The 72,089-nt window shown below is 33.2% G+C and overlaps 2 protein-coding genes and 1 pseudogene across 2 annotated transcripts; 2 read left to right on the top strand and 1 right to left on the bottom strand.

Moving 5' to 3' along the window:
* The first annotated feature begins 8,316 nt into the window (after window positions 1–8,316).
* LOC120195383 (chaperone protein dnaJ 11, chloroplastic-like) lies at window positions 8,317–8,952 on the top strand. The gene has a single exon (XM_039197426.1). The coding sequence runs from the start codon at window positions 8,345–8,347 to the stop codon at window positions 8,816–8,818; it is 474 nt and encodes a 157-aa protein (XP_039053357.1). The 5' UTR covers window positions 8,317–8,344; the 3' UTR covers window positions 8,819–8,952.
* Window positions 8,953–32,853: 23,901 nt separating this feature from the next.
* LOC120195342 lies at window positions 32,854–63,663 on the top strand (annotated as a pseudogene).
* A 4,468-nt stretch (window positions 63,664–68,131) lies between these two features.
* Window positions 68,132–68,838, bottom strand: LOC120195341. Its single transcript, XM_039197403.1, has 2 exons — window positions 68,688–68,838; window positions 68,132–68,604 (listed from the first exon to the last, which is right to left on the bottom strand). Exons 1-2 carry the CDS (start codon window positions 68,836–68,838, stop codon window positions 68,132–68,134), a joined length of 624 nt encoding a protein of 207 aa, XP_039053334.1.
* Window positions 68,839–72,089: the final 3,251 nt, after the last annotated feature.

The following is a 72,089-nucleotide window of genomic DNA, read 5'->3' as shown; positions in this document are numbered from 1 at the left end:
ATTTTATCACTTGCCAATAGATCTATAACTCTTGCAAATTTAAAAGAATATTTAATCTACTTGATACTCAATAATCTCAAGATTAAAACTTGATTCTTTGCTCATAACCATAAAAGCAACACAATTTTTTTTTTTTTGCACAAAAGGCGGAGAAAGAAACAAAAAAAAAACAAGTTCAAACAAGATGCTGAAAATAGAAAAGTACTATAGTGGTAGATAACACTTCCACTTATTTATTTATCATGACTCATCACTCTTCTATTGTTGGGTATGTACTTGGCCCAGGATTTTTATCCTTATTTGCTCCCCATTTCTTGATCGTTTCTTGTGTCAAGACTTCCTTGTCAACGAGCGTCTCTATTTCCTTTAACATTGGCCTACAATTGCCTGTAGAATGCCCCTTTACCCTCAAGTGGAAATTACAAACACTATTTTGATCATAGCTATGAGCAGAAGGGTTTGATGTCACTTTAGTTGGTCTTGGTGTGATGTATTGGCCTTTAACCAAATGAGGATACAAGTCTGAAATGGAAGTTTGGAACACTTCCAAAGTTTTTATTGATCGCTTGACTTTTTTTGGTCGATCCGAACAATTACTTGCTCTTTTTCTTTTGCAGTTGCGGGGATTCTGGATGCGACATACATTCACATCATCAGCTTTCGCTTTTTGATCCGTTGGGCTCTTGGATGTGACTTTTGAGTTTTCTTCATTGATTACATTCTCAATTAAATCTCCACTTGTCACTAGATTCTCGAATTCAGTTGTCGGATTTGCCTGCATCAATTCGAAGAAACGCAATGGAAGGGAATCACGAAACATACGTGATATTTCTTCTTCTAACATGGGAGGTTGAACTTGTGCTGCCATTCCTCTCCATCTTAGGGCATATTCTTGAAATCTTTCATTGGTTTTCTTCTTCACTCTTCGAAGATCCATACGTGTTGGAGCTAAGCCTTTAACATACCGATATTGTCCTAAAAATGCATCAGCTAAATCTACCCATTTCTTGATCTGTTCTTGGGTCAACTGATTGTACCAGACTACTGCTGGGTTAACAAGGCTATCATGGAAAGAATGAATTAACAGGTCATCAGAATTTAAATATCCTCCCATTTTTCTGCAAAACATTCTCAAATGGATTAAGGGACAACTGGTGCCATCATATTTCTCAAAATCAGGCATTTTGAATTCATGGGGAATAATCAAATCTGGAACCAAGCTAAGCTCTCTTGCTTCTAATTCTTTGTGATAGGCACTAACATCTTTCATGTTTCTGATTGCTTTCTCTGTCCTCTTGACTTTCTCCTCATATTGTGAATAATTAATGAGGCTATTCTTTGGGTTTGAGTGGGATGCCCCAGAGGGTTTTACCCTTTTTGACTCTTCAATCTGACAGCATGGTTGCTCTTTATCAATTATCTCTTCTTTATCAGATGTCACATACTGAATAATTTGATTTGATCCATCTGGTACTGAATCTGATGTTTCTTTCCTTATATCCTGAGGTAACCCTGTCAATTGTTCTGGCCACTGGTCTTGTAGTCCCTTATAAGATTGCTCCATTGTTTTCATGATGACAGTAAAGTAATATGAATGAATGACCTTGGTTTTACTGTTACAAAACCTTTCATTAATTATTAACATGTTTTTATAATTAAAGTACATGACAGTACTTAAATAAAAATGTGAAAAAATGCATAAATGGAAAAATAAGAATGCAAAACGTGCAATTCAAAGATATAAAAAGTAAAAATACAAAATGAAAATGCACAGATACAAAATGTAAATGCATGTATGAAAAGGTGTTACTTAAGAGTGATCATCTTAGAACAGATTTCATTGAACACAAAAGTTTCGGTACATCAAACAAAACTTTTACATGTAGGGGACAACTTTCAGTCCTAACAAAACTTTACATATAGGGAATAACTTTCTCATTTTCTTCTCTAAAACCAAGTTAGTTTATCATCTTATGGGCCATATTGCTTGTCTGGACTATAGCTTCTTCCATGACATTCTGGTGTTCTTTCATCTCCTATGTCAATTCTTGGAGTTGATCATTTTCCTTTGTGAGAGAACATTTGTGTTCAAAAAGTTTTTGGACAAGATCTTCATGTATGTTGCAACTCTTTTTCAGTTTGGTGACCCCTGCTATCCACTCTTCTGGGGTGTTTCCTATACCAGTATTTTGAAAGGCTTGATGGAAATCTTCATGTATGGTTTTCATTTTGGTGCTCAATTTATCGTTTTCAATCTTCAAATGACGTATTTGAGCTTTAAACCTCAGCAAATCTTCTTCTTTTTGGGCGCCCCTACTGATACTCTTACCTTTGAATACTTTTGGTATTAATCTAGCAGGACCTTTGGTTATCAAACTAGATCGATCATTTACCATAAATTGTAAGGTTCCATGATCCAAAAGACTTTGGACTCGGCGTTTGAAGGCAAGACAATTTTCGATGGTATGTCCTTGAGCTCCGGCATGATATTCACAATGAACATTGATGTCATACCAATTTGGATAAGGAGGTTGGAACGGTTTTATATAATATGGATCCACTTCTCGTGCTTCAAGTAGCTTCTCATACAATTCTTTATATGATATGGGGATAGTATCAAGATGAGAACCACCTTTTGTCTTGGATTGAACCTGAGTTTTAGATATCGGGAGCATACTAAACTTTGATGATTTCAGGTTACATGATTTCTTCTCTTCTCTGGGAGCTTGTACAGTTGTCACCATTTCTTTGATATCTCCAGACGATTTGTGAATACTAATGATGACTGTCTGTAATTTCTCAAATTGGTTAAGAATCGAAGTCCCTTGCGTATCTAAAACTGCAGAGTTAGGTTTATTGAGCTCTCTCTCTTTCTGTGCTGGAATCTCTTTTCCTTTGGCCAAAATAGATATTCTATCCATCATCTTGATCATCTGCTCTCTTATTTCTCGTATCTCCTTTTTCTCTTCAATGATCATACGATCTTTGGGTGCATAACTCTTCTCTATCTTCAGAGTTCCCTCAGGATGTCTTTTCTTGGCCGCATCATATTTTGTTTGATCATAGAATTTTTTGTCCATTTATGATTTCTTTCTAATTTGATGAACAGTCTTTTCAGTTAACACCTTTTGGTCATGATCATGCAATGCAAACAAAAGAAAATAATTTAAACAAATTAGAGCAAAAATAACATACATGGGAAAATAAGAAAAAATAAAATGGTTAATACCAACTATTTGAAAGAAAAAATTTATTTATCATGGTATATAATAAATCCTAACCTCATGCTTTCTAGTTCCATGCTTTGTTTGGAAAAATTAACCTAACTGCATGATTTCTAGTTCGCATGCATTTATTCAGGGAGAAAAAATAATAATAAATTAAAAACTAGAGCTTATTTCTCCTTTGTGTACACCTATGAACAAAGGTTCAGTACTGTCTTAGATTAGGTGAATTTCTAGGGTTTATTATATGCAAAGTTTCAGTTCTAGGAGTAAAGGTACTTGAATTGTCCTTGTTGATGCCCCCTTGGGCTGTCAACCCTCAATCCTAGTCCATTACAGACTTAAACGGATCGAGTTCAATTCGAGGGGATACATTTCTCTATACCTGACACGGAGAATAAATTCTCACGAAGACATAGAGCATATGAACCCCGAAAGTTACTTGCTAGGTCTGACACGGAGAATAAATTCTCACGAAGACGTTACTTTCACTCCCACTTAAAAGGGACAAACTCAATTATAGAGCTTTATGTTATGCAATGCAAGTGTTGTGTGTGAGGAGAAATGTTCATACCTTTGACAGAAAAATAAATAATAAAATACTTGCAATATAAATAATATATATAAATACTATAAAAATAATATGTATATATATATATAAAAGAATTATAAATTAAATATATGAATTTTTATTTAATAGAGACAATTTATAATTGATTTTTAAAAGTTTGACCGATCCCCAGCGGAGTCGCCAAGCTGTCGTAACCGGTTTTCGTCCATGCACGAAATTATTTATTTGGCGAGAAAATTGATGTGAATAAATGGTTTTGAAAATAATTTGGGAGTCACCATCGGCCTTTTGGGTCAGGTAGGTCGAATACCTAAAAATTATTTTTTAAAAGAGTTTTAAGAAAACATCAATTAAAAAAAATGATCTGATCTGCGTTTATAACCAAAAATTCGTTCTTTTTTTTTTTATAAAAAGGGATCCGTGGTCGGTTACGTTTAGGGAAGGATTAGCACCCCTACAACGCCCAAAATTGGTACTTTTTAATTATAAATTGTCTCTATTATTAAAAATTAAAAAAATTCAAAATATATTTAATTTATATTTATATTATTTCAAAATTAAAAAATATTTAAAAATATCGGAAAAGAACTTCTAGGTGCCTTAAGACAGCTCTTTTCTTCAATATTAAAAAATAAATAAATGACAAACATTTTTATGACAAAAATTATTTTAATATAGTAAGATATTTATTTATTCAAAAATATCAGAAATGGCTTCTAGGTATCTTAAGACAGCTCTCTTCTTTGATATTAATAAATAAAAATATATTAAATTTTAATATTTTAAATAAAACTAAATTATAATTTTTATAATATTAATTATTTAAAATACCAGAATAGGACATCCAGTTATATTAAGACTGCCCTTTTCTTTGATATCGAAAATAAATAAACATTATTATTTAAAATATATATATATATATATATATATTTATATGACTAAAATAATAATAAAATAATAATTAAAGAAATAATTAAAATATAAAAGTAATAACGAAATAATATTGTAATTAAATAATGATCAAAATAAAAGAAATTCAAAAATTATAAAACTAAATATAAAGTATTAAAAATAAAGATAATAATTCGAAATATTATGAAAGATAATGATTAATAATGTAATTTAACCTAATTAATTAATACGTGATTAATATAATAATTAATAAACTATGAGGGACTAAATTTGATATTTTCCTAAATATATATATATACAGTTAATGGTTAAAATATAATAAAATAAAATTTAAACACTAAATTAAAATGATTAAAAGTCAATTTCAGTGACTAAATTGCAAAGTTACAGAACTATAAGGGTTGCGGAAAGGGTTTACCCTTTCTTAAATTACACATATACCCTCCCCAAAACGACGTCGTTCGGGGGAGGGTTTATAAAACCTAAACGCCTGGCCCGAAGGGCCAAGCTTTCCCATTTCTTTCTTTTCTTTCTTTCTCTGAATGAGAGAACCAGAGTTCTCTCTCTGGTTTCTCTCTAGTTTCCCTCGCCGGAGGGAAACCGGCAGCCATAGGCTACCGTAATCCGCCGCCGGCCACCGTCGCCGGCCACCGTAAACGGTAGCCGGAATTTACCAAAAACACCCCCAAAGCGTAGATCTAAACGTCTTAAGGTCCGATCTAAGGTTATTTTAACCTAAAACCCTATAATATATCGTAAATCTACGATTTTCACCTTCGGTATTTCGGTTCTCCGGTGATGTTTGGGGTTCTCCGATGACAGAGTAAGTTCCTCTGTTCTCTTCTTCTTCTTTTTTTACTGGTTTGTCGTTGATTGGGATCATTGGTAGCTTTCTGTCTTCCTTTTTTTTTCTTTGCTGGATGTCCTCGTTTCTCTCGTGTTCTCCGTTGCTCTCTGTTTTTCCTTTTTTTTTCTTTTTTCTTTTTTTTTCAGGTTCAGTGATGGCTTTTATAGCCACCACAGTGTACTCCTCAGACCGGTCCCATAGGTAGCATCTTTGGTAAGTCACCAAGCTATGGCGGTGACTCACCATAGAGCTCTGATTTGGTGAGGCAGCTGGCTTCTGGAAAGCTCGACGAGGCCGGCGTCGTGGAAGCAGCAGCGTCGGCAGCAACTGGTTGGACCATCTGGAACTGAAACGTCGGCAAGGCAGCTGGAGGCAGTGGTGGCGCCGCGTGGATGTTCTTGAAGCTTGGAGGTGGCGGCCGGGATATAAACCTAGGGTTGTGAAACCCTAGGGCTTCTGGGAGTGGGGCCAGAGTTGTAATCAGGCCCCGATCTTGGGCCTTTGTATATATATATATATATATTTATTTAATAATAATAATATATAATAATAATAATAATAATAATAAAAAAATTAGTGTTTACACATTATACTATGCAAATGCTATAGTTGAAAATTGGTTACCTTGTTTAGTAAATGAACATATAATTATCATATATGACAGAGATTATTTCATTAACTAATTTAAGAAACCTAATATAATAAAATGATATATATATTAAAACAATACCAAAAGAAGCACAGGTGGCACAATGGGAAGCATGTTCTTTAATTTTGTAATTACTGAAGGTAGCAGAAATTGATCGATTGGGGTGAAATGAGCGACGGCGAGTTGTGAGAAATGGACAAAATTGAGGAATACTTTAAATTCATGCAATACAGATATTAATAGTGTTTCGATTTCTAATGATTTATTATTTATAAGTTTAAAACAATAGTTAAAATTTATTTTATGAATATTTTTAAATTTTATTGGCAAAAAATTTATGAGAATTATTGGCTGCTTTTTTTGTGTATTTAAAAATATTTTCAAGGTATTATATACAAATATTTTAAAACTTTATAAATGATAAAGCAGGGTAATTTTTAAAGTAAACCCCGAAAAACCGAACGCTAAAATTAATTTAAAAACCAACAATTAAATTGAAATCAATTTATAATGAATGATTAAAAAAACAGAAAATCCATTTATTGAAACAATATTAATCTTTTAAGGCTGTGGTCAATTGCATACGCATCCAAATTTTAATAGATATGAACTTCTAGATTTAATGGATAAAGAAAACTCCTAGATTTATGGCCATACAAAACAAAATTATAAGCCATCATAAAAGGGAAAAAATATTGTATCCCATTGGAAAATGACAGAATTAAGAGATTCAATAAAATTTCAGTATATCATTAATTGATGTGCATATATTGTATTAAGAAAAAATATAAATTAAAAAATAACTTTAATTTGTTAATTTTTTAAATATGATGTAAATCTTTATAAGTTAACAAAGTTTAAGATAGAATCTGTTTATTTGAAAATTTTAAATTTTAAATTAAAATTTCATTATAAGTCAGAATTGGTATGATTACAAGATAATAATTATCTATATGTTTTCTTAGTTATTGATAACATATACACGTCATTTAGACACAACTACTTGAACTCAGGTCATTTAAGGATAATAATACTCTTTTTTATCTTTGAAATAATTAAATGAACTTTTTTTATTTTTAATATCAATATTAAATAATAAAATTATTTCAATACAAATAAACTAATTTAATAAAAATTAAATTATTTTTATATGATGAAATTTAAATCTTAAAATTATTGTCCTTAAAAATATAATTATAAGTTTTTTTTATTAAATATAATTATAAATTCTAAATATAAATAATAAGAAAATGGATATAAAATAAATAAAATCTACATAAAATCAATGAGATTTGTTTCAATAGTAAATAGTTTAATATCACTTAAACAAGATATCATATTTGAATCCTTATATATATATAAAAATCTCTAGAAAAATATTCATCTACTAAAATTAGATATACGACACGACACGATTCAATTCAAATTAATTAAGGGAGCTTTGGAACTAAAAGAAAGAAGAGGAAGAAAACTAGATAAGCCCAAAAATGAAACCGCAGACTTCACTAGCTGACTCAACCGAAACTTGATCTGTCGACCACCAGAAATCGGAGAAGAATGCATCAATTTGCTCAATCTAGTTAAAATACTAAAAGTCAAAATAAAATTAAAAAATAGGGTAAATACACAAATGGTCTCTAATTATAAGATATTGTTTTGTTGAATATTCTAATTATTAAAAGTTATAAAATAGTCTCTTAATTATTAAAAGTTATAAAATGATCCATTGACTATAGAGAGTTACTTTGTTGAGTACATCAACTATTAAAAGTTACAAAACGATCATCAACTATTCATTTTGTTTTAGACTAGTATTTTTTTCGTTAAAAATTAACGATCGTCTGAGTTGTACGTTAACATATTAAGTGAGATATATGATAGTCATTTAAGATTATGAGATTATATTTGATCATATTTTAGTTAAGGAGTTAATATCTAATTCATACTATCGTTAATTTTTTTCAAGAAAAAAAATGAGTTTAAAGTGATCATTTTGTAATTTTTAATAGTCGAGAGACTAAACAAAATAACTCTATATAATCGAAGAATAATTTTAAAACTCTCTATCGTTAATTTATATATAGTCCGCTCCCCCTCCAATTGTTTCTCGAAACAAAGAAGCCCGGTAACGGAATCATACGATGGTCCCTTCTCTCTCTATCTCAACCTCTCTCTCAGTTTCTCCAATTTCTCTGCGGTCAACTTGCCGTGCCACGGTCCGGCCACCTCACGCCTCTGCTACCTGCGCTAATACTTATTCTTCTCAACAAGAGAAAGGATCGATGAGTGGTTATCTGAGCCGTCCAGGAATGGCAGCTTGCACGTCGCTGTACCAGGTTCTAGGGATTCCCATCGGTGCTTCGAATCAGGAAATCAAGTCGGCGTACCGCCGATTGGCTAGGGTCTGTCATCCGGACGTGGCGGCAATTGATCGGAAAGATTCATCGGCAGATGAGTTCATAAAGATCCACGCGGCGTACAGTACCTTATCGGACCCCGAAAAACGAGCCGTATATGATAGTAAAGTTTTCCGGAGAGGCCAACGGCCGTTGACTTCGGATTCTAGGTTTTCAGGATATGGGGGGAGGAGTTGGGAGACCGATCAGTGCTGGTGAACGAGTCAATTCTCTCATTAACGCTACCGAGTTGGAATTCGGAACCCAATCAACGGTTTTGAACCTGCAAAAAATCTGTACAGTTAATCAGTTAAGTACATATCTCAGGGAAAAAAAAGCTGATCTGCTAACGAGAAAAAAAAACAGTCCGGGGAGTTTAGCGGGAGAAATCAGAGTCAATGAGTCATTGATTGTGTCACGCAAGAGCTTCGCTCTTTTTTCTTTCGCCTTTGTGATTTGCCTGATGCGTCGAAGAAGACTCTGCCAAACCGTTGTACTTTTACATTAGTTAAAAGATATATGCTTTCTTTGCTTAATCAATACAATTACACTCATTTTATGTTAAATATTATGACGCAATTCTGTACTGTGGTGAGTTTTTGTTTTCAGTTCAAAAATATCCCCAAGGCAAAAGATTAAAATAATACTATACTATACTTCAGAACATAATCACAAATTTGATAACTAATTTGAAATTTAAATCATAAAATTTAAAATATTTTATGCGATTAAATCATTAAATAAGGAGCGAAAAAATCGAATTACCAGAATTTAGTATTATTTTAAAATATGAAATATTAAGAGAAACCAATTAAACATATTCTATGTTTGTTTCGTCAAGAAAAATCTGTTTGTAAACTATCAAGTGTATACGTATTTCTGAATTTCATTTAAACTTCTTCCTTGCCCATTTTCTTTTTCTTAGAAATTGGATTCTCATACAAATTCAATCTAATGAATTTAACGTTTAAGTAATCTGAATTCTGATGGTAAAAAACATTCTTTGTCCTGCCAATTAAATTAACATGTATGCCTATAAATATATATTAAAATTATATTTGAATATATATATTGATATTGTGAATAGTCTCAAGTGATTATAAGGTATCATTATATTAGTTTATTGACAATGCACATATATTTATATGAGTTTATTGATAACACACGTCTTGTAAACACGACTATTCGAATCGAAACATCTAAGAAAAATAATATTTTCTTTTTCTAGTGAAACTACTTGATGAATTCGAATTGATGAATTTTAATCCCGTTCTTTATTTTGATAAAATTACATTATAACATGAGATTGCATTACTTATCAGTAATAATGTTATTATGTATATTTAAAAAAACTTCAAAATTTATAAAATTGTTAAAAGTATTAAAATAATATATAAAATTAACAATATTAAGCACGAATCAAGTGACTATAGTAGTAAAAGAATTGTTCTTATTTATTGAGGTCTCGAGTTTGAGTATCAGGAATGTCATGATGTGAATGTTCAATGTCAAATTGTTAAGAGTTATATTTTAATAGATATAATATTATATTTATCCCAAATTTATAAAAAAAATAATAGTATTATCTCAACTTTGAAAAACATATAATCTAAATATCAATTTAAAAATCAGTGAATATTAAGGCTATATTTATAACCCAAAGTCTAACTTGGAAGTGTATAATGGAGGGACCGACTGGCATGTTGAAAAGCCGAATGGAAAAGAGTGATATGGACCTATGAAAGAGTTGTTTCTAGATGACATTTAGGCGCATGCAAGGACGAAATGAAAAAGCTTTAATTAATTTGGGACCACCATCAACTTGGAAAGCATATGGCCACTGATTTCTTCCACAATTTGCGTATTTGGAGTATGCTATATGTTCTAGAACCTTTTTTATTCCAGCTGTTCATTTGGATTTGTTTTGTGGAAAAATCCACCAAATTCTTAGGCCTCGCCTTTCAACAGAAGTGGTTGTCCAAATTCATTTATGTTTTGGTGAAGTTTCCCACATTTTTTTTAAATGGATACTTTGTATTATAAGTCAAAGTACACCACCCTTAGAACCTCGTTAAAAAAATTTCCTAAACCTAAGTTAAAAAAAAGGTGATCCTAGAGGTGAAAAGATGATAAAGAAGAATCAACAAATTATATTTCTTCTTTTTTATTTCCTTCCATTTAAATACTATGAAAGCAAAGTTATCCCATCAATATTATTGGGATTAATTATCATTTATTTCAAAAAAATTAATTAGATCTTTAAAGTAATAATTATTATTTCATTCAGATCATATTTTCAACGATTTCTGAATTTATATGTTAACCGATAGTTGAAATATATATAAAAATATGAGATGGAACATCAAACATGTAAATCAAACGCATAATGTTAAAAAATATTTCTCATTTTTGATTAAATTATTGTTTAATTTTAATTTTTGGAATATTTTGGTCTTATTGAATTTACCGATTAAAGAAATTGAGTATTTATTCTTAATAATTTTTTATCCAAGAATTTGGGTGCACTACAGCAAAACAGGTTTTTTGCGGCGTTTTTTTATCTTTAGCGGCGTTTATAAGCGTCGCAATAGGTGTTGATATTTAGCGGCGTTTTTCATAAAAACGCCGCAATAGGTGTTGATATTTAGTATTGTTTTTCAGAAAAACGCCGCAATAGGTGTTGATATTTAGCGGCGTTTGTTATAAAAACACCGCAGTAGGTGTTGATATTTAGCGGCGTTTGTCATAAAAACGTCGCAATAGGTGTTAATATTTAGCAACGTTTTTCAGACAAATGCCGCAATAGGTTATGATGTTTAGCGGCATTTTTCGCTAAAACGCCGTAGTAGGTATTGATGTTTTGCGCGTTTTTTCACAAACGTCGCAGTAGGTATTGATGTTTTGCGGCGTTTCTGCTAAAAACGCCGGTACAAGTCTGTATATAGCGACGTTTCTAAGATAAAAACGCCACTAAATATATGGTATATTGCGGCATTTTTTTTACAAACGCCGCTAAATAACACAGAATTTAACAATTATAAAAATTATGCTTGATTACCCCAAAACTATTTTTTCAACCTGTTCCATTATCCAACAAACAAAACAATAATAATATCAAACTCTATATCCATAACAAATAACATCAAATCCAATATAATAAATAAAAGTTTTCATTAACGTAATATAAGTTCAGTTATAGAAGGTTCAGTAGAATGCTCATAACATAAATGAGACTACGATGATGGATTCTGAGGTTGCGTTTTCTGAATCATCAGCATCATATCATTGAGTCGTTTTTCAAATTTTTCACATCTCTGCTGATATGTTGCTTCTCTCTGTGTTACCGCTGCTTCTTTCTCTGCTTTCGCTGCTGCTCTGGTTGTTTCTGCTGCTGCTCTCTCTGCTTCCCTTGCTTCATTTTCCGCTTTCAAGTTAGCCATTTGTTGATCCATCTCAGCCAACTTTTCTTTTAAACGACAAACTTCTTGGTGGGAAGATCGAGACTGTGATGACATGTACTGTGATGAACTGGATCCAAAATATTTGGTGGGAATAACGAATGATCCTTGACAGCGCACCCGATCATATCTTTCAGGACCCAAAACATCATTAATAGCTTGGTTTTCAATGTCATCATCATTAATAATGCCTTGACTCGAAGCAGTAACATGATACTCCACCTTTTTCTCCCTCAATTTTTCTTAATAAAGTGAATAATTAATTAAAATAAAAAATGTCATGGTACAAATATAAATAAAGTCAGGTAAATTTAAAATATCTACCCAAAAAACGTATCATAATTTCTGCAGCATCAACAGTCATAGGAGTGCCATCCTTCTTCGTATGTGTCATGTCGAAGAGTTGGATTCGACCAACTTTAGAACCGGTTGTATTTTCCTATAATGTACCATAATATAATTACTATGAGTTAGTATGTACATGGAATACAAAAAATCTATTTTAATAATCTATAATACCTCCTCATGAGCTATACAAGCAAAACTCTTCGATCCAGCCGTATGCGTAAACTTTTGTTGTTTCCTGCTAGCAACACCAATATGCTTTCGGGTCTACAATGTCAAACAACCACTTTTAATAATGATTTACAATTTTTTACAAATATTTCTGAAAAAATACATCATACCTGTCCTTTTTGTGAACTCCAAAATCTGACTGCATCTTCCCATTGGTACCTGAGCATTCCTGGTGGGACTGTTTGCAACTTCTCTTCAAGGCTGAGATCATTCTTGAAGTATTTCTTCTTTAAGGAGCTATTGTGATCCCTCCATCTCTTCCCTAACGTTTGTTTCACATAATTGTCAGAGACCTCTAAAGAAAATTTATCCTATACAACATATAAGTGTGCACCGTAAGTATCAATTAGTATTGAATTTCTATAGAGTATGTATTATAATGACATTATTACCTTAACAAAATCCAACGCTTGATTTTTGTTACTATGAATTTCGTGCCATGACTCGTAATTGATCGGTAACAGATCCATATTACGTCCAACTATGCCTAAGTAACCTGCTAGAAGACGTGATTCTGGGCCAATAGGTTGACCGGCATCGTTTCTTGAAACTTTGACACGATACCCAGGAGGAAGTTTGTATAATTCCTTCAAAGTTGTACGTCCTCGAGTCTTGCGCGTTCCAGCATTTTCAACTATATAAGAAATTATTAAATGCTAGTTTTGAAAATGAACAAAGTAGTAAATAATGTTTCGAAGAATACTTTGAATTTCTACGTCTTCTTCAATAGATTCCGGAACTTCGGAAGACTCAGGTGCATTCGATTCCTCGTTATTTCTTTCTTCATGGTCTTCAAAAGCTCGAACAACCCGCAAATAATTTATTTTTCTCCTCGACATGATATCTATAATAAACAAACATGAAAAATAAAAAATGAATTAATTAATGAATATATTGAAAGATAACATGTTAAAGGTTATAACATTATAAATAAATAAATGAAGATATAAAATCGTACAAAAGTCTTATATAATGTCAGTTGCCATAAATATCTTCATCAACATCCTCCCGAACCCATTGAAATTGTGTTGTATTACTTATAGTTTCATCTAAGTTTTGTGGTAGTAGAGGTAAACTTTCTGATCTTGTTTCAATGTCATCTCTACTTCCATCCCCGATGTCTATCAAGTCTCTGGGAGTATTTCGGAGCACAACATACCAACCGTCATCCATTGGATCGTGACAATAAAATACTTGTTTCACTTGAGAAGAAAATACATATGGTTCATCCATCAAACGTTGACCCGTGTGAATTAATCGAGAGAAATTCACCATTGTAAACCCGAATTTATCTCTTTTTATACATCTGTTTACATCAACCCAGTGACACCGAAACAACACAACCTTTCGTTTTCCATAATAATCTAACTCAATAATGTCCGTAAGATTTCCATAATAATCGACCTCTCCCTCCTGGGGATTATTGTCCCTTACAGTAGCATAACTTATAGTTGACGAAGTAACTACGACTCCACAATTTTGTGTCATTCTTAATCTTTCACGAGATTTCGTGTGGAACCTGAACCCATTAATGAGGAAGGCATTATATCTTTTAACTATTATATTCGGACCTTGAGAAAGCCATTTAACTTCTTCACTAACTTCTCTCCCACTCCAAACCTATTACACATGAATGGTGAATTAATTTGCATTGACGTCGATATAAAAAGCAAGACGTATATAATTTATAAGTGTTCCATAAGATTTAGTTGCTTACCATCTGGCCTAACCATTCATGAAAAGTTTATGTGAATAACTTATATAGCTCTCGCTGATTTAATCTTCGGGAGCGTGCTCGAGATCTCAATACTTCTTTAAACTCACTATAAAGAATATTATGTCGTTAAAAAATGATAAATATAAAAGATAAAGAGATTTCATTAGGATTGGGTTCGAAAGACTTACGTGCGAAAGGGATCTATTGAATCGTGATGGAAAAGAACATATCGGTGTGCTTGTACCCAAGACGTGTCATCTAAGTGTGCAATTTCAACTTTCCCTAATGGTTGACCATAACTTCTAAAGAAATAATGTTGAGGTAAGTCATCATTACTTAACACATTTCGATTTGGTATATTCCATCTTGTTTCAACATCTTCCAAATATCTAGAGCAAAATGTCATACATTCCTCTGCCAAATACCCTTCAGCAATTGATCCTTCCGGATAACGCTTATTACGACAATAAGACTTCAACTTGCCCAAGAACCTATACACAAAACAACATACTACGTAAATACATTTGAGTGAGAGGTATAATTAGTAGTAATTTGAAACGTGATATTCAAATAACACCTCTCTATAGGGTACATCCATCGATAGAAAACTGGACCACCAACTCTTGCTTCATGTGGAAGATGAATTAGCAGATGCACCATAATTGTGAAGAATGAAGGTAGAAATATCTTCTCCAAGTTGCATAAAGTCAAGGCAACTCGATCTTGTAGTTTATCAAGTTCTTCAACACCATGTAAAACACTTCTTTTTCTTTCTTCGAAAGAGAAAAAATAGAAAGCGACAATAAATTTCTTCCATTTGGACGTAATTGCGGATGAAGATCATGTCGAATTCCCATGTCCACTAAGTCAAATCGACTCTTAAGATTATCTTTAGATTTTATGCCATCATTCAGAATGATCCCGATAATATTCTCACAAACATTCTTCTCAATATGCATTAAATCAAGATTATGTCTCAAAATCTGCTTTTTCCAATAAGGCAACTCGAAAAATATACTCCTCTTTTTTCACAAGTCTACATCGTTTGGATCATCCTCTTCATCAGACTCATCATCAGTTTGTTTGTCAATTTCAACCTCTTCATTGATTTGCTTGGCCTTTTTCTTTGATCGTGCACTACTTGGTTGATTCATCTTTTCATAAGTAAAATTGATATTTTTCAACATTCTAAATATTTGAGAGCCGGTTGTTTGGTCAGGAGCATTTCAAAACTCTTCATCACCATCAAACATATTCTTTTGACTTCTAAATCTATGATTATAAGATAACCACCGACGATGTCCCATATAAGAGAACTTCTTTCCATTAACCAACCACTTCGAACATGTTTCTACAGTACAACAAGGACAAGCGTAACGACCTTTGGTACTCCAACCCGATAAATTTGCATACGCGGGAAAATCATTAATTGTCCATAATAAAGTCGCGCGTAAATTAAAGTTCTCCTTCGTCAACACATCGTACGTTTTGACCCCTTTCCATAACTGTTTTAACTCTGCAATTAGTGGCTGCATGTAAATATCAATATCATTTCCGGGGCCTTTCTCACCGGGGATTATCATGGATAAGATGAAAGATGATTGTTTCATGCAAATCCAGGGAGAAAAATTGTATGGAACAAGTACAACAGGCCAAGTACTATACGAAGTACTCATGATTTTGAATGGATTAAACCCATCAGTTGCAAGACCGAGCCTGACATTTCGAGGATCTCTCGCAAAACTTGGATACTTGTTGTCAAATGACTTTCAAGCTAAAGAATCCGCTGGATGCCGTAATAATCCATCATCGGTTCTGCCATCATGATGCCACCTCATAGAATCAGCAGTCTTGGAGGACATAAACAATCTTTGTAGCCTAGGTATGAGAGGAAAATATCATAGAATCTTAATCGGTTTCTTTCTTGATGGTGCTTGAGCTTCATCCTCATTAACATTTTCTGCCTCCCTAATCATCCATCGAGATTTTCCACATACATGGCAAGAGTCCTGATTTTTTCGATCACCCCAATACAACATACAATCATTCGGACAACTATGAATTTTGTCATATCCAAAACCCAAATCTTTTATCATTTTCTTCATATCTTTGCATGATTGAAGGATTTTTGCAAAAGGAAACACTTCTCCTAGTAACTCCAACAATTGCGTAAATGAGTTACCAGTCCACCCTCCCAGGCATTTTAAGTGGAAAAGACGAATGCAAAAAGAAAGCTTTGAAAACTTTGATCCCTCATAAAGTTGTTCATTCATTTCATTCAACAACTTGTAAAATTTTGCCTCTTCTCCATTTGGCTCTTCAACACTTCTAATTCTTCCCATCTCAATGAAATCATTAACATCATTCTGACAATAATTTTCTGTAACATACGACTGATGAGTGTGCATATTAAATGCATCTCGTAACATCCCTTCCATGTTATCTTCTCTAAAAGTTGGATGGTGAGAAGGAGCAGGATAAGTAGAGCAACTCGTGGAAGCATATCTATCTGATACAAACTCTCCATGAAAGATCCATTTTCTATACCCCGAAACAAATCCAAAAATAACTAGATGCTCATACACAACTTCACGAATGTGCCAGTTAATGTTAACACAGTTCTTACAAGGGCAAAGAATCATATTCTCTTGGCTTGCATTCAGAAAAGCTAAATTTAGAAAATTTTTGACTCCATTTCGATATTCGACGCTTACCCATGAGAAATCCATCCAAATCTTATCCATTTCGTATTTATGGAGTTTCAAATTCAAATGTTAATTGCTAATATTATAAATAACTTAAGAACCTAAACAGAAGCATTAAATTATCAGATATAGTCCATAATACTTAAACATAGTATATAACTAATGAATCCTAAATTATAGAACTTTTAAATTGATAAACATTTTTTTAAGCTGATAACAATACTCTTTTGCTCCTAACATTTCATGCTCCTACATAATCTACTGCTTCACATGCCAATATTATACACTATACTCTAATTCCCCAGTAACTTTTATATATATTGAACTTATGCAGAAAGGGTACACAAAATTCTCAGAGATTGAAAATTAAAGAACTAATTTTAACCTTGATAACATGATGAAAAATGAATAAATAACTAAAGAACTAATTTTAACCTTTAAATGAAAACCAAAATTTCTTAAATTTAGGTTCATAACATTTAAAAAGGAACTGGTTAAATGAAAAATGAATAATCTCTGGCGAGAAATAAACTAAATTGTTTCGTAACAATAGGAAAGTTCAGTTCATAATTATATGTGGGCTTTCGAGTTCATGCCATTTATTTTATGTTAGGTTTCACATGTTATGCTTTCTCTTCAGTTATTTAATATTTCCAGGTTCGTAATCCTATTAATATAATGTCACTCAACCCAATAGTCCAAAGGTGTATATGCTTCATATTCATTACATAGCAATTATTGGAATAGATCAATTCTTTCATAACCTATTTGAATTTAGCTAGCCAAAAAGTCATAGTTTGCAGAGTTATCCGGTCAAATGGAATTTACCTAAAACATAAGTCATTGTATGACCTAAAACAGTCTTGTCGTACATGGTTTGAAAGGTCTAACAAAAGCTGTAATTAACTACGGATACGGTCAGTGCTATTAGATCATACATTGTTCTAGAAGGTTTCATCAAAAGGTAACAATGTTATCCTTACCGTTTATGTTGGTGACATTATCATAACAAGAGATTACTTTGATGAAATCAGTAAGCTAAAAAGTGAACTTCATGCTAACTTTGGATGCATAACAATACTTGAACTTCAAACTTTGGGTGCAGTGCACTTTTATATGTGCCTTTATCGACTTTGAACCACTTAACAACTATGAGCTTGAGAAGGGGAAGTCCACCCGTTATCTGCAAAAAAGCTTGTAGGTTACTCAACTGATTCGATGCAGAATATTGGGAAAAACAAGAAATACGGAGAACAAAATACATATATAAAAAAATACAGAATTCCTTGCATACTAGAATCCTTCAACACACTTAGCAACAATTTTGTTTGGTAAACAAAATGCTAAACCTTATTATTTTTCCTCATCGGAAGGTGAGTAAAAGCAATGGAAGCTTCTTATGGTACCGTTTATATGTATATTGGTTTTTAGCACAAATACAAGCTCAATTTTTAAATTTATAGTTCTTTTTTGCTCGTGTACAGACCGGGGAAAGGGAACAAACAACATTAAGGTAATTCTTGTATGCATTTGAGGTTTTCAATTCATGCACTAGATTTGAGTTTTATATCTTCTTTCAGTTGGCTCATTATAACAAAGTTCACATTATCCTTTAGTTTAGAATTGAAGCTGACATGACATAGTCTATTCAACTTTATTTAGTCTATGGCGTCAACACCAACTAGCATCAATAACACACACACTTGGAATACTAAAATGAGGAACTAGGCATGTCTATATGCATATGTGCATGTCAATAGGCCATACAAATAAATTGAAACACCATAAAATTGAAACACCGCAAAAGTAGGTAGCATACCTTGATCGTTGCAACAAGGCCCAACCTGAAACATAAACTTATCCAAATAAGTTACAATTCATACTAAATTATTACCTCACAAGCATAGAACTTCACTTCATAGAGTAAAGGAAGCGTACCAAAAAATATGCAAATCTTTACACTTAAAGGAAATAAAATAGTTCCTTATAAGAACAAGAATGTAATCAGATAGATTAGAACACAATTCCTTCTAAGAAATGCAATCTTAATATTCAGTTTGATTAAATTGATCTAGTCTAATTGATATGATTAGATATGAATTGTTCTACTTAAGAAAAATAAAATTCTAAAAGCAACACAGTCCAATCAATTCTAATTTCCTAGCATCGACCCTCAAAATGGACATATTTCTTTCCCGACTACCAAACGACATCATGAAACAAATTAAAATCCCTCAAACAATCGGCTGTCCATTCATTTATCTCCAAAAAAAATGGACATCTTACAATCATCCAATTCATTCAACTCAATCAAACAAAACTCTGATCCATTTCCCCATTAGTTTACCACAATTTCTGTCCATCCAAACACACTCCAAAATGCCAATCAAAACTGGATTCCAATAAATCAATCAAATTACCAACAACCAAAATGAAACAAAATACATATCAGACATGTTAACAATGAAATTCGAATAAACAAAAAGTAGAGCTCATCACTAAGCTTAATACACTTACGGTTTTAGAATTGGGATCAAGGATCTTTTGTATCAATGATTTTGCCCCAGGAGAAAACAAAAATGGACAAGAAAACTAGGCAGCACTAATCTGCACATTGAGAAAAGGATAGTTAGAAGTTTCACAGTTATATCAGCACTCAAGTGCTCATTACAATTTACAACTCAAAAAGAATGGAGTCAAACCGGCTAGAGCATTGCAACAAAACTGTAGACCCGTAATTTTCAGCTTCACAGTCTACATTTCCAAAAACAAAAAAACGAAACCAATTCACCTTTAGTTTTACAATGCAGTAACCAACACCAAAATGGCACTTATTTAAAACTCAGCATAATGAATGGACACAACTTTCATAAAAATGAAGGACATGGCAGGGAAACAAGTATAACATACCTGTTTGTCATGCTCTCACCTGCAAAAGGCTTAATTTTTAATGCTGACAGAACATTGTTAACCCTAAAATTAAATCAAAAATTAAATCAAAAATAGGAGTAGCAGAGATAATGTTGGAGAAAGAAAATAATGTGGTTGATGATCCGCGGTGAGACGGCGGTTTATGTTAAACCCTAAACCCAAATACACAAAGCTAGGTCGAGGAAGATTTGGAGGAAAAACAAATAAGGGATCAGGATTTCGAATAGGGGATATCTGATAAAAGAAAAAAAAATGGCAGCGTTTATATTAAAAACGCCACAATGGGATAAACTATTACGGCGTTTATTACGAAAATGCCATTAACGGAGAAAACAATTGCGTTTATTACAAAAAGCCACTAAAGGAGAATACAATTGCGGCGTTTATTTAAAAACGCCACTAAATTACAACTCTTTAGCGGCGTTTGGTAACAAACACCACTAAATAAAGAGTTTTTTACGGTGTTTGATTAAAAAGCGCCGCTATAAATGACAATATACAACTTTATTGCGGTGTTTATGTAAAAAACGCCATTAAAGTACAACTCTTTAGTGGCATTTGGGGTTTAGAAACACCACTAAATTAAGAGTATTTTTCGGCAATTGATTTAAAAACGCCGCTAGAAATGAAAATATACAACCATTTTGCGGCGTTGTTTTTAAAAACACCACTAAAGTATTATTTAACATATTACAACGTTTTAAAATAAACGCCATTATATCACATGTTTTTTGCGGCGTTTATACAAAAAAATGCCACTATTGATTAACACTATTGTGGTGTTTGTCTAAAAACGCCACTATTGATTAACACTATTACGGCATTTGTCTAAAAACTCCACTATTGATTAATACTATTGCGGCGTTTGAGGAATAAACGCCGCTATATGTATACTCTATTGCGACGTTTGTGGTATAAACGCCGTAAAATTACCACTCTATTGCGGCATTTGGGTTAAAACGCCGCAAAATTTATACTCTATTACGACATTTTTATAATAAACGCCGCCATTTGTTAACCCTTCTGTGGCGTTTGTCTATAAACGACAATAAACTATTCTTCATTGCGGCATTTGTTGGGAAAACGCCACTATAAACCACCCTATTACGGCGTTTGTGGTAAAAACGCTGCTATATGTCTACTCTATTGCAACGTTTGTACAATGAACGCCACTAAAGTAGCAATTTATGGCGTTTCGATTGTAAACGCTGCTATATATTTAACTTTTGTGGCGTTTTCTCTCCAAACGCCGCTAAAAATGCCGCTACAGAACAGTTTGTTGTAGTGGTGGTTCATTTTAGATGAACTCGAAGAAATTCACCTTATTTATTATGAGGTTGATCTATTGTAAAAACTCTTAAGTATTTTATAGCCCGATTCGGGTGATATATGTTAAGATAAACTTGATGAAATAACCTACGCAAGTAAAAAGAACTAATCATCTATATATATATATATATATCTTTGTAAACATATCGAGGACTTTAGTGGATGAAGAAGTTAGTTGTGCGTTATGAGTTCACCATAATCATAGAAAATTCAATATTCATTCACTTATTTAAGAAAAGAATTACTCATCATCTTTATGTACTAGTTCAAGATACGTTCACTAGTGCTTAAGCAATTAATCTCACTATTTTGTTCTTCTCATGTTTTAACTTCAAATTTCACATTTTTACAAAATAATTCTTTTGTATTAGTGGGGTAATATTGGTAATACAAAGAATTACACATTGGGTAGGAACCGTTTGGTGTGATCCGATTCAGTTCATGTGCGTTTCTTTTTAGACATGATCCTCCAAACAGAATATTTATCAGGATTTATATTTTACCATTTATAGATGTTAAAAAATATTTAATATAGTTAATGGTCATTAGAATAATGTTTATGGTGATATATTATTTTGTAATTCTTATTATATTTTTTTTATCATTTTACTCCTATGTTGAGCCTATAAATGGATGTTTATTTTTTTCATTTTATAAGGTACTACAAGAGAAATTTCTCTATTATCTCTAAGCAAATGTTTGCTTTAGAAACACTGTCCTGATTTTCTTAAACCTGTTCAAAGTGTAGATTTGAGTTTTGAGAGAAGAGAAGTATAACAAAGTCCACTCCATCTTTTGGGTGTACGAAATTTGGAGAACCGTGTTAACCTTGAGAGACCATTCGTCCATTGTAGCGATTACACACATCGGGTGAATTTACTTCTAAGTCGATGGTTAATACCATGGCACGATTGTCATTACATTTTTTTTATTTAATATTTTCCACTCAATGCTAATGTCTCATTTTGCAGTAACTTATTTTCCAATAGTGGTATCCTCAGTTCACTCCTAAATACCTGTAAACAAAAATACATTTTGAACATTGAACTAATAAGTTTAGTGTCACAAAAATAACTCTACTATACTACATGCATTTATCACACATCCATAACACAAATATAGACAACAAGAATGAGATCCAATATCACATAGCTTAATAACACATATTCATAAACTCACAAATAGTCATCATAATGTAGTCCAACGTCACCGTAGTCTCAGAACTCTCATCTTTCTAGTTTACTAACATGATATTTTGGATGAGACCTGAGTTACACGCATTAGGAACGTACATCCACTAGCCTAAAATGGCCAAGTATATCAAGTGAAACATGGATCGCATGCACATTCACCGTAGTCTCAGAACTCCCATATTTCTAGTTTACTAACATGATACTTTGGATGAGACCTGAGTTACATGCATTTGGAACGTACATCCGCTAGCCTAAAATGGCCAAGTATATCAAGTGAGACATGGATCGCATGCGCATTAGGAATGTATTTCTAATTAACCAACTCTTTTAGAGTATCTAGATGAGTTTATGTCACATGAGCATTAGAACAACATCCAACTAACATACTTAAGTGCCACAACATGACTCTTAAAAAATTTAGATAACCTTCCAATCATAATAAATGATCATCGCACGCAAGTAACTCAAGGTTTCCTCATATTTTTTTTTATAGAAGCAACTAATTTATTTAAAATAGGAAAATCTCAAATAACAATAAAGATTTAAGATTACAATCGTAAATTAAGCACATAGTTAGAATTTTTTTCTTATAATCATTAAAACAAAACTAGCAACTTAACATCACATAAGGATCATACAAGGAAAGATGAAAAATATAACAAAGAAATTCGAACAAATATAGATACAAAGAGATTTGATCGCATTGGTAAACGCATCACAAAAGGGGATTGATCTGTTGAAAGACCATTGACAAACCATAAATCAGACTCGAGCGACATGAAAAACTATCCATGAACACAAATTGGGTATCCAAATCCAATTCGAGGGTTCGAAAAGATATTATATAAGCCTCATCTTGATTAGTTATGGCGATGTCAAATTAATCATTAAAAAAGATAAATGAAAAAAATGTCAAACTACCGTAAAACATGCCAAAAGGCATAAGAAAACATGCCAAAAGGCATAAGAAAACATGTCATAAAGACAAATGAAAATGTGTCAAATAGGCAGACTTATTAAAAATCAAAAAAAAATAACGATACGATATAAAAAAAGAAAAAGACAATAAAGAATTCCGATGGTCGACAACCAACATTAAAATTGGTGCCGCCGCTAATCAACATTAAAATATCCTCATAATTTTTTAAGTGTCAAACAAATGTATAAGTTTTATGGAATCTCACATCATAATCTTTTTTATGCTTATCACTCACATATTATTAGGTTTCCACATAGCTTATTATTTAATCTCAATATTATCAGACTCTTCACTCTCGGGTCCTATTTGAATATCAAAGTTCAATATCCATCATTCATCAATGGTATCAATACGTATATAGAGATATTGATATCAAGTCATAAGTATCAATACTTTCCATAAGTATCAATACTTTCCTTAAGTATCAATACCAAAAGTAAATTCGAAGACCTAATAATTACCCCTAAAATAGATACCCATACACATGTATCAGTACTCATTCGAGGGATATCGATACTCTCATTGACTATCAATACTATTTCCAATCTTGCAGTTTGAATAAATCACCCCAGTATCAATATCATATTATCGGTATCGATATCGAAGATAAAGGAATTAATACCTTATAAATATAGCATTGATACTCCTGTCACAAAAACCCAAACTTTTGTCTTATGAAAAACAATATTAATACTAGATAAACTTATATTGATGCTCAAACATAGCAATGTCATATTTTATCTGAAAATCATATCCAAACTCATCATAAACACTTGATTGAAGCTTAAATTGATTATTAAAACTTATGAAATTCTTTAGGGACCATTTTAACATTCAAATCTTTCATAGTGATTAGCAAGCAAACATAAGTATTATATTTGTCAAAAATGACGTATTCAAGTACTAAAATATTGAACTTTTTTTAAAATAATTAACCAATATTATGCCAATTAAAAAATACTATAATATTTAAAAAAGGAATTTAATGGTTAGCTTAAATAATGTTGAAAGTGTAAAAGCAAAATACAAGCTTACCCACCCATGACTCAATCAATGTAATTTACTTCTTAAATTGATGATTTTCTAAAAGAATTTATATGCACTATGTATTTATGGTATATTATTTTTTTTAAGGAGATAATTATTACATATTTAAAGTAAATGGCAATATTTTATTAATATGAGTAGTATAAGACAATATATGTTAATAAATATCTCTCCACCATTTGATATTAAACGCTCACACCCTTGATATTTCTGATGCTCGATCTGGGACATCAAGGAATAACAACAATTCCTTTACTACCGAAGTCGTTTGATTCGTGCAAATGTCATGATTCAAATTCATATTAGGTAGAATAATAATATATATATATATATATATATTCTTAACCAATCAATTAATTAATATGTCTCATAGTATATTAATTTTATATATTATAATTTGAATTAGGTATTACAAGATCCATTCTAGAAATAACATTCTCAATTCAATTTACTTCATTCATAACGTCAAAATTCAAATTCTAAAACTTACTGAAGGGATCTAATGCATTTTCTCCTCAGACTAACTAATTATTAATAATTATTTTTATTTTTAAATATTTAAAAACTATTTATTAATGATTTATCTTAATATAACTTATTAAAATTATATGAACCTAACATTATATACCAATTTATAAAATAAGTAATCGACATTTATGTCAAAGTAAAAAAAATAGTACTCAATAAAGGATTGGATAAATATAAAAATATTTAATGTGCATCAACGTAAAAAGTGTTGAATTCAAAGTCTACAAAATGACTATTTATTTTGTTAATCATAATTACGAATTCAGATAATCTTATCTCTTTATGAGTCACCTTAAATTCAAATGAGGCGGCATTGGATTTAATAAAAGAAAAAGGACTCCAATTAACATCTACATCATTGTTTCTAGAACATGGTGACATAGGAATAGATAACGGACCATACAGTTCTTGATTGGCTCTACTTTGACTTTTGCTTACAAACTCCAATCATTTTTAAGATAATGTTTCATATTTTTATCGATACCGTTTGATTTAATTGATTAAATAACCGTTAATACGATATTAATATTCTCAAGTTTTATAATAATATTTTTTAAACATGGATCAAATAATTTAAGCGATTAAAAAATTTGTTCTATACAATTTCATATTCGACCATTGGTAAAAATATAAATATTCATTGTTAAATAGTCAAAAGTATTTAAACAATTATTATCTTTTATTCACTTTACAATTATTAAATAAAATAATAATAATAATAATAATTCTTAATTTACGTTTGTACGAGAATTATTTTTATTGATATAATTAAGACTCTCAAAATCATTTTCCCTTGAGAGAGATAAAATGCCAAGAGGAAAATAGTTTTAATGGTTGGAAATGAGAGCTGGGTGAACAACTGGACTTTGATACATTTCACTCACCCCGAATACAAGAGTTCCCACGTCCTTTTGAGATGTTGCTTGGTAGAGTGTTTAATTGGTTGGTTTGATTAATTGATTTAATTAAATTATTTAAAATTTATCAATTATTTTTTAATTATTAATCAATTTTTTAAAAAAAAAGTAACCAGATTTTTTTTAAAAAAAAATTACAATCGAATGAGACAAAGTTTAGTTAATTCGACTTGTTAGTCGAATTAACTGAGATTTTGTAAATTTTTTTAGTTAGATTAATTTGAATTTATTAGATGTATTTTTTAAGTTAAAATTTGATGAGATATTAAAATTTTAATAGGTTTAGTATGATTAAAAAATAGTTGGATCTTTATTATTAAAGAATTTGAGCCAAAAATAAATATATAATATATATAAAATGTTAAATATTTAATAATTTTGATTAATTCGATTAATAAACTGATTTCAAACTGAATTAATAATAATTAAAATTTTGAAAGATTTTTGAACTATTAATTAAATTAATATCAAATTAACTCTTACATTAACTGAATTAAATTTTGGTTCAATAGTTAATTCGTTTAAAACTTCACAACAAACACCCCTACTACTGAGGTTACGCACGTGCAGAGCCTAAGCATGGTTCAGTTGGTGGTCTTGAATATGAAATTAGGGATGGGAATGGGTCCGGTTTAGGCCAAACCGACCCGACCCAAAAAATTTGCATCCTTCATCCGACCTGACTCGACGCGAAAAATATATACCCTCTACCCGACCCAACTTTTTGAGATAAAATTCAAACTCGATCCGACCCGAAATAATAAAAAAATATTATTTTTATTCAATAAAAACAACAATTTAACTAAAATAATAATATATAAAGGGGTATTATTGTAATTATTCATAAATATATAATATAAAATTATATATTTTTCGGGTCAAGTATTTTCACCCTAAATCCGAATCCGATCAACCCGAATCTAATTTTTTTTAAAAAAAAACTGACCCGATTGGGTCGAGTTAAAACCCGTCGGATTCCAATCCATGCCCATCCCTATATGAAATGCTGGATGATGGCAAAAGAGTAGGGGTGTTGCCTGAAGCAACCCTAGAGGTGCAGACAGCAAGGTTTACCCGTAATTATTCGATGATGAAACTATATGCAGGTGTACACGGATATCGTGGATGGAAATGTTGATGTCCGTCCATTAACAAATATAGCATGTCATACGTTATAAGACTTCAAAATTTAAAGCCCATATTTTAATAAATAATTTGTTAACTTAAAAATAATCATTTTCCTTTGACAAAATTTAGCAAATAAAATCTTTTAATTTTCACTTTTATTTTCTCAAGAATTCAATTTTATTCAATTCTTCCTAAAAATATCATAAAATTTATGGTATTTAAAAGATATTATTTATGCTCATTCTAATTTATTTTCCTTAAATTTTCATATTGTTTACCCCTATTTTCGTCAGGAGTTACCTTGGTTCACCTTTTATATTATAACTTGCACATACTACATATGTTATGATAACTTATTATATAGTTTTGAAAATATATATTATATATATTTTTAAAATATATTATACAATCATGAAAAATAGTATATTATATTTTTGAAAATATGTTATATAATTTTAAAAATAATATATTATATATTTTTAAAAATATATTATATAATTTTAAAAATAGTATAATATATATATAAATAATAGTTTTGAAGATAACATACAGTATATATGGCTTTGAAATAAATATTAGTATATAATTATAAAGTATAAAATCTTATATATCATTATTGTTGTTGTAGTTATTAATTCATTTTTATTTTTATTTTTATTTATTTCCATGTCCACTTTAGTCCCAAGTCAAGGTTTAAGCCTAGATGAGGTTTCAAATAAAGGTCCAGTAAATAAGATCCATGGAAAGGCTCACATGCCGACCCAAGTGGTAAATTATTTAAGCAAAGCAACAATATTAGATCCATGTAGTGTTTGTTTCGATTTTATTTTAACTGTAATTGCTTGATTTCGTAATTCCACATATTTCTATTGTAGCTTATTTAAGTTTAAAAATGAAAAAATATGCTTAGAAACCTCTAAGTTTAGCGCTTTTTTTTTTTGGATAATTCAGAATTTTTTTACTCAAAATAGAAAACGTTTTGCTACAACCAATCAACAAAATAAACAAAACAACCTAAATACAAAACCAATGATTGGTTAGACTATACTCCAAGCATTACAAAGGAAAAAGTTAGTACTATCTAGTCTGCTAATAGATTTGCCCCTTAGGCGGATTCTAACAACATCGATGATTTCCTTAAGAAGAACGTCTACAGTTCGAAAACGACCCTGAAACATTCTCTGGTTCTGTTCCTGCCACAAGGAATAGATGAAAGCATTCCACGAAATCTTCAAAATGGTGGTGATAAGAGACTTTCCTTTCCAAGAGGAACAAGCTCGAGAGACCATTTCATCCCATGTAAAAGACCATTTCATCCCATGTAAAAGCAGTAAAATTCATCCCATTCAGATTAAGGACTTATTTCCAAAGACCAATAGCCAAGGAGCAATTAGAAAAAAGATGGTCTCTAGTTTCTTGATGTATGCTACAGTTAACACATAGTTCATCTGTGCAAATTCCCATTTTTTGTAAACGATCTCTGGTAGGTAACCTATTCAAAATGGTCATCCAAGCAATCAAGCTATGCTTTGGAATATGCATAGGATACCATATAAGACGATGCCAAGAAACTTTCTACACTTGTAACCGAATGTTCTCCTATATTTCCTTAGTCCGCATGGAACCAGAAGCAATAAGTGGAAAAGCAGTAGATCTCAATTTTAAAATTCTCTTGAAGCCCCAACTAACGTTTGTTCCAGCTTCAAAATGCTAGAAATCATGCCCTTTAAGAACATAATTATGAAGCCATGCAACCCACAATGAACCATCACCCGCAAGAATCTTCCTTATGAGGCTTATAGTGCAAGCTCTATTCCAAATGGAAGTATTAATCAGTCCTAAGCCTCCTTCAGACTTGGTAAGGCAAATACTATCCCAGCTTACCCGAGCTCTGATTGCAGGCTTGTCTTCACATTTCCAGAAGAACCTTGAGCAAAGCTGGTCAACTGTTTTTAAAATCGAGGCTGGGAGCACAAGCTGTCTGCACCAGAAATTACTGACGTTGAACAATACTGATCAAATTAGTTCCAGTCTGGCAGCATAACTAAGGTGCCGAGCAGACCAGTGGTGCAATCGGAGCTTAATTTTCTCAATAAGAGGTTCATAGTCCTTCATGGTGAGTTTGCGAGTTACAAGAGGGATTCTGAGGTACCTAACAGGCAGAGAACCAGATTTAAAACCAGAGATAAGCTTAATATCCTCAAAGTCCCTTGAAGAAATTCCCACAACAAAGCACTCACATTTGGAAGAATTTAGTTTTAGCCTTGAAAATTGATATAATTAATCAAGGACACTTAAAACACCAGCCACAGAATCAAATTTACCTTTGCAGAAAATCAGGAGATCGTCTGCAAAAGAGAGATGAGTAAGCCCGATCTTCTTGCATTTAGGGTGAAAATCAAAGATTCCTTTTGAAGCAACCAAGTTAAGCATTTTTGAAAGGACATTCATTGCGAGGATAAACAAATAAGGGGAAAGAGGGTCCCCCTGCCTTAGTCCTCTAGCCCCTTTGAAGTAACCAATCAAGGTGCCATTGAAGGAGATAGAGGGTCCAAGTAATAAATCTTGGAAGGAGATGGAGGGCTGTCAGAATAGATGAAATGAAATTCCAATGCAAGGAATCAAAAGCCTTATGTAAGTCAATCTTCATAGTGCATCTAGGAGAAATGGATTTCCTAAATTCTGAAATTGCATGCTTAATTTTAATTGATTTTGGTCATTGTTATGAAAATCGTACAAGTAGTTTAAAATTTGGTACTTGAATTATGTTGATGTTTTTAATTTAATCCTTAGATTAATTATCCCTAAGATTTATTTAATTTAATAGATTCAATTGGTAATTTGTAAATTATTAATTATTTTTTATATATTGTTGATTTTAATAAATTTAGATTTTTATGCATGCTTGTTTCACCCTTAAGTTTTAGTTTACTAGATTTGAGGGAAAACCTTTAATTTAGGTTCCTTTTGATGTAATCCATAATTAGAGCCTTAGACTTTAAATTTATCCTTTAGATTTAGATTTATATTTAGATTTATATTTAGATTTATCACACTTTAGTCCCTGAACTTCTCAATTTACGGAATAATTTGATTTGGGCTTTTGCATTAAAATGCATGAAGGTCCATTATTCAATTTAATAATTGGTAAACTTTTTAGGGTTAATAATTAGAGCCTTAACCTTATATTCTTCTCAATTTAGTCCTTGAACTTTTTAGTTAGATATTCATTTGACATAACAAATTAGGTTATTAATTAGAGCCTCCACTTTAGGTTTAATTTTACCTTAGTCTTGTAATTTAGAGAATAATTCGATTTGTTTCGCATTAAGATGTCTGAGGGTTCATTTTTGATTATTCGATTCAATAATTGGTCAAAATAAATTAGGATTGATATTAGAGACTTTATTCTCATGTGTAGTCCTCTAAGTTCTTTAATTTTTATAATTTGAAACTTTAAGGTAGGAAAGCCTTAATTAACTCACCTAGCATAATTAGGTCTTTAAAAGGTTATCCAATTGCATCTTAATTTTAAAATAATAAGGCAATGCTCATTTATGAAGGAATTAATAGTGTATCTTCCACATTATGCTTAGGGGTGACTACTAGTAATTCTCGAAGCAAATCGATATCCTTTTCAAAACCCCATGTCATGATTTCTTAAACTCCGAAGCAATGTTCGTTTATTGGAATCAATGATTAAGCTTTCACATTAATGCTTGAGGGTGGATGTACCAATTAGATAAAACTTCGAACTAAAAATTTTCAATTTTAAATATAGGGTAATCGACTATGTACCAATTTTTTGGCGTTGTGGGGTGCTAACCTTTCCCCACACTTAACTGACTCTTAAACCTGTTTTCTAGTTTTGACAGACCCAACTTTGGTATTTTTTTTAAAAATAAAACATTTTATTAAAATTACCCGATTTTAGTGTTCCAAACATACCTTAAAATGATTGGTGACGACTCCTAACATTTCATAAAAAACATTTCAAAAGAAAAACTCTAGTTAAAACGACTTGACTTTCCCCCGAAGAACCGATTGCGACAAATATTTTACAATTTCACCTTATTACAAAAGATTTTAGAATTCTTATTTTGGAAAATAGCATAGAGCCATGTATCTTTTAGGACGGGCTGGAAATATTAATTGGGCTCAAATTAAAAAGGAACTTGTCAAGTTATGACGCCGCCAGGTTTGGATTTAGAGACAGCCACTGCATATATTCAGCCTAGTGGCAGATCCATGTTTAGTCGGGTGGGTATGTACTGATGATCCAAAAGCATTGCTCCCTAACAGCCACTGCATATATTCAGCCTAGTGGCAGATCCATGTTTAGTCGGGTGGGTATGTACTACGGACGCATGACTTCATATTAGAGAGAGAAATTGAATTTTTTAAATTTTAGGGATAACGAATTTAAATTTATAAAATTTTAAGAGACGAACGAATATTTTTTTTAAAAATATAAAAAGATTTAAAATATATGATTATTTTAAATTTTTGAGAGAAAGGGTAGCTGCCCCATCCTCACCCTCAATGATGTGTCTAAAATTTGAATTTTTTTACTAGTTATTCAATTTATTGATTGTGTTTAGTTTAAGACGAAATTTGCTCGCTCATGGCCTCAATGACGTATTGTTTACTACTAGTACAATAAATTTGACAGTCAGCAGATAAGTACGTGTGTCTTTAAGTTCGGGCCTTCAAAATTATGTCATTGCATGCCTGGCTAGTTGTACGATACTATATTACTATATATGTGGATTTTTTTTAGTCTTACCATTTATGTGGATTAAAATAAAACAGAAAGGCCTTTTTTCAGTTTATCTAATCTCAGCATATATATATATATATATATATATATATATATATATATATATATATATATATATATATATATTCTGAGAGGGAATTTAATTCTTCCCAAGGAAATGAACAGCATTAAGAAAGTTTGCTAACAATGGAGTTCTTCTCCTTCACCGCCATAATTTTAACTTTAGCCCCTCTCGTTTTCTTGATAGAAAGTATGGTAAGAAAAACTGTTTTGAATTTCACACTATGAAAGCATTTTAAGCTGTTGAACAATTTGGAGCCACATCGATGCACACCGGCACCGGCATTCTCATCGCCATCCTCAAATGTTGGGAATGTTACTATAAGTTATAGCTCTGCAACAACAGCACCAGGCTAATTATAATCACTGCAACAGATAGTGTCAAGTACGTGCAAAATCAGCATCATTATCGAACTATTTGCCGGCTGTAGACACTAAATTTTTGTTGTATTTTCTCTATCCCAGTCAACCTCGCTTTTCACGCCACCAACCCCGAACCTTCCGGCGCAAGGAGAGCTCACGAGACTAACAAACCAACAACAACAAACAAGTCATTCAATCCCATTAGAGTTCTAAAATCGCACGGAAATATGTTTTCTTCGCTATAAATGGACAAGAATGGAGGTGGAAAAAATGGAGGAGGGGAGCAAGGAATGGTGGTGATGCCACGACAAAACCCACTTAGACAGTTGCAGACAGTTTCCTTACCCGTCGAGGCTGCCGTGGTTACCACCACTAGCGCCGCTCAGGGCGCTACCATCAGTGATTTCACAGGTACCCTCACCAACGATGTCTCCTTCTCTCTTCCAACTCCTCGGACTTCCCTCGACCTTTTATCTCCCAAACCTCATCGACCCCAAAGCGACCACTCCATTCTCTTCTCCCAACGATGAGACCTCAACAACCATGGTAAGGGTTCGAAGAGATCCCCATCGTGATGGCCAGAGGTTTCAGAGGATCCGAATTTGCTACATGCGTGGAGGTAAGGAACCATTGTTTCGAGGGGCTCGTACGCAGAGTGCTCGGGAGAACCGATTACCTACGCTGATGATGGGGATGGCTTGCTTGCCGGATCTGGGACCACCTGTTGTTCATGTATTGTGCAACTCACACAAGCTGAGGAAAGGAGAAGGCAGAAGCACTCACGCGTAAAATGAATGGGGATGCACATATTTGGGTTTTGTGGATTTTCCTGGGTAAACTACACCCAAAGCCACTAATGTTTATAGATTTCAACTTTTATAGATTTTAACTTTCAGTCTATAAACTTTACTCTGAATTCAATCTAACCTCTAATTTATTTTTATGATTTGATCTAATATTTTTATTTAATTATTATTCTATTTTCACTAACATTTTTTTCTTTTCACATGTTTTTTCCGTTCATTTTATTACTTTTAAAATATTAAATTTTTTTCTTTGATTTATTTAGTATTTATTTATTATTTCTTATCTAATATTTTTTGACTTTTTAGGGGAATTTTTTAATCGATCAAAGGTAATTAATTCGAATTGAATTTCAAATTTTAATTTAAATTTCAATTTTTCGCAACTAAGACAGTCGTTAAATTAATTGGTACCGAAAGGGCGGTGCAAGGGTGTTAATCCTTCATTGACCGTAACCGACTCCCGAGCCCGACACATTTCTGGTAAAACGCAAATCAGGTAAGATGGTGTCCGATCTACCTAAATATCATTTTAAAATGATCGGTGGCGACTCTAACCCATTTTTCAAGTCGAAGCCCAATTCCGGGGCCCATTCGAAAGACGGTTCCGACAGCTTGGCGACTTCGCTGGGGACAGGTAAGTGAGTCAGGCCAAAATTAATTTTCGGTTGTCTTTTTATACGAAAATTTTAATTTTAAATTTATTTATTCGATTCCAATTATTTATCTTTGATTATTTTGTTTCAAATAAATAGTTGTACTGATATTTTTTAATGATTTCAGATTTTTTTAAAAATTGTCATCTCTGAGCTCTAAACTCGAGCTCCGAACCCGTTTTAAGTGGGGGTGAAAGCGACGCATTCGTGTGAATTTATTCACCGCATATGCCTAGCAAGTAGCCTTCGGGATTCATATACCTTATGTCTTCGTGTGAATTTATTCACCGTGCGGGCATAAGGGAATGTGTCCTCTCGAGTTTAACTTAGTCCACACAAGCTTGTAATAGGCTTAGGACTAAGGGTCTGGCAAGCCCAAGGGGGCACCGGGAAGGAGAACTCGAGTACCTTTTTAGAACCTAAACCGGGAGAGTGCAGGGAATTAGAGCTCACCCCAAGACCTCATTCCAAACCCTAGGATGCTTTGTTTCCTACTTTATTTTCTGTTCAAAGCATGCGAACTAGACAAATATGCGGCTAGGATTTATTTGAAATTAGCATGCGGGATATAGATCACGTCCGGGTAGGAATATTAAGCATGTTCGGGTAGATTATCATGTGGGGTAGGATTTTTTATTTTTTATTTATTTTGATTTACCTCACTAACCCCTTTTATTTTTTGTTCTATTTCATTTTGTTTTCATCATTCGCATCATTTAAAACGAGGTGTTGATCCACCAAAAATGTGTTTGTTAAACATGAATAATCTGCATTAATGGACAAAGGGATTATAATACAAAAAGATAAAAAGCTCAGAAGCCCAGCCGTGGTCAAAGAACACTCGGAGGCAAAGGGTGCAGGGGCAAGACGAGGAAAATGTTACTGACCCGGAGAGTCCTTTCGAAAACTACGAGATCAAGATGATGAAACCCTAGCTAAGCTGGAGATCATTATTGATAAATTCTAGAAACAAGTCGACAAACTTCGGATGGAGGGCTCCAATGACACTTTCGTTTGGAACGAGCTCGGCATAGAGTGAAGGCTGGAGATGCAGTCATTCGAGACCTTTTTTGGGGCAAGTAACTCGTCACCCGCACAAGTTTAGCCAAAGAAGCTGGAATGGTTCGACAGGATATTCAACCGGTGAAGAAGCGGAAGACGAATCAACTTGCCAGAGGCTGTGCGGGATCTATACCATCAAAAAGTTTTTTGTCTCTTCAGACGTAACATTTTTGTCCCCAATAAGGATTATTCAGAATAATAGGCACATTTTTCGGACCAATTCCTCGGACATTTCATGCTTCATGCATTTAAACATTTTGCATTTTGTTCATTTCTTTACATTCACATTAACTATCTTCACATGATTCATCAAAAAATAAGAACACTTCGACCCTATGACATATAAGGAGCTTTACCAACAGTTGTTCGACGCACATGTGGTGTCACCATATCCAGAGAAATCCATGAAGCCCCGTACCCCAGGTAGTATGATGAGAACGCTCATTGCAGTGGAGTCCCAGGGCGCACTATCGAGAATTACTCCACAATCAAGAGAATCATACAGAAAATACGTACCAAGAATCAGATCAACTTCAACAACTTGGGGGCATCCAAGTGAGGAAGACCATTTCATCATTTGAGACATTTTGTTTGAATTTGTTTTTTCATTTTTTTCTGAAGTTTTTATAAGGACTTTTAAATAAATTTATGTTACTTTAAAGATGTTAAGCAATGGATCACATTTGCAAACTTGCAATTCTTTGAATATCATTTGAATTAAGAAACTCTGTGAATGGTTCAAAGTTACGGATCTTTGACAAAGTAACATGTTTTAAAACAAGGACCTTGACCTTACCCAAAATATACCCTCAAACACCGTACCATGCTCTTACAATTAACTAATACAACCTTGTCCTTTCATAAGGTACGGACAACATGGGGCATCATTTGCATATGACAATTACTATGTTTTTTATTTAAGATGTTCAATGACGATGATGATATTTACAAATAAAAGAGTCGAGTATGTGAATCTACTTTAGGTCAGTTGCTTGAAAATTGAACTCTAAAGATGAAATTTTTGACTTTCAACAAACACCTAGGCTATAACAGGTTCTTCTTGACAATCTTAAGAAATTAAATCCGTAAATCTGAGCTATTCCACTAAGGCAATTGGTTATAGAGGAAACTTGAAAGCCCTGGTCTTATGAGTAGATTACGTTCAAACCATGACATTGCTCGGACACTTGGCAATTCGGTGTTTGCTCCACTGCTCTTGTCAGGCTGAAAACTCTGTGATGAGATGAACCCTTCAGTGAACTTGATAAAACTGATTATAATGTTAAGTGGTCCCTCTAAAGCAATTGGTTAAACGCCCCGGCTTTATGGATCCAGCTTGCCAGATAACGACAAATTAAATCAAATTTATCTGAGTAAGAAATTTTCGGTAATGTTAAACTAAGGGAGTTAAGGAACACCTGTTATAGTCGACTACACACGAGCACTCAAGAATTTCATTTTTAGACCGATATTTTTCGCACTGCCTTTGTTGGAGGAGCCTATAAAGCCTTGAACAAATGGAAGATTTCAGAGGACAGAAATAAAATCTCTAGTAATTGGTCATTCTAGTTGCGTCATTTTGTCCGCACCAAAATGAAATGCCAAAGCATATTTCGATATTTAAAAAATGACATTTTGGGTTACCAAAACCTTATAAAGGAGGCCAACCTAAAGCCAACTCATATATTTGAACATTTGTCAAAGATTTGTAACTCTGAAAGCATTAAAAGAGCTCTTGATTCCTTTGATATTTTTGAACTCACATTTACAATTTGATTCAATTGCGAACACTATTTTACAACATTTTTATCATTTCTCTCTCCTAAAACAAGAAAAAGAAGAAAAACATTTTCAACCAGAACAATCTCAGATATGAAAGGTCTGTAAAGCCAAAGCTCGGGAAGCAAATGGGGCACGATCCATTCCAAGGACCTGATTGACAGACAAAGCACGAGACTCCATCCAGAAGATAACACATAATTCATTCATATTGCATGCATCTTAAACATACTTAGGTGCATCACATTCATCATTTTAGCATACACATTTTTGCAGCTTTTAGAGTCAAGTTTTGACTTCAGGATGAAGGATACTCGATTCTCAAGCGCCTTCAAAGAAGGATGGTGGTTGATTAACTCGGCAGTAAGAAGCTACACCTTAACCGACTTGACATCTTAGAACTAATTTCAGATAGGTTCGAGAACCAGTTCAAAACAAATCCAGTTCGACACAAACTCAACCATGAGCACGAAGAAAATTGGACTCGAAACGACACAATTAGCTCGAGAGTAGATTTCAACTTCACGACGAATGATATCTAGCTCAAGGCCAAACTTTACAACGAATGGGTCATCCATGGTTTCAACTTCATGACGAAGGGAATCGTGTTCACCCGCAACATGCAATACTTGGAAGGATATTAAAGTCGGGGCTCAACTTCACAACGAATGGGCCATCCACGATTTCAACTCCATGACGGAGGATATCGTACCCACGATTTCAACTCTATAATAGAGGATATCGTGCCATTTGAGGCTCAACTTCATGACGAAGGGGCTTCCCAATTCTAGAGCCAATTTCAACTTCACAGCGAAGGATATTGGACTCCAGACAACACAAGTTCAACTTCACGACGAGGGGACCGCTGTTTGTCAATAAACAATTTCCCAATTTCAACTTCACAACGAAGGATATTGGACTCCAGACAACGCAAGTTCAACTTCACGACGAAGGGACCGCTAGTTGTCAATAAACAATTTTCCAATTCTAGAGTCAATTTCAACTTCACAGCGAAGGATAGTGGACTCCAGACAACACAAGTTCAACTTCACGACGAAGGGACCGCTGGTTGTCAATAAACAACTTCTCAATTTCAGAGCCAATTTCAACTTCACAACGAAGGATATTGGACTCCAGACAACGCAAGTTCAACTTCACGACGAAAGGACCGCTGGTTGTCAATAAACAACTTCCCAATTTCAGAGCCAATTTCAACTTCACAGCGAAGGATATTGGACTCCAAACAACGTATGTTTAACTTCACGACGAAGGGACCGCTGGTTGTCAATAAACAACTTCTCAATTTCAGAGCCAATTTCAACTTCACAACGAAAGATATTGAACTCCAGACAGCGCAAGTTCAACTTCACGACGAAGGGACCGCTGGTTGTCAATAAAAAATTTCCCAATTTCAGAGCCAATTTCAACTTCACAACGAAGGATATTGGACTCCATACAACGCAAATTCAACTTCACGACGAAGGGACCGCTGGTTGTCAACAAAAAATTTCCCAATTTCAGAGCCAATTTCAACTTCACAGCGAAGCATATTGGACTCGAGATAACACAAGTTCAACTTCACAACGAAGGGACGACTGGTTGTCAACAAACAATTTCCCGGTTCCAGAGCTAATTTCAACTTCACGACGGAGGATATTGGACTCAGAACAATGCTACTTACTTGGATTTCAACTTCACGATGAAGGATATCCAATTACCATCTCAACTTCACAACGAAGGGGCCACCCGCGGTTTTAACTTCACGACGAATGATATACAATTCAAAGAAGAAGTATCTGTCAACGTAGACCTTTCGAGTTCGATTTCATTTAGCTCGAGGACCTATCAACTATATGGTGGAGCCAAAGAATTATTTTCCAGTCGAAGTTTCGATCAAGGTCTTTAAATCAAGAAGAAGACCGAAGTTGACTACAATTTGGCAACGAGAATCCACATTTCAATTCAAATTTTGAACTACGACTTCAATTTCATGTCATTTCAAGATGAACTCGACTTCGCGACAAAGAAGCCATCTGCAACACAATTTGACAGGGAGTTATTCTTAATTTATCAGAGTTAATTTTTCAACTCCACCGAACGAAAATTTGTGTTCTTTTGGCTTTGCCCTATTTTTCGTTCCACGAAAAAGGACAAAAAGGGGCAGTTGTAGACACCTAATTTTCGTCTTTTATTAGTAATATTATATTATATAATTGTATATATAATATTATTCTATCATTTGAATTGTACAGCCCACACCCACGTGTGCAACCCAGCAGCAACAAACCAGCAGAAACCTTAGCAGTTCTCCACCAGCGCCGCACTTTGCACGACCGTTATCACGCAACAAACCCCACCATTCTCGTCACCAATAAACGAGGAAGCATGGAACAACAAACCGTTAGCAAGCAGTAATTCAATAGGAAAAACGCTAAAATAAAGGTAGTTGAGTCCAAATCGGACTCTAAAAAATAGCCGAATCTAAGGCTATAAAACCATGTAATTCCCATTGTATTGGGGGGATTGTACACAAAATACGGTGAAAATATATGAAATACAAACATTTTCTTACGAATATTCAGAGCATTCGAAACTTTCTTATTTCTGCAAAAATTCGAAAAGAAAATACAGACAGAGGAACATCGAAAAAGAAAAATTTACCTTCGTGCTTCCATCAACAGCTGCCCCGGTGACCAGAAGGAAGATCGAAGGCAGAAAGCCGAATCGTTTCAGCCTTTCGTCAACATCGGCGACGTGGGGCACACTGTGACCAGTTTTGTTAGAGAGGGCTAAGAGCCTCTCTAATCTTTTTGAGAAGAAACGAATAGCATCCTTGGTTAGGTTCGTAAGAAAAGGAAGAGATATGTTTTGACAAGAAATTAGGTATACAGTACGAAAAGAAGTTGCACAGGTATGCTTTTTGTCCTCAATTTGTATAGATTTCCAGTTTAATATTTTGAATTTTTGAAGTTGTTCTGTGATGTGGAGGTTAAAAGAGGAAATGACTACTATCTAGAAACTTTGGTGGTAGTGGATGTAGATATTTATTATAGGTTACCACCATGAGAAGTGTTCAAAACAGGGAGCAGTTGGTTACTTGACCCCCATGTCTTCTTGTAGTAGGGGACTAAAAATGAATTAAAAATCATTGTTTTTTTTTTTTATCCACGTGAGCCTTGCCTTTCAATGAGGAATTCATGCTTCAGTACCCAGGTTTTGATAGTTGATTTTGGTCCTTTTTGCTTGAAATCGAGTGTTAAATCTTGGTAATTGATCCACATACAATTTAATCCATGTTCATGCTTTTATATTTATGCAATTAAGTCCTACTAATTTTATTTTTTCCTTGCAACTAACTTTAGCATCAATTTTGATTTATTTCAACTTGGTCCTTACATTATTTCTCTTATTTGTATTTCTTTAAAGTCTAACATTTTTTGTTATTTGTTTTATTTTCCCACTTCATTATTTATTTTTATTATTTTTTTTTCATTTCATTTCATTTAATTTCTATTTTCTATTTTATTATTATTTATTATTATTATTATTATTTAACTAATTTTTACTCGATATTTTTATTTACCATCTAACATTTTTTTTATTTTCCAGTAGTAATTTCAATCAATCAAATGTAAGTAACTAGAATCGGATTTTTAAATTTCAATTTAAATTTTTAATATTCGCAATTAAAGACAACCGATAAATTAATTGGTACCGAAAGGGCGGTTCAAGGGTGCTAATCCTTCCTTGACCGTAACCGACTCCCGAACCCGACACGTTTCTGGTACAACACAGATCAAGTAAGATGGTGTCCGACCCACCTAAATTCGTTTTAAAATGGTCGGTGGCGACTCTAACCCAATTATTTAAGTCGAAGCCCAATTTCGGGGCCCAACCGAAAGACGGTCGCGACACCGGCATTTCGATTACATCTGTCAATAATTAATGAGTTGAAGATGAACATCAGAGCAGCAAGGAGAGAATCCAACACACACAAAAAAAGGAACCGCCATTGCATATAATATTCCTCCAGTGCCCTTGGCGGGACAGATCATACCATTAATATGCCTTTCGGCAAGTACTTTGATTGGAGCCTCAATACTATCTGTTTTGAATTTGCAGACGCTCCAAACCATTAGCCCAAGCGAGCTTCAATCCCTCATAAGCATCCCATAACCCAGGTTGCAAAACCCAGCTGACGCCAACGCTCTTCTTGGTTCTTCTACTTAAATTGTTTTGACCTTATTCTTTAAAAAAAATAATTAAGGGTATATTTTGATTTAATTAAATTCAAGTTATTGATTTTGTTTTGATTTTTAATTGCATTAATATTGTTTTCCAAGTAATTAATTTTATAGATTCTATCGTTTAACAAACGTTGATCGTTATAATGCTGACAAGATAATTAATGGTGTTGTTTTTGTGGTTTATTATATTGATATGACGATCTACCATGTTAACGTGATAGTCCACGTACTTAGAAAAATGAAATAGTTGGAACTTCAGATTTGATTTTGATACGTGATTTATGTTATTCGATAGTTTTATCCTGTCGCTCGATTCTAATTTACGGTTTGTCGGTGGTCTTTTAATAGTTTGATGCCTTTTATGATTTATTTATCAATGTTGTCAGATCTATTTGTATCTACATTTTATTCAAGTTTATTTGATTAAGTTTTTAACATTTTCAGTATACAATCTCTATGTCATCTTAAATAACTAGTTTATTGTGTTAATAATTATAGAAAAATATTTTTATTATACATTTAATTTATGATTCTAATTATAAACTTTTATTATAATTTAAATATTCTTTTGTATTTTTAATAAAATTAAATGCTTTTATTTTATAAAATAAACATCAAAAGTATTATTACCATCGCAATTCTTTTTTTAATTTGAAAAATGGTTTTCAAGAAACATGTTTGATCTCGTACGTAATTTAAAACAAATATACAATTAAACGATAGCAACCAATGGTATATTTTTATATCTAAACTTTTAAATATTTTTTTAAAAAATTTAATGTTAAATTTTAAATGAAGTATTAAAATAAATTTAAAACTAAACATAAGTATAGTTTTAAAAAATTTAAAAATTTAGATATTAAAACAAATCAAAACTGATAATTTAGATACTAAACGTGTAAGTTACTGTAATTTGTTTTAGTTAATGAAATTATATATTATAGACAATTGAAAATTCTACGGCGCACACCACACGCCGCATCATACCACTAATTAAATTGTTCTTATTAATTAAATATTAAAAGGGTAAATTATATATTTGGTACATAAATTAACATTTTTATTTTGTTTTAGTACCTAAACTTAATTTTTTTTACAAAATCATTAGCGACAATGTTGATGTGACATGACATATCAATTTTTTATTTTTTTAAAATTTTCACATCATCTTTCTATTTCTCCGTCAGTATTTTTTAATTAATTTAATTCAACAAATTAAATGGTGACACATGTCACCAACTATGAGAATAAAATAAAAGCATTATTACTCTTAGCATGAATTAAACCTAAGCCTCTTATATGAAATACATATAACTCAAACTTTGTGTTAAACTAATAATTTATGTTAATTTAACCACATTTTGTATTTAACTTATATAATAGTATCATCACAGGATCAATATTTTATGATGATTATAAAATTCGAATATGTGACACTTTAATTTAGTAATCGAAAGCTTAGTCATTCAACTATAATGCAAATATATTTTATTATATCAAACTTGATACTTACTTATATCATTATTAATAAAAATAAATTTTCACTTTATTTGGAAATAAAAAATAATTGAATAACTATTTTATTTATATAATCATATTATTTATTTATTTGAAACTGTATTAACTGATTATTAAATAATATTTTTAATTTATCTATTTAATTTAAATAATATGTCGGAACTAAAGTAATAATTTGATACTAAATTATAATTACCCTAATTTAAAATTATTTAAAATTAAATAGATAATTTAAAAATAATATTATTTCAAAGAAATTAATTTGATTTTAAAACTTAAATAATTTTTATAATATTATAATATACTTTTATATAATTTTATAAAAATAAATAATTTTTTAAATAAATTGAAAAATTAGTCTTTTAATTTAATAATGAATAATTAAGTATTAAATTCAGTATAATAAAAAAATTTCACACTATAGTTGAGTGACTAAGCTTTCGGTGATTAATTTAAAGTGTACCATATTGGATCTTATAATTATTAAAAAATATTGATTTTGTGGTGATCGATATATAAGTTAAATACAAAATGTGAAATTTAACAAATTGAGTAGCTTAGCTAATATTTGAGTGATTGTTTCTTTTGGAAGAGATACAAATCAATTAAAAATATTGACGTATAAAGAAAAATGTAATATGATAATTAAAAAATAAAAATTGACATATCATGTCACATAATTTTATCATTAATAATTTTTAAAAATCAAATTTTAAATATTAAATAAAAAGTAATAATTTAAATACAAACTTATAATTTACTTTTTATAATATTTACTTAATAAAAAAATCTAATTAATGATATGTTTTGATAAATCACTTTAATAATTTATTACATATTTAACGTGTACCGTAAACTCATCCATAGACCGTCAAAATATAATAAGTCTACAATTTAAATTAGCGGTTAAGGATTCTGTTCCCTGTCTATACACTTTGGGTTCAGGCTTAATTGAGACCACATCTTTTTTTCTTTAATTAATAAAAATAACCAATTTTTTTATCGGTACAGTATCATAACATAACATCAATTAATTACCTGTACAATGTCACATCAATCCTTTATTATAATTTTTAAGGTAAAGTACAGTAATGGTTACTCAATTTTTTTAAAGCTTGTATTTAGGTCTCTAATTTTTAAAATTTATAATACAGTCTTCCAATATTTAATCCGTTTGTAATATGGTCCCCGACGTAACCGACTGTTTGACGCCATTTGCAATATAGTCACTAAACTTTTCAGGCACTTACATTTAGGTCTCCCAACTTTTAAAACTTATAATACAATCCTCAATTTCATTCTAAACCCTAAATTCTAGAATAATTTAATTACATTTTAAACCCTAAATTCTAAAATATTTTAATTTAGGGTTTAGAATGTAATCGAAGTATTTTAGAATTTTGAATATGAATTTGCTATTTGACAGTATTTACTTCAATATAAATTTGAGGTTTATTGCATGCACATCCAACAGCTGCCGCACTTTGAACATGAAAAGTGCACTTATCACGATTTGCATAAATCATTGAAGTAAAAGTAACAAGGCCAATTGTCTTATTCGTAGCTGTCGCACTTTGGTATGATAATCCAATAGGTTTGGATGGAACTTGAGCATGCACATCTAACGGCTGTGAAAATAGTAAATAGTTTTAGTTCATTGGAATACAACATACAACCAAGCAATAACTAAAATAAACCAAGAATATCAATTAATAACTTATTCAAAAAGAGGACTTAATAAATAAAGGAAAAAATGTTCGGTCATAGTCACTCCAAAAGCTAAGAAGTCAAATAGGTTGTTTAAGATCGACATTAGATGTCAAACACATTACCAGTTGCAAATGCATTAATGGCCTACCTTTTAACATATAATTGCTTCTAATGCTCCATGTTTAATGTTCTCAATAGCCAACATGATGAGAATCTAAAGCAGATAGCGAACTAAAATCAAGACCCCATAATTCTTGTAAATTCATGGCATGTCAGCAATAAAGACATTGTAAATATAGAACACTGCAACAACATATATATGCCATAAATAAGGTGAAAATGTGCAATGATCGAACAACATCAAGTAGCGCTCCAAATACTGCCCTGTCATGATGCTTTTCGAGTTGCGTGCATGCAGAATTATCTTCTAAAGCTATAATTCAATACAGATTCAATTGTAAATTTCCAAAACTGTAAAAAATTCAATTCGTCACGATATATCAGTCCCATAATCAACTTTTAAAACTTATTAAAAAATACGAGCTCACAGGACCCGAAACCAGGTCGGATCAATACAATTCTAAAAACTAGTACAACATCTCTCGGATTGAGCCTGGTGATTTCACTATGTCGATACTCACACCAATTCCCTGATTTAAAGAAAACCGAACAAGAAGATCAAAAAAATTTAGCCTAGGACCCTCTTTCACTTCTATTATGACAGAACATATCTTTCATAAGGAGTACTAAAAGTTGATTAAGAAGAAAGAAATAAAATTAGATGGTTTTGGTTCAAACTAACACTGAATATCCAGATCATGCGAGCTGAAAATGGGAAAGTGCGAAAGAGGAAAAGCTTACTTCTAGATAACCCAAAAGAGAAATAAATACCTTCTTGCAAGTGAGGGGAGAGGCTAAGAAATAAACACAATCGGTGTTGCGTTACAGCAATTCTTCCTCCATTTTTTCTTTGTAAATAAAGCTGAAAGACAGAGCACTGCTTGGGTTTATAATTTTTACATGGCAGAAAACTGAAGAACAAAAACCAAACGAGAGTGCATGTGAGCGAAAGAGACTGAGAGGTGAAGGCGCTATTTGGGATTTCATTATATTTTATCATCTGTTGGAAATCTTAACCACAATGATTAAACAAAGAAATTATTATATGTCATTTATACAAAATAATTTCAGTTTTTGTTGGTAACTTTCAACATGATACTTAGTTTATCTTAGTAGTATTTGTCAACTCTGCATTTCTAACCCCATTTTTTTCTCACAAGCATTTCATCGAACATCTATGCTTCACCTGAGATGACCTGTATATAACATTACCCTTGAATCGTTGATGGTCCCGATAGTCCTTGGTCGGGTCTTCTCTCAAGGACCCTTATTCAAGTCAACACTTCCACAGAATTCAAAGTTAGATTAGAATTTCCTATGCATCCCCGACTGAAAAGTTATGATAGAAATGAGAAGAGAGAAAAGAAAAGGAAATTCGATATCGAAAAGAATTTGGGGTTTAAAATGAATTGATGATTGTTTGCAAGTTTTAAAAGTTGGGGGACCTAAATGCAAGTGCTTGAAAAGTTCAATGACCATATTGCAAACGGCGTCAAACGTGGTTTATGTCGGGGACCATTGCAAATGGACTAAATGTTGGAGGACTGTATTGCAAGTTTTAAAAGTTGGGGGATCTAAATGCAAGCTTTAAAAAGTTCAGTTACCATTACATATTCATATTTTTTATATATTTGAGCTATTATTTTATTTTATTTTTTTATTTTTTTATTTTTTTTTTTTCCTTTTATTTATTTTATTCTTTTCTGTACAGGGCGTAAATTCTGGAATTGCACAAAATGACACAATTCTGCATATTTTTTTTTTTTCAAATCAAGCTGCATGGAATTCGGATTTAGATTAAACTCAAGTTTAGAATAATATTTAAACATTATATTTTATCTTTGTATTTTAGTTTAAATAGGTTTTAGTATTTTAATTAAGTTTTAGGATATTATTTTTATATTTTATATTTGTTTTAGGTATTTTAGTTTAAATAGGTTTTAATATTTTAATCAGGATTTAGAATATTATATTATTTTTAAGGTATTTTAGTTTAAATAATTTTAAGTGTTTTAATTAGGATTTAAGATGTTTTAGCTTGTTTTTAGGAATTTGAAGGCTATAAATACTCTCTAAGGTTAAGCCTAGAAACATATCTCTCTCATTTGAGAATAAAATCTTCTTTTTCTCTCTATCTTTCTCTCTATTTTTCGCATACTTTTCTATTATGCTAAGTATGACTTTGGTCGTGCTTAGCTAATTTTCTTTCAAGCTGAAGGCTAAAGGGAAGGCTCAATTCCAAACATGAGAATTGTAAGGTACTTAAATCGCTTCAGATTTTCTCTATGTTTTCCGAGCTTACTTTTCAAATTAAAACGATTTCAACATTGGTCCGGATATTGTTATGGCTAACGTTTGAAGAAGGATTTGCTTATTGAAGCATATTCAACTTTCCAAGAACACACTTAGCAAAATTGTTTGCTAAGAGAAAACTGAGATCGAAATAAGTTATTACTGAATTGACATAATCCGATGGCAGCGAGAATTGTTCTTGTAAGCTGACATGAATCTTGAAGTAAAATCTGTTTCGATGATCCAAGGAATTTGAGACAAAGATGAAGTCTGAGGCTACTTTCACAATAAGTTTCCCTTTATGAAAACTGAAGAACAAAAACCAAACGAGAGTGCATTTGAGCGAAAGAGATGAGAGGTGAAGGCGCTATTTGGGATTTCATTATATTTTATCATATGTGGAAAATCTTTAACCACAAGGATTAAAACAAAGAATTATTATATGTCATTTATACAAAATAATTTCAGTTTTGTTGGTAACTTTCAACAATGATACTTAGTTTATCTTAGTAGTATTTGTCAACTCTGCATTTCTAACCCCATTTTTTTCTCACAAGCATTTCATCGAACATCTATGCTTCACCTGAGATGACCTGTATATAACATTACACCTTGAATCGTTGATGGTCCCGATAGTCCCTTGGTCGGGTCTTCTCTCAAGGACCCTTATTCAAGTCAACACTTCCACAGAATTCAAAGTTAGATTAGAATTTCCTATGCATCCCGACTGAAAAGTTTATGATAGAAATGAGAAGAGAGAAAGAAAGGAAATTCGATATCGAAAAAGAATTTGGGGTTTAAATGAATGATGATTGTGTTGCAAGTTTTAAAAGTTGGGGGACCTAAATGCAAGTGCTTGAAAGTTCAATGACCATATTGCAAACGGCGTCAAACGGTGGTTATGTCGGGGACCATATTGCAAATGGACTAAATATTGGAGGACTGTATTGCAAGTTTTAAAAGTTGGGGGATCTAAATACAAGCTTTAAAAAAGTTCAGTTACCATTACTATATTTTACCCTAATTTTTATTAGCATAATTCATATTTTTATATATATTTGATAAGTGCTTATTTTATTTAATATTTTACTTTTAAATTACTCTTTAATCATTGATTTTTGTGGTTTAATTATTTATTTTAATTCATTTCTGTACAGGGCGTAAGATTCTGGAAATTGCACAAAAAGGACAATTCTGCATATTTTTATTTTCAGAATCAAAGCTGCATGGAATTCGGATTTAGATTAAACTCAAGTTTAGAATAATATTTTAAACATTATTTTTATCTTTGTATTTTAGTTTAAATAGGTTTTAGTATTTTAATTAAGTTTTAGGATATTATTTTTATATTTTATATTTGTTTTAGGTATTTTAGTTTAAATAGGTTTTAATATTTTAATCAGGATTTAGAATATTATATTATTTTTTAGGTATTTTAGTTTAAATAATTTTAAGTGTTTTAATTAGGATTTAAGATGTTTTAGCTTGTTTTTAGGAATTTGAAGGCTATAAATACTCTCTAAGGGTAAGCCTAGAAACATATCTCTCTCATTTGAGAATAAAATCTTCTTTTTTCTCTCTATCTTTCTCTCTATTTTTCGCATACTTTCTATTATGCTAAGTATGACTTTGGTCGTGCTTAGCTAATTTTCTTTCAAGCTGAAGGCTAAAGGGAAGGCTCAATTCCAAACGTGAGAATTGTAAGGTACTTAAATCGCTTCAGATTTTCTCTATGTTTTATGAGCTTACTTTTCAAATTAAAACGATTTCAACATTGGTCGGATATTGTTATGGCTAACGTTTGAAGAAGGATTTGCTTATTGAAGCATATTCAACTTCCCAATAACACACTTAGCAAAATTGTTTGCTAAGAGAAAACTGAGATCGAAATAAGTTATTACTGAATTGACATAATCCGAGTTGGCAGCGAAGAATTGTTCTTGTAAGCTGACATGAATCTTGAAGTAAAAATCTGTTTCGATGATCCTAGGAATTTGGACAAAGATGAAGTCTGAGGCTACTTTCACATAAGTTTCCATTTATCTCAATCTCTTTAATTTGTTTATTTAATTCTTATTTTTTTATTTTAAAAACAACTTTTAAAAACCCCTTCTATATTTATTACTATTAATATTTATTATTATATTATTTTTTATTTTATTTTATTTATTAATATATCTTTTCAACTTTATCTGGAATTATATCTTCTTCTAAAATCAAGAAATAGTTTTATTAAATCAGAAACACCACAGTCCCTGTGGATCGACTTTCCTTCTCTATACTACATTTTCCTTCTATTTAAGAAGCTAGAATTATTTTGATAACAGAAACGACGGTTATCAAATTGGCGCGGTTGCCGGGGACTAATGACAAGTACTGATTTATTTTTCTAGTTTTTGATTTATGACCAGAAGAAACCCAGGTGAATTAGTAGATCTAGATCCGAAGATCGAAGTAGACGCATACAACATTCCGATGACAGAAAAAAAACAATTTGAGAACTAATCACAACACCTGTCACTCATATTCCATTATGCATTAATTTTCTAGTGGCAGGACTCTGTTTCAATTAAAGATAGGACTCGTTCATCTTCTTCCCACCTTCCACGGCTTTCCCACTGAAGATCCGTACAAGCACTCATTGGAATTTAACATGGTTTGCACTAGCATGAAACCACAGGGAGTTACCGATGATCAAATTAAATTGAGAGCTTTCCCTTTCCTTTAGCCGACTTGGCTAAAGATTGGTTATTTTATTTACCTCCAAATTCGTTAATTCATGGGCTGACATAAATCAAATTTTTCTTGACAGGTCTTTCTAGTGGCTAAAGCAAGCGAGTGTGAAGGAGCATTCTTTCCATTCAGTAAAGAATGAAGAAAGTCTTTATAACTATTGGGAGCGATTTAAAAAGCTTGCGCACGTTGTTCGCAACACAAATTAAGTGAGAAAACGTTACTTCAATCCTTTTATGAAGACCTTTTACCAATGGAGATGAAAATGGTGGATGTCGCAAGTGGAGGAGCATTAGTCAACATGACCCCAACAATAGCAAGAGAATTGATTTCAACCATGACAACCAACTCTCAACAGTTTTCAAGTGAACCCAACCGACGAGTTCACGAGATAAGTATATTTTCCCTTGAAAATAAGTTAGAAATTAACTAAAGTAGTTAATTCACTTGTTGCAGGAAAATATGGAGAAACAAGAGCATGTGGGATATGCACAAAGCTAGACCATCTGACGGATTGTTGCCCGCTGATACAAGGAGGATGGAGAGACCACCCAAACTTCAGCTATGCGGCAAATCAAATATCAACTTATCCTCCTCAATAGCAAACGCAAAAACCATATTGGAGGAACTCATAAGGAAGTTAGCAATTTCACAAAAAAAGTTAGATAACCAATAGCCAAGTAAGTCGACTAGCTTAAACTATGGGAAAATTGGAATCATAAGGAAGACTACCTTCTTAAACGGAGTTAAATTCGAGAAAAAATGTTAGTGTCATCACACTCCGAAGTGGAAAAGTTATCTCACCCGAAGTTCCAACAGAAAAAGTCACACATTAGGAGTCATCACACTCCGAAGTGGAAAAGTTATCTCACCCGAAGTTCCAACAGAAAAAGTCACACATTAGGAAGAACAAGAGGACACCACCTTCAGAAATACAAGGTACATCTGCTCACATCCTTCTCTTTCTTCTCATGAAATCATGCCACTACCATTCCCATCAAGGTTGAGAAGCTGATAAAAGAGTTGAAGAAATGAAATATTAGAGGTGTTCCAAAAAGTTCAGTCAACATACCTCTTCTTGAAGTAATTCGACAAGTACCAAGGTATGCTCGATTCTTAAAAGAACTTTGCACTACAAGAGGAAATTAATGGGGCACGGAAAGGTAAATTGGGAGAACATGTCTCTGCAATTTTTCAATGAAAGCTCCCACCAACGATGAAGGATCAAGTACGTTCGTTTACCTTGCGAAATAGGTGATTTTAAAATTAAACATGCAATGTGACTTAAGAGCTTCAAGTGACTTAGCTTCAAGTGACTTAGGAGCTTCAAGTGACTTAAGCTTCAATTAATGTTATACCATTTCTCTATATAAATGATTACTAACGAGCCTTTGAAGGAAACATGAATAACCATATAGTTGGCTGATCGATCTGTGATCTATCCAGTGGGAGTAATGGAAAACGTCTCGGTAAAGTTCGATATATTATTCTTTCATACAGATTTCTATGTCATTGACATGGAACATGATAGGTCGAATTCTTATTCCGAGGTACTCTTAGGCCGACCCTTCCTAAGCACAGCAGATACAAAGATCGATGTTAGAAGTGGTATACTAACAATGGAATTTGATGGTGAGATTGTTGAATTTGATGTTTACAAAGCAATGAAATGCCCTGATCATGTGAAATTAATTATGTTGATGTTATAGATCCTTAATTGATGATATGAATCTAATTTTTCTTATGATCTTTTTAAGGATCCTTAACTTTGCTATGAAGAGGAAGAAAGGATTTAAAAATATTAATTCAATCAATTCTGATTTATCTTTATCTTCCTCTAAAACTAAAATTTACCTTCTGTTTTGTAGGCACCTGAGGTAGAATTAAAGCAATTACCGAGTATTTGAAATATGTCTTTTGGGCAAAAATAAAACTTTGCCAATGATCATCTTAAGTAAATTATCAGAAGGAGAAGAGGAAGCTTTGGTAGTGGTATTGCGCTCTCAAAGAAGACATAGGATGGACCATTGCTGACATTAAAGGATTAAGTCCCTCGACTTGCATGCACAAGATCAAAGTCGAAGAAGGAGCAAAGCCATCAAGTGAAGGACAACACGATTAAATCCATCGACGATGGAAGTAGTAAAGAAGAAATTCAGAAACTCCTTGATGCTGATGTAATTTATCCAATTTCGGATAGTAATTGGGTAAGTCCGATTCATGTGGTTCCCAAGAAACGAAAGATCATTTCCTCTTCCTTTTATAGATCAAATGATTGAAAGATTAACTGGAAAACTCATTATTGTTGCCTTGACGGTTTTTCAGGTTTTTTCTAAATCTCAGTGGTGCTAGAAGATCAAGAAAAAATGACTTTTACTTGTCCCTTCGGTATATTTGCATATAGACGAATGCCCTTTGGTCTTGTAACGTATTAACCACCTTCCAAAGATGCATGTTAAGTATATTTTCTGACTATGTGGAGAAGGGCATCGAAGTCTTTATGGATGACTTCACGGCTTATGATAACTCTTTTAATAATATTGATAATTTAACTAATGTGCTTAAAATTAGAATATAACCTTGTTTTGAACTATGAAAATGTTTTATGTTTGATAAATGGTTAATTTTAGGTCATATTGTTTCCTCAAAAAGGGATTGCGGTTGATAAAGCTAAAACATATGTTTATACACTCACTTTCTTACCCCACAACTGTGAGGGAAATTCGTTCTTTTCTTGGCCATGTAGGATTTTACCGCAGGTTTATTAAGGACTTTTCGAAGATAACACAACCTTTATGCAATCTACTTCAAAAGGATCAAGACTTTGACTTTAATTCAAAATGCAAGGAGTCTTTCGTTCATTAAAGGAAAAGCTTATTTCAGCTCCAATTGTTCAGCCGCCAGATTGGATCCTTTTGAACTTATGTTTGATGCATCGAAAACTAGCGTTGGAGCCGTTCTTGGCCAAAAATAGGGAAGGAGCCACATGTCATAGCCTAGCGTCCCGAACTTTGGACTCGGCTCAGAAAATTATTCGACTACGGAAAAAGAACTTTTTGATATAATTTTGCTTTAGAAAAATTAGATCCTATTTGCTTGGTACTAAAATTACTATTTTTTCTGATCATGCAGCTATAAGGTATTTGATGAGCAAAAAGGAAGCAAAACTGAGGCTTATCCGGTGAATCTTGCTTTTACAGGAATTTAACTTGGAAATCAAAGACAAAAAGGGACGTGAAAATCTGGTAGCAGATCACTTGAGTCGAATTCCCCTTTCCACATTCGAACCACCACTTAGAGAAGAATTTCTGAAGAAAAACTGATGGTGGCGCAAAGCATAACTCCATGGTTTGCAGACATGGTTAATTATTTGGCCACAGGTAAGTTACCATTAGATTTGCCGAGAGTTGAAATCAATCGAATTAAGCGAGAATCTCGATACTATATTGGGATGATCCTTATTTACGGAAGCACTGCTTGGATCAAGTAATTCGACGATGTATTGCCAAAAGTGAGGTAAACTCAATTTTACAATTTTTTCATTCTTACTCTTGCTGTGGTCATTTTGGACCAAATCGTACAACTCATAAAATTCTTGAATTCGGTTTCTATTGGCTTAACATTTCGAGATTCTTATCTATTTTGTAAAACTTGTGAAAGATGTCAACGTACAGGTAATTTAAGCCGTAGGAATGAAATGCCGCTTAATTCTATACAAGTTTGTGAAATTTTTGATGTTTGGGGAATCGACTATATGAGTCCTTTTACTTCGTCATTTGGAAAATTATATTTTAGTTGGATTATGTTTCTAAATGGGTGGAAGATAAGCCACTCGAAATAATGATGCTAAAACCAAAGATAACTTTTTGAAAAATATTTTTTCCAGGTTTGGCACGCCACTGGCTATAATAAGCGACAGAGGAACACATTTCATCAACCGAGTAATCGAGTCGCTAATGAAAAAATTTGGAGTAACTCAGAATTACTACCGCTTACCATCTGCAAACAAATGGACATGCAGAAATATCAAATCGAGAAATTAAAACAATTCTTGAGAAAATTGTTAAACCGGACCGAAAGGATTGGAGTTTAAAATTAACCGATGCACTTTGGGCATATCGAACTGCTTATAAAGGTCCCATTGGGATGTTACCATACCGACTTGTTTTCGGTAAACCATGCCATTTACCAGTTGAGTTAGAACATCGGGCTTATTGGGTCGTTAAACAATGTAACATGGATATGGATGCAATTGGTGAAGCTAGAAAATTACACATTCAAGAATTTGAGGAAATTCGAAGAAATGCCTATGATAATGCTCATATATTAAAGAAAAAAACTAAAGAATTTCACGATAGTAGAATATCACGATAGTAGAATTTCTTTTAAAACTTTTTCTGTCGGTCAAAAGGTTTTATTATTTAACTCCAAATTTAAACTTTTTACAGGAAAACTCAAATCAAAATGGCTCGAACCGTTTACAGTTACTCAAGTATTTCCTCACGGTGCTGTTGAAATTGAAGATAACTCAGGAATACTATTTAAAGTTAATGGTCAAAGATTGAAGCCATATTATAAAAATGCTCCAGTTGGTCTAATCGAAGAAATCAATTTAGAGGAACCCACACTTTGAAAAATGAGGTCATCAAGCTAACGACGTTAAACACAAGCGCTTGATGGGAGGCAACCCATTTCGTTTTATTTTCATTTTATTTATTTCATTCCATTTATTTTATTTTTAATTTCATTTTATTTTTCTCTAAACAGATTCGAATTTCGATCGAATATTTCTTACCTTCGCCCGGGCTCGTCTCGACATGACCATGGCCGCGGTCGCCACTAGATTAGGGAGTATTTCTTTTCCCTCTCTTTGATTTTAAATTTGATATACGTTTTGGGACAAAACGGAATAAGTGAGGGGGGAAGGATAAGCATGTGTCAAATTTTTCCTTGACTTGTTTAATTGATGGAAATTGAGTTTTGATGTTGATATGTTGGGATCGTTGGTTGCTAGTCTTGAATTTTGCTTTACACTCTTGCTTCTTTTGGATTATGACCATGTTTTTGATCGAATTTAATTTGCATGATTAGTAATTGATATAGCTGGTGAATTTTTTGTTGAGTATTGATATTTCATGCTTTTGTCGATAGAGATGAACTTGACCCAATGCATATAACTTTTCTTGTGACATTTGAGCGTAACTAGCATACATTTTCTTTCTTGCTCATTGTTTGACTTGTGTATGCCGAACTAATTAGGATATTCTAGAACTTGTAATCACAATGCATATCGAGACTACATGTTGAACATAATGTTTTAATGTGATATGGGCACATAGGATAGACCCACTTTTCCCAAAAAGCCTACCCGTTTATATCCAGTAATTAACCACGTTTGACCCTATTTCCCTTTCTTTATTTTACACCTCATATTAAACCTAAAACCTTATTTTATTTTTCCTCTTTTCACACCCTTACTGAGACTTGAGATCTTGTATCATTGTTGTTCCACGAAAAAAACCCGAAAAAAGTTGTTCATGTTTCGAACAACAACAAAAAGAAGAAGATGAAGATGAAGAAGAAAAAAACCCATTGTTAGAAAAAAGGGGAAGGAAAAATCGTCGCTTCAATTGTCTTTCATCTATTCTTTTTCCTTATTTTGTTCTTCATTGCGCTTCATGTTAATTCGTGGAATGTTCTTGATTATTTTGATCTTTGTTTCGATATTTTAAACCTTTCTTTTCGGCCTTTCCCTACCCTAACCTAAGCCATGTTACACCTTGTTTAAAGACCCCTTTATTATTGCATTATGTTCATTTTTCGTAGTGGAGACTTGATTGAATTCCAAGCCTATGGTAATATTTTGGTTAGTTTCGGTTTGAGCGATTTCATTTACCCCAAATACTTTGAGCAGATATGTGTGAATCTTTGTGAGGTATTGAGTCATGTTTTATGAAGTTGGCAATTAATTGTGATATCTTGGTTACTTTAAATTTTCTTGGTTGTATCTTTGCTTGATTGTAACTTGAATTCGACAAATGTCATGGACTTAATTCGATTGAAAGTTTGAAGAATAAATTGAAATTGAAGATGACAACTTATGATTTTGATATGTTAATAAGGAATGCTTGAGGACAAGCATTGAATAAGTGAGGAGAATTGATAAGTGTTTATTTTAGTTAATATTTTACTTTTAAATTACTCTTTAATCATTGATTTTTGTGGCTTATTTGTTCATTTAATTCATTTTCTGTACATGACGTAAGATTCTGGTAATTGCACAAAATGGACACAATTCTGTAGATTTTTTATTTTCGGAATCAAAGCTAGCTGGAATTCAGATTTGGATTAAACTCAAGTTTAGAATAATTTTTAAACATTATATTTTATCTTTATTTTAGTTTAAATATGTTTTAGTATTTTAATTAAATTTTAGGATATTATTTTCTTTGTTTTAGGTATTTTAGTTTTAAATAGGTTTTAGTATTTTATTAGGTTTAATGTTTTAGCTTGTTTTTAGGAATTTGAAGGCTATACTACTCTTAAGGGTGAGCCTAGAAACATATTCTCTCATTTGAGAATAAAAATATTCTTTTTTCTCTCTATTTTTCGCATACTTTTTATTATGCTAAGATGACTTTGTCATGCTTAGCTAATTTTCTTTCAAGCCGAAGACTAAAGCGAATGCTCAATTCCAAACGTGAGAATTGTAAATTACTTAAATCACTTCAAATTTTCTCTCTGTTTTCTGAACATACTTTTCAAATCAAAACGATTTCGACATTGGTCCGAATATTGTTATCGTTAACGTTTGAAGAAGGATTTGCTTATTGAAGCATATTCAACTTTCCAAGAACACACTTAGCAAAATTGTTTCCTAAGAGGAAACTGAGATCGGAATCATTTATTATTGAAGCGACACAATCCGAGTTGGCAGCGAAGAATTATTCTTGTAACCTGACATGGATCTTGAAGTAAAATCTGTGATGATCCGAGGAATTTGAGAAAAAGTTGAAGTCTGAGGTTGTTTTCACAAGAAGTTTCTTTTTATCTCAATCTCTTTAATTTGTTTATTTAATTATTTTTCTTTTATTTAATTCTTATTTTTATTTTAAAAACAACTTTTAAAAACCCATTTTATATTTATTACTATTAATATTTATTATTATATTATTTTTCTTTTTTTTAATATATCTTTTCAACTTCATCTGAAATTCTATCTTCTTCTAAAATCAAGAAAGAGTTTTATTAAATCAGAAACACCACAATCCCCGTGGATCGACATTGCTTCTCTATACTACCTTTATTTTCTATTTAAGAAGCCAAAATTATTTGATAGCAAAAACGACGGTTATCAATATATTTTATTATTAAAATCAATAAATTCATTAAATACCAAGTTAATTGAACATATTAGAGTTGATAATGATATTTTACGAGCTTCATCCAACAAAAAATCATACCCAAGAATAATAAGTTGCATAGTTAACATCCCAGCGAACTCTATAACTTGCTTGGTTACTACTTATAACAACTTGCATATCAGATAAAATTATGTTACCTGCCATTAGTTTAAATATAAGACTCCTCCAATCAAATATAGACTCAAATTGCAAGCTTCATGGACTTGATTTCTCCGTTTTTTTTTGTATGATGAATATGAAACTTTCCTTTCTGTAACCTCATAATACATTAAAAAGACTATTTAATCATTGATGTTTTCTACTTTTTTATTTTAATATTTGTGTATTTTAAGTGTTTAACGTCAGCTTATGGCGACAATTTGTTTTGGTTTTCCTAAGTAGGAAATATATTGGACTGTAATGGCCAGCTTAATAATTTGCAGGTTCCGCATGTGCCTCAGCATCAGCATGCATGCTCATTTTCCTGCCCACATCTCTTCTATAACACATCACATGGTACCCACATCTATTCTATTTGTTAGGCTCAATTTACCTTCTATATATATACATACATAAACACACTTAGTGTTTATGCTCATACTTTTTCAGTCTTCTTTTAGTGTTCCTCTTTCTTCTGTCCCACTTATTCAATGGCTACTCTTAGTGTTTACGGTTGCAAACAAATGCAGCTATACAGTTTGGCCAGGGGTGTTGTCAAGTGCTGGAATCCCACCACTTTCACCCACAGGTTTCGTTCTTCAACCAGGAGAATCAACATCTATCGATGTTCCAGCATCTTGGTCTGGTCGGCTATGGGGTCGAACTCTTTGCACCGAAGACTCTTCCGGTAAATTCTCTTGCCTCACCGGGACTGCGGCTCGTCTACACTAGAATGCTCTGGAGCCGGTGCCATCCCCCCGCTACTCTTGCAGAGTTCACATTGAGCGGTGCTGGGGGATTGGATTTCTATGATGTTAGCCTTGTCGATGGATACAATCTGCCGATGATGGTCGTTCCACACGGTGCAACAGGCGGTAATTGTAGCTCAGCCGGATGTGCTGCGGATTTGAATGGTGATTGTCCTCTGGAGCTTAAGGTGGTCGATGGGAGCCAAGGGGTGGCGTGTAATAGTGCATGCAATGCTTTCGGTGACGCCCGATATTGCTGCAGTGGAGCATATTCGACTCCGAATGCGTGCAAGCCTAGTTCTTACTCGGAATATTTCAAGGTTGCCTGTCCTACAGCTTATAGCTATGCCTATGACGATGGAACCAGTACCTTCACTTGTGCTGGTGCCGATTATGTCATTACTTTCTGCCCTGCCCCTTCTACCAGGTACTAACCGCATTGCAAGTTCCTTGGAACAATCTGGCATTAACCAATCATCATCAGATTGAACTTATTTGAAATTTGTTACTGATGTCGATTTTTCGTTTGCAGTATCAAGTCATCCAACTCCAATCCCGTGGCGGTCGATGTCTCGGCTGGTTCCGGTCCTGCATCATCGCCTCTCATTGCTGGTGCATTCACCACTTTGGCCGCAGTATGGCATCTCTTGAAACTTTTGTAAAATTTAAGTACAGAAAGTAGAAACAGATATATATCAGACATCAGTAGAGCTGGCAAAGGTGGAAGGCTTATTTGAATCGATTATTTAGACATAAGTTGCAGGAAAAGACAGTGATTAGTTCCGGTCCTGCATCATCGCCTCTCATTGCTGGTGCATTCACCACTTTGGCCGCAGTATGGCATCTCTTGAAACTTTTGTAAAATTTAAGTACAGAAAGTAGAACAGATATATATCAGACATCAGTAGAGCTGCAAAGGTGGAAGGCTTATTTGAATCGATTATTTAGACATAAGTTGCAGGAAAAGACAGTGATAGTTGGCTAACGTTAAGTTTTGTTAGTTAGTGTTGTCATTTGTCTCCATTTTGCTCATACGGAAGTGCCACTACTTTTTTACGTTTTATTGCTGTTGCCATGTCTGATGACAACTATTTAATGATTTGTTTAGTTAAGATACATGGTGTCGATTTGGCCGCAAAAATTATTTTACCAAATGCTCTTATTATTATATATTTATTGCATCTGATATGATGTTTGAGTATAGTTTTCAATTTCTTATAGGTTGATCCGAGTTTATTAATAAATTTGTATTGTAAATTAAAAAAGTAGCTACTAGCTAGTCATAAGTACCAATGAAAGTTGAGTGCACCAATAAAATATAGGTATAATGTCAAAATTTACCTTATCGTTTATTTGATTGGCATTTTTTTTAATTAATCACTGATATTTGATCTATAGATAGACTAATCCAGAACGGTACTACAGAGGTGAGGCGATTTTTCCAACTAAATGACAATTTTTTTTCTTATTAAGCTTTCATTTCCACCAAAGATTTTTTCAGTATATTTAGAAATCATTCTGGTGACCAATCATATGTCGAACGCAAATTTTTTATACAAACATTTAAAAAAAATGAAAACTATTCACACAATCCTATTAGCATTTTGATTAAGAAGAATCAGGTGTAAATGTAGCAATGGATCGTTTGCTTTCATGAATCCTAAACATTTCTGGTTTTACTAGCCAACAAAACATCTAGCCCCAATCCAAGAACGCATGTTACAACCATAACCACAAACACAAGGCTGTAACAATGTGCCCCAACACATGTGTTAAATGTTGAGAAGTCAATATTAGTCTAAATAAGTCCACACCTAAATTAATTTGATGTCATTGCTTACATCAATTATTTTTGATGTCATTGCTTACATTAATTTAGTTAGTGAAAATTAGGTATTTTTTCTCATTTTTAATTTCAATGGTTTAAATTATTTTGTGTTTATTTTAATGAGTAGTTTAGATTGGTTCTTATAACCTATAATACTCATTTGTATTTGAGTTTTATCATCCAACAATAAAAGCTTAATTATAAGTATTTGAAAGTTTCTCAAGAGTTTTATCTCTTTTGCAATTTGTGAGATTCTAGAGAGTTTTTCTTCTTCTCGATCAATTAGAGTTTTATTTATTTTGATTCAACAATTTGTATCAGAGCCACGTTTTAAGGTCTCTTGAAATTCTGAGTATGCTCTGTGGCTGCAGTTTTAATTGATCTTCCACATCATAAAATATTTCTTGAGATTATTGTCGGGTTATTACAAAACTTGTGGAGCTTCTTTGTGTTTAGAGTTTAGTACTCTGCACGTTTGTTACTCAAGTTTGTTCAGTGTAGTCAAAGCCTTGCTGTTAAGATAGTGACCTTCAAGTAGTTGGAGGAATCAAGAAGCTCAACAACAAAAACTACAACAAATGGGCAACATGTATGGAGTCATACTTACAAGGTCAGGACCTTTGGGAGGTTTCGGTGGTAGTGAAGTTACACAACCGGCGGCAGAAGATGCCAATGGCATCTTGCGAAAGTGGAAAATAAGCAGACAAACAATGTTTGATTAAATATCACAATTGAAAGAATGTTGGAGCACATCCGGGATGCTAAAACACCAAGGAAGCATGTGACACTTTTGTTACACTATTTTCAAAGAAGAATGATACAAGATTGCAACTTCTCGAGAATGAGTTACTATCGATGGCGCAACGCGACATGACGATTGCTCAATACTTTACAAGTTAAAGTTGATTGCCGTGAAATTTAGAGTTAGATCCAACAGCTCCTATGGGGAAACCAGGATAAAGAGAATATCCATGGCTTGAGACCTGAATATCGAGGGTTTGTTACGCTGTACAGGGATGGACACAACCATGCTTGTTGAGTTCGAAAATTTGCTTGCAGGTCAAGCCATGACCAAACAAATGGGAGGAGTCTCACTAAAGGGTAAAGAAGAAGCGCTCTACACCAGCAAAAGTAGAGACATTTCAAGCGATATACTCAGTGGATCTAAAAAGGATGGTGATAAGTGAAAAGTTACCAAGGAAAGGAAGGCCTCATTTCAGGGGGAGATTCCAAGAATCACGTAATAGTAGAATTTCGATGGTAAGTTACAACGGGAAGATGGGTCACATGGCAAAAGACTTGGACCAAGAAAAAGCATGTTTGAAAGTAATACTGCTACTTCCAGCTTGAAGGAGAATAATGAAGATGGTTGGGATGATGAAGTTTATTCACTATGGAGGAAGAAAATTAGCTCTCACGTAACAACACCGGAGCAGATTGACTACGAGAATTGGATTGTAGATTCGGACTGCTCAAAAATCATATGAAGAGTGACAAAAAGAAGTTGCAAAACCCGTCTGAGTATAAGAGAGGTCGTGTGGTGGTGATAGTTGACAACTGAAGATTACTGATAAATCATAACGGTAAGACGATAGTTACGCCTCGATATAATTCTAACCAGGTGCAACTTCAAGATGTTTACCATGTCCTAAGAATGAAGAAAAATTTGCTATCTGTGACTCAATTGACAACATCATGCCATTATGACTTATTTGGTCCCCAGACATGAAGGTTTATAGTGACCTCAAAATCTCAGAAACAACGACAATGAAGGGGCGACGTTTGGAGTCAATCTACGTGATGTCAGCAGAGTCTGCATATATAGATAGGACAAGAAAAAAATGAGACATCAGATCTATGACACATGCGATTAGGTCACGTTAGCTATTCCAAGCTAAGTGTAATGGTGAAGAAGTTGATGCTTAAGGGGCTTCATCAAGTAGACGTGAGAAAGACACCGTCTATGCGAGATGCCAGTATGGTAAAGAACACCAATTACCATATGACGAGTCAAAGTTTAAAGCAAAAGAACCGTTATAGTTAGTACACTCTGATGTGTTTGGACTGATTAAGCAACAGTCAATTAGCGGTATGCGGTACATGGTAACATTCATTGATGACTTCTTCAGGTATGTGTGGGTTTTCTTTATGAAAGAAAAATCTGACACATTGTCAAAGTTTAAAGAGTTCAGAGAGTTAATTGAAGGAGAAGTGAGAAATAATATATGTTGCTTGCGCACAGACAACAGAGGAAAATATAGCTCAAACGAGTTCTCTCAATACCTAAGGGAATGTCAAATATGTCATCAGTACACTTGTGCCAACACACCACAACAGAATGGTGTAGAGGAAAGAAAAACTGACATTTTTCAAAAATTTGTCGAAGTATGCTACATGCAAAAAAACATAACTGGAAGGTTTTGGACTGAAGCAATGAGGACTGCAACCTTTGTGATCAACAGACTTCCTCAACCAAGGATAGGCTTTGTTTCACCATTTGAGAAACTATGGAACATAAAACCTACAGTTAGCTACTTTTGAGTATTTGGTTGTGTATGTTATATGTTTGTTCCTGATCATTTACAGAGCAAGTTTGACAAGAAAGCTGCTAGATGTATCTTTGTGGGATACAATAGCCAAAGAAAGGGGCGGAAATGTTGTGATCCAATGAGTGGAAGATGATACATGTCACGAAATATGGTATTTGATTAAGCATCTTTTTGGTGGTCCTCAGAGAATGAGGTGTTGCCAGATTCAAGAGAATTTGGAGACAAGTTGCAACAAAAGATGGGGGAGCATACTGTTCAACTCCAAACAAGTTCAGATGAACCAGGAGATCCAAATGGCGATGATGTCGAACAAAGAGTGACTCAGAATCCTTGGCAAACTGGTGTGTATCAACAACCAAACGAAGAATGTGGGCCTAGTGAAACAGAAGAATCAATTCCATAATCTCAACTCCGAAGGTCAAAAAGAATATGAAGGCCAAATCCCAAATATGCCAATGCAACCATAATTGAAGAAGCAAAAGAGCCTGAGACGTTTGAAGAAGCATCGTAGAGTCCTGAGTGGATGACAACTATAAAAGAAGAGATCGATGTACTTCAGCAAAATCAAACTTGGGATCTTGTGCCAAAGATAAAAGATATGAAACCCATATCTTGCAAATGGGTTTACAAGATAAAGCGCTGTCCAGATGGGTTAATCGAGAGGTACGAGGTACGATTGGTAGGTCGTGGTTTCTCTCAATAGTATGGACTAGACTATGATGAAATATTTAGTCCAGTGGCAGAACTTACAACCATATGAGTCATACTTGCACTTGCAGCCAACAAAGACTGGAATTTGTGGCAAATAGATATAAATAATGCTTTTCTTCATAGAGAGCTAGATCGAGAGATCTACATGACCCAACCAATGGGTTTTCACAGCCAATAACATCCTAAATATGTGTGTAAGCTACGAACATCACTTTACGGATTGAAACAAGCACCTAGGGTGTGGTATGGTAAGATTGTTGAATATCTAACAAAAAGCGACTATTCAGTAACACTTGCAGATTCTAGCTTGTTTGTCAAAGCCAATGAAGGTAAGCTAGCTATCGTGCTAGTGTACGTGGATGACTTAATCATAACCGGTGATGATGAGGCAGAAATTCTTCAAATGAAGGAGAATTTATCAGTTCGTTTCCAGATGAAGGAACTTGGACAACTTAAGCACTTCCTTGGTCTAGAGGTTGATCGCACACACGAAGGAATATTTCTGTGTTAACATAAATATGCTAAAGATTTATTGAAGAGGTTTGGAATGCTCGAATGCAAGTCAACTTCGACGCCAATGGAACCAAATGACAAAATGTGTGCACATGAAAGAAAAGATTTGGAAGATGCAACAATGTATCGACAATTGGTAGGTAGTCTGATCTACTTAACCTTGACCCGACCTGACATTTCTTATGTAGATGGTTTGATGAGTCGGTATATGTAAAATCTAAAGAAACCTCATTTGGAAGTAGTTTGACGAATACTAAGATATGTAAAGAGTACAATTGACTATGGTCTTTTGTACAAGAAAGGTGAATACTGTAAGTTTGTTTGTTATTGTGATGCTGATTATGCAGGAGATCTTGACACCAGAAGATCAACAATTGGGTATATGTTTAAGCGTGGCTCTGGAACAATTTCTTGGTGTAGTAAAAGACAACGACTGTGTCCTTGTCAACTACGGAAACAGAGTACCGAGCAGCATCAATAACAGCTCAAGAAAGCACGTGGCTGATACAACTAATGAATGATCTACATCAACCAGTAGATTATGCAATTATGTTGTACTGTGACAACTAATCAGAAATTAGGTTGGCGGAGAATCCTATTTTTCATGCAAAAACTAAACATGTGGACGTACATTACCACTTTGTTAGGGAAAATTTTTTGCAAGAAGAGATTGAGATGAGGTAAATCAAGACAGATGAACAAATTGTTGACTTGTTTACAAAAAGCTTGAGTGTTGGAAAGTTTGAACATTTCCATCATTAGCTTGGCGTGATTCAAATAATGGGGGCTAACATTGAGGTGGAGTGTTGAGAAGTCAATATTAGCCTAAATAAGTCCACACCTAAATTAATTTGATGTCATTGCTTACATCAATTTAGTTCTGATGTCATTGCTTACATCAATTTAGTTATGTGACAATTAGGTATTTTTCTCATTTTTAATTTCAATGGCTTAAATTATTTTGTGGTTATTTTAATGAGTGGTTTAGATTAGTTGTAACCTATAAATACCCCATTTGTATTTGAGTTTTATCATCCAACAAAATTTGAAAGCTTTCTCAAGAGTTCTTTCACTTTTGCAATTTTGTGAGATTATTCTAAAGAGAGTTTTTCTTCTTCTCGATCAATTAGAGTTTTTCTTCTATTTTGATTCAACATTACCTCTACCAACAATTGGAGTGTCCAGGGCATCGTATAAATACCCAACAAGCAGTTCAAAGAAAAGAAACAATCCCACGGGAAGATTGAGGAACAACTCCGAAGCAACCAGGACTGTTATCGTCAATCAGAGCCCAAAGAATATCCTGACCAGGATCGAGGCGATGTAAAGTGAGCATGGAAGGGAAAAGGCCATGATGATATATCCAACATCCATTATAACTTGAGATGTTGGCGTCCCAAATTTCCTGCAAATATCATATTTTTTTTGTTGAGCGATTGAATGAATTCGTTTTTTTCTAGAGGAGCAGGAAAAGACAATAGGATAAGGAAATAGGACGACATAGATGAACACGACCGTTCTTGTGACTTGTATGCGAAATTTTTCAGAAAAATTGAGGCCCTTTCTCGGGGATCCTTAAGGGCTACCTTAGACTCAGGACCAAATTATTCACGTATATTATTGAGCAAACCAAGTTCTGTTTCTGATATTGAACAACCGATGAAAGTTCCATTGCTATAGATACTATTTAAAGAAACTATTTCGAAAGGATAATGGTGAGTTCCGCCACTGAACATCTATACCATGTTATGTATGGATAAGGCTATCAAGTCTTCTATTTAGGTATTATTTGAAGAAACTATTTCGGCACATTGCCTCGACAATTGAGAGAGTTATCAAGATTGATTACAATACACAAATTGGAAACCGAGGGAAGTTTGCTAGAGTAGTTGTTCTTGTTGATCTAAATAAGCCACTTCTGTCATATATTAGCATAGACAAAATCATCAAAATTAGAATATTAGGGATTACAGTAAATTTGTTTTAGTTATAGTTTGTATGGCCATGCTAAGGAGAATTTCCAATCTAAGGTGACTATAGAGAATGTTAACGTGGTTGCTAATTAGAATGATAGTAAAGAGAAAGTTGATACTGCTGAATCCAATGATTCATCTATGTATGGCCCATGGATGATGGTTGATAACAGAAGGAAAATGGAATAATTCACCCCTAACTCGAGGAAGACTAATGAAAAAGAAAAAGATAGTAGGAAAGGATCTAGTAGTTCTTAATATGGACACTTCACACCAAGGTACAACTCCAGTCACCGATGATATCTTAGCTTCTGTGGTTGAAAAGGAAAGGGTAAGAGTTGAATCTTCTGTCCAAGCTATTTTGTAAGAGTTGTCCAGTGATCTAAATGATGTGGTTGTTGATGCTGTGTAAAATGCTATAACAATAATGCAAGTGCACATGTCATAAATTAAGTAATAAAAGTGGTAGCGGTTAAGTTACGAGTATCGATCCCATGGAGAGCAGATGGTTTTCAATAGTGTTAAAAATAGCGAAATGTTAGTTGATTGCTTTATGGAGAGAAAATAAAATCAAAATGTAAAACTCTAGTTCATGCTACAACATTACAGAGAGCGACAGTTAGCTATTCGAATGGAAATTGGAAGCATTAGGGATTCAAGTTTCAAACAAACAATGAATACGATTTTATGCTATTAGCAATGATTAAAACCTATTGAATTACTTTAATCACTTTCATAAATCAAAGATCCAACATTTTAATAAGGCTAATACTAGGATGCCTACTTTTCAATATGCACAATGCTACTCAGCATCAACTAGGCTATTAAAAGTAGATGACAAATTAAACGAATCTATTTCTAGAATCATTTAAAATAACCATTCATTGAGTACAAATATTTCTATTCATAATCTAATCATCCAAGCTCATAGAAACATAATCATAGTTGCATAAAACCATAAATCCAAAATATTATCCAATACAATATAAGTATATTCAAACACTCTCTTGTCTCTATGAAATGCTCGAACAGTGATCTGCTGATGACCGATGCTACTCGACGAGCTCTCTTTCTGGTGCAACAATCCCTAGTAGAAGGCTTAGGTTTTCATCGAGTGAAGAAAATGATGGCAGAGGTGTGGATTTTTTCTCGAAATTTGATGTACTCGGTGTGTGCTAATGAGCAGGCAAGTGCCCTATTTATAAGTGAATAGGAAATCTAATCCTCCATTGTTTTACTGCCACGTTTCGGATAGGATCCAACCCTTTAACAGCTGCCTAAGAAAGTTGTCCAGGACAACTGTCCCATTCTAGAGAATTTCATAGCTGACAGTTGAGTCATCGGATGCTCCACAGTATTGGGATGCTTCATAGCATTGGAATTGCATAGCATCATCAGTAGCTTCAATCGGATACTACACACAATTTCCTGCAATATTACAGCGTCAGTGTATATTTTCAGCATTAAAATTCAGTTTTAGCCCTAAGCATCCCACAAAATATAAACATGAAAAATCATAAAAACTAATTAAAACTAATCCTAAAATGCTCCTAAAAATTCTTAAGATCAAACTAAACTTAGACTAAAAATGCTACTAAAGATAACTCTTTTGGAGAGTTATCACACCCCCAAACCTGAGTTTTTGCTTGCCCTCAAGCAAAACATGCATGAATTATCTAATCCTACAGCAATTCCAAAGAATAAATCCTAGAAATCAACACAGCAGGTAAGTTTCTTTTTCAGTCCTTCACTAATGCCTGCAGCATAGTTATAATCTCAAATAAGGAAAATGCAGTTTCCTCATTTTAAAATCAGAATCCTCAGAGTGTAGTGTGTGAAATATAGGTGTATCTAATCAATACTTAGCTAATTTAGAATAGTTCGCACCTACTTTGTTATAGATGTCCAATGCTACAACAATGCTTCTTCACCAGTGTTGGAAATTTAACTTATTGCTCTCACTATGTTGGAGCTATTACCAGCATTACCCAAATTTATTACCTAGGAATCTCATTCTCATTTTTCTTTTCATTTTTTTAGAAACAATGATGCAATATATAATAAAGATAAGAGTTTTATAGCTTGAAGATTTATAAATTATCTAAGTATTGAAAACATACACCTAAGTGTAAATAAAATTTCTAGGGATCTAATTTCAAAAACAAATCCAAAGCATTTCCTATAGCATTTCATACCAAGTCATAATGATCATCGAACTTCATTAAAATTCCCTTAGCAACTTTATTAATTTCGAAAAATTTATCCTAAGGCATTACCAATGCAACTCTACATGCAACAATACTTTCTAAATACACAGTGCAACATAACCTAAATGCAACATTCACATGACAACACACCCACAAACCTAAGGGATGTATTGTCCCCAATGCATTAGACCATCAATACAATAAAACTAAACAAAGGAAATTAAAAGAAAGGGAAGCAATACCCCCTAAGTGGGCTTGCATAGGCTTTTTCGTGATCTGAACAGATCTATGCGTATACACTTGGAAGTAGTCTTGGCCTTCACCGAGCTCTTCTTCTTCTGACTAACTGATTCTGTAGCATGCTTAGCATCACCAGAGATTAGAGATTTAGATGATGCAGCATTCATGCAACAACAGAAGCACAATATACTGTGAAAAACTGGGTAAGGCTGTGCAGCAATGACCAAATGGCAGAGAGTGAAGAAATAAAACTTGTATAAAGAAAATGAAAGATAAAAAATATAAAAACTCCAAAATATAATTTGTCAAAGAAATTGACTTATTTAAATGTGCAAAAAGTATTAAGGAAGAGACGAATCACTTAGTGTGATTGAAGCAATGTGAGGGTTGTGCGGTTGGCAGTAGTGCTTTAAGCTTTTCCTATTAACTTTAAACATGCTTCCATCCACTAAGTTCTTCAGCAATACAACTCCATGAGGAAATACTTCAAAAATTTCAAAGGGGTTTGACCAGTGTAATCGTAGTTTTCCAAGGAATAATTTCAATCGCGAGTTGAATAACAAGACTTGCTATCCAGCATGGAATTCCCTTGGTAGAATATGTTGATCATGCCACTTCTTACTCTTATCCTCGTAAATACGTGAGTTCTCATAAGCATTGTAGTGAAGCTCCTCTAATTCATTAATTTCCAACATTTGTTGTTTTCCTACAGCATAGAGATCAAAGTTCAGCTGCTTTAACACCCACATTACCTTATACTCTAGCTCGACGGGTAGGTGACAAGCTTTTCCATAGACAAGATGATAAGGTGACATCCCTAGTGAAGTATTATATGCAGTTCTATAGGCCCATAAAGGTTTTTCAAGGCGTTGTGACCAATGTTGTCTAGAAGGATTCACAACATTCTCAAGAATTTGTTTGATCTCTTGATTAGATACCTCTGCCTGGCCATTGGATTGGGGATGGTATGTTGTAGCGATCTTATGGTTCACACCATATCTTTTCAATGCTCTAGCAACTTGATGACCAATAAACTGAGATCCTTCATCATTGATAAAAGTACGGGGTGTTCCAAAATGAGTGAATATATTATTGTAAAAAAATTGAAAACAACTTTGGCACTACTATTCAGCAATGCTACAACTTCCTCCCATTTGGAAACATAGTCTATAATAGCTAGAATGAAAAGGTTACTATAGGAAGAAGGGTATGGACCCATAAATTCTAATCCCCATACATCAAATAGTTCAATCTCCAATATAGGTTGCATAGTCATTTCATTTCATCGAGATATGTTACATATTCGCTGGCAGTGATCATAATGTTTCACAAAGTTATTGGCGTCGTTGAACAGTGATGCCCAATAATATCCACACTAAAGTACCTTCTCTTCTATGCACATACCACCAAAATATCCTTCATATGGTGCACTGTGGCAATGCTGCAGATTGCTTTGCTTCTCTCACTCCGAGAATACAACGTCGTATAAATTGATCAATGCATTGTTTAAATAGAAACGACTCTTTCCAATGATATTGCTTCACATCTATTAAAAATTTCTTTCGACCTTGATAATTAAGATATGGTGGCATAATTCCACTAACCAAATAATTTACAAAATCGACATACCATGGTAATGTTGTAACAACTAACAGTCATTCATCGGGGAAGTTGTTTGGAGTCACTATGCGATATCCATCTTCGCTACCAGTTTTAATCTAGACATGTGATCAACCAATTGATTTTCATATCCCTTCTTGTCCTGAATCTCAATATCAAATTCTTGTAGCATTAATACCCAACAAATCAACCTAGGCTTTGTATCATTTTTCGCAAACAGATGCCTCAGAGTATAGTGGTCAATATAAATAATTATCTTTGTTCCCACTAGATTTGAGCGAAATTTTTCAAAGGTAAACACCACAGCGAGTATTTCATTTTCAATTGTAGTGTAATTAATATGGACGTTGTTCAATGTTCAACTCACATAATATATAGCATGAAACATTTTATCATTGCATTGCCCCAACACTGCTCCTATAGCGAAGTCACTAGCATCACACATCAATTCAAAGGGCAGTTTCTAGTCTGATGCTATTATAATAGGGGCATTGACCAATTTATTCTTGATTTTATCAAATGACTTAAGCAATTTAGCATCAATGACAAACTTTCAGTTTTGCTCCAACAATGAACATAAAGGCTTAGCAATTTGTGAGAAATATTTAATAAACCTTTATAAAAGCTCACATGACCAATGAAGCTTCGTGCAACCTTCACATTTGTTGGTGGGGGTAATTTATCAATAACCTCACTTTGGCCTTATCGACTTCAATGCCACGACAAGAGATTTGATGCCCCATTATTATCCCTTTCTTTACCATGAAATGGCATTTTCCCAATTCAAAGCTAAATTGGTTTCCTTACACTTTTACAAAATAGTAGCCAAGTTGTTCAAGCAGCTCTCAAAATCTTATCCAAACACTGAAAAGTCTTCTATGAAAACTTCCAAAAAGTCCTCAATCATAACGGAGAAGATAGCCATCATGCAACGTTGAAATGTTGCTGGAGCATTGCACAGGCCGAACAACATCCATCTAAAAGCAAAGGTGTCGTAAGGGCATGTGAACGTTTTTTCTCCTGATCCTCTAGTGCAATAGTAATCTGATTGTATCAACTATACCCATACAAGAAAAAATAAAAAGAATTACTAGCAAGGCGGTCCAACATTTGATATATGAATGGCAATTGTAAGTGATCTTTCCTTATAGCTTTATTGAGCTTCCTATAATCCATACATATCCTTCAGCCAATAGTGGTTCTTGTCGGTACTAACTCATTTTTTTCATTGGTCACGGCAGTAATACCAATATTTTTGGAACACACTACACATGGCTGATCCATTTACTGTCCAAAATTGGGTAAATGATTCTATCATCCAACCATTTAATGATCTCCTTTTGAACTACCACATTCATGATTAGATTCAATCGGCATTGATGTTTAATTGAGCTACTAGCAGGGTCTTTTAACAAAAGTATTATGCATACTAAGTGAAGGACTAATGCCCTTTATGTCAGCAATGCTCTAAACGATAACTTTCTTATGTTATTACAGCACAACAATCAATTATTCCTTCTGTGCTATTTTTAGCTGTACTACTGTCAGCTGTTCAGCAACAATGAATGAAAGAGTCTCATTATCTCCAAGATAGGCATACTCCAAATGCTTTGACAATAGTTTCAATTCCATCTTTGGAGGCTCTTCGACATAGGCTTTGGTGCACTTGGAACACACTCAAGCATAGCCAGAGATTCGTACTTCTACAGGTAATTGATGTAACATTCATTTTCTGTAGTCTCCCCAATTACTACAAAATCATCAATAGCTTCTTCAGTTCTATAACATTCGTCAAGATGCTCATGGGCAAAAATATTATTCACATCAAGTGAAAAACAATCAACATTATTACTCAAGTAAGATACATTATTTAACACATTAAAGGTAATATGCTTATCATTTAAATGCATAGTTAATTCTCTCTTTTAAAAATTGATTAAGGCTCCCCTACAATAAATAATGGGCATCCAAGAATGATGACAACTTCCTTATCCGCTTCACAATCCAAAATGATGAAGTCGGTGGGAAAATAAACTTATCTATTTGCACAAGCATATTTTCCACAATACTACTCGGTTGTACAGTGGAGTGATTAGTAAGATGCAGCATGACAGTAGTTGACCTTGCTTCACAGCTCCCAAATTTTCTAAAAATGCATAAAGGCATTATATTTATGCTAGCACCTAAATCACATAAAGCTTTTCCTACAAATGTATCACCAATATTGTAGGGAATAGTGGAATTCCTTTGATCTTTAAGTTTTGGTGGCAATTGACTTGTAGCCATGACACTGCAACCTTTAGTCAGGGCGACAATTTCAAATTCACCTAGTTGGCGCTTCCTCGATAGTACTTCCTTCATGAATTTGATGTAGTTCGGGTTTTGCTCTAACGATTTGATCAATGGAATATTGATGGTAAGTTGGAAAAGTACATAAATGAAGGCTTTGTACTAATGTTCCTCTTTTATCTTTTTAAAGCACTGTGGAAAAGGTAGAGGTAATTTTTGTTGTTGTGGCTGTAGCATTGAAATTGGTGGAGCTTCAGACTTAGCAGGTGTTGCTATCGGCAATGGATCTGAATTACTACACTGGCTTGCATCTGATGTCGTAGAGCCAATAGGTGGCTCATGCTTAACTTCTTTTCTTTTTCCTTTATCATGTTTTGGAGCATCCTCATCTTTTACTCTAGGTTCTCCCAGAGGCTCTCTAATCTGTATTCCACTTCTGGAGGTGATGACTTTTGTAATGTTCTTTCCTATTGTTCTTCGAATTTTCAGTGTCACTGGGAAACAATCCTTGATGTCTATTACTCAAGTCATTTGCTAGCTTACCAACTTGATTTTATAAAGATCTTAATGAAGCAAATTGACTAGCCATATATTCTTTCATTAAAGCTTCAAGAGATT

The sequence above is a fragment of the Hibiscus syriacus genome, unplaced genomic scaffold, assembly GCF_006381635.1.
Source record: "Hibiscus syriacus cultivar Baekdansim isolate YM2019G1 unplaced genomic scaffold, ASM638163v2 tig00117012_pilon, whole genome shotgun sequence".
Taxonomy (NCBI): Eukaryota; Viridiplantae; Streptophyta; class Magnoliopsida; order Malvales; family Malvaceae; genus Hibiscus; species Hibiscus syriacus.
Note: the sequence above shows the minus strand (reverse complement) of the source record. Positions and strands in the feature narration are given on the sequence as shown.

Coding starts and splice junctions, on each gene's coding strand:
- LOC120195341 (XM_039197403.1), bottom strand. CDS start 68,838: ATGACTATGCAACCTATATTGGAGATTGAACTATTTGATGTATGGGGA. Junction 68,605..68,687: donor AGTTGTAGCATTGCTGAATA/GTAGTGCCAAAG, acceptor TCAATGATGAAG/GATCTCAGTTTATTGGTCAT.
- LOC120195383 (XM_039197426.1), top strand. CDS start 8,345: ATGGTCCCTTCTCTCTCTATCTCAACCTCTCTCTCAGTTTCTCCAATT.